This window comes from Bubalus bubalis, chromosome 8 (genome assembly GCF_019923935.1).
Source record: "Bubalus bubalis isolate 160015118507 breed Murrah chromosome 8, NDDB_SH_1, whole genome shotgun sequence".
NCBI classification, from domain to species: Eukaryota; Metazoa; Chordata; class Mammalia; order Artiodactyla; family Bovidae; genus Bubalus; species Bubalus bubalis.
The window spans coordinates 116,647,562-116,717,375 of record NC_059164.1 but is presented as its reverse complement, the minus strand read 5'-3'; the positions used below and the strand labels follow the sequence as shown (position 1 = coordinate 116,717,375).

Sequence of the window (69,814 nt, the reverse complement as noted above, 5' to 3'; positions counted from 1 at the left end):
GGAGACCACATTCAAGACCACCTAAGCGTCCTGCCCCACACTGGGTCTCCCTTTCTGGGGTCCATAGGGTGCACGCTGTGGGAGTCCTCGGTCCTCTGAAGGTTCAGAAAGTATGGTTCAGACCAGAGCACGCAGGGCTGGGGCAGGTGGGTACCCAGGGCTGCCTCCATCTGCCCCGACCAGGGAAACTGCAGAGAAGGGCATTTCTGCCTCTTTAACTTAGCTTTCTTTTTTTTAAACCAGGCAAAACAGGGACTTCCCTGGCGGTCTGGCAGTTCGGACACCATCCTTCCCCAGAAAGGGGTGCAGGTTCGATCCCTGATTGAGGGAACTAAGATCCCTCATGCCATGTGGCCAAGAAAAAAAAATCCAGACAAAACAAAATGAAAATCACACAAAAAAACCCTATGTTCTTTCTTATAAGTAAAAAGAAATACATGTATTTAGAAAATTTAGATTTTAAAAAATAAGAAAATAAAACTTTTCTCAGCTTCATCACTCAGCTAGTTGTTCATCTCACATATGTCTGTCTTTGCACACGTGTGTGTACACGCGTGTGAACTAGACATCTTTCCTTCTGCTTGTGAGTAGCCTTTGCCCTCAGCATGTGGTGAGCTCTGTTCCCTGTCGTCTCATCCCCTTTAACACCGTGACTCTGATGGCTGCCAAGTGTTACCTCGTGTTATCACGCACACCACATTCGTTCAGTCTCCTGTGTTGGGTTATTTAGATTATTTTCAGTATTTTTATCATCCGTGAAAAAGATGGAGGTGAGTTTTGGTAGCTGCGTGTGTCTGACTCTATGACCCTGTGGACTGCGGCCCGCCAGGCTCTCCTGTCCGTGGAATTCTCCAGGCAAGAATACTGGAGTGGGGTGCCATGTCCCTCTCCAGGGGATCTGACCGACCCAGAGGTCGAACCCACATCTCCTGCCTCTCCCGCATTGGCAGGTTGATGCTTTACCACTGAGCCACCTGGTAGCTGCGTCTTTAGCATATTCAAGGAAATTTCCTGTGGATGAATTTCTGGAAGCAGGATTTCCGGCATCAGCACATGTGAATCACCGGGGTCTCTGTGTGGCCCTTGCGAGGTGGGCACCGTCCCCATCAGCCTGGACCAGGGTCCTCGTGGTCCAGGGAGGCCTTAGGGAGCCTTGAGTCTCTGGTATCCACGATGCCTTTGGAGTCCAGGACGGTGCTGTTCTCCTGGGGAGATCTGGCATCTAGAAGGGCCATGAGCTGCTTGGCAAATTCCTGCATCTTCACTCCAAAGACAACGGAACTTGGACCAACCCAGGCCCGTCTGGTGAGGTTCCCAAGCTGTGGGCTGGAGCCGGTCACCCAGGGTTCAGATGAGCCCTGCCACACCCTACCCCGTCTGGCCCCGGAGTGCTCCGCTGCTCTGATAACTGCAGTCCTGGTGATGCTTCCAGACCCTTCCATGGGCACTGGTGGTTCAGAAATACTGTTACCGCCTTCACTTGACGCTGAAACAACCAGGAGGTAGGACCTCCTTGGTGGTCCAGTGGTTAAGACTGAGCGTCCACTGCAGGAGGCATGGGTTCAGTCCCTGGTCAGGGAAGTGATATCCCACGGGTCGAACAGAGCGGCCAAGAAATAAGGCAAATAAACCAGGGTCTGGAGAGACATGTGACCGGGTCAAAGGCCCAGCTGTGCCTACCGCAGGGCCAGCATGCCTCCCGGGAGTGCCCCAGTGTCAGACCTGGGAAGCAGGTCTGGGGCCCCTGGGCGGCCCCACCCGGTCATCGGCACGAGCAGCACCGTGGGGGCAGCCCCGCCAGCTTGTCCACGGGCGACATCTCTCCTCAGGACCACAGCAGGGACGTGGTGCCAGTGAGAGGCGGGTGGGTGGCGGCGCGGGTGGCGAGCGGGGCCGTGCTATCCTGTTCAGGTTGCCGACCCGGCTGGGTGCTGCTGGCTGATGCGGTGCTCACCGGTGCCAGGTCAGCCAGACCTGGGAGGAGTGGCCCAGACACCGCCCTGTAGGAACCGGCTGCTCTGAACACGGGCAGGTCACAAAGTCACCCCAGGTCAGCCCTTCACCCCTCGGAGTCATTTCCTTGAGTTCACCGCTGCAATAGGAACACTGCCGGTGAACTCAACTTTCCCCTCTTCTGCCCTAAAGAGCTGCTTCTCCTGTAGCCAACATTCAACCCCCTCAGTACCCCTCTAGGCAGAGCTTATTAACCTTTTTTTAAATGCCATGGGAGCCCTGGGAACCCTCCTTAGGCAGAGATGTTTAAATGCATAAAGCGAAATACACAAGACCTCTAGGAAACCAATTAGATTTAAAATAGTTTTAAAATACACCTGTGATGTATGTTTCTTTACTGATAGGTTAACTAACGAGGTCTCATCACTGATTTTGAAGCAGCAGACACAGAGCAGAAACTGTTATTATCTGTAACAATTCTAGCACAGCACGGAAGGACCTGTGGTTCATACTCGACTGTCACCGGTGACGCAGTTCTTGCCATAGCATCACTACGCCTCTTTCATAATGAAACGAACTGGTCCGTTTTAGTTGACAGATGAGAACAAGGATGGGTTTTTCCCACCCAAATTCACAGAACCCAGGTGAGTAACTCCTGCCCTAAAGGAAATAGAAATTAGCAATCTTGTTGAGAGGACAGATGAGGAATGGAGGGGCTAACTGTTTGGTCCAAGGCCACACAGCAGGTTAGAGCCCCACCCCCAGGCTCCTGCCAGAGGTGCTGACCTGCTGGTCTGGCTCAGCCTCTCCCCTTCTTACCCTCCAGTCCTAAAGTGACCCCAGGTTTCATCCTGAAATGCTCCCCCAAAGACCAGTCAGCTGCATTTACTCTTATTAGTAAAGGCACAAAATGGTCTCAAAAGCACTTTGTTGTTCAGTCACTCAGTCGTGTCTGACTCTCTGTGAACCCACGAACCGCAGTACATCAGGCTTCCCTGTCCTTCACCATCTCCTGGAGTTCGCTCAGACTCACGTCCATTGAGTCGGTGAGGCCAACCATCTCATCTCATACGAAAAATTTTATGGATAATACAAAACCCGAATCCAAACCCCGTAAAGAGACTTGTTCCATCCAGGGGGGATTAGAAGATTCATTTCACGTGAGAAACACGGCACAAAAGCCAACCACCCGTGCTTTCTTTCGGGAGCATTCAAATCAGTAACGAGGCTCCTCAAAGAAATCCTTCAGGCCAGCGTTCAGACTTAACGGAAGTATTTACAAATAAGTCAACGGTAAGCTCCACTTATTATACTTTGGTGGCAAAGGGAGATGTGACTGTAAGGTCTGTGGGTCTTGTGTTGCCAGAATTCTTTACAAAATGAAGCGCTCTGAGTGAAAGCGGGCCCTTCAAATGGACTAATTTCATACATCTCCAATAATAAATACCAGAAAGAATGGGGGCCTTTCTGGTGGTGCAGTGGATGAGAATCCGCCTGCCAAGGCAGACGACCTGGGGTTCCATCCCAGGTCCGGGATGATCCCCCAGGCCGCTCAACTAAGCGCATGCACCACAGCTACTGAGTCTGTGCTCCAGAGCCTGGGAGCCAGAACCACTGAGCCCATGAGCTACAACTCCGGAAACTCCCACGCACGAGAGCCCGTGCTCCACAACAAGAGAAGCCACCAGAATGACAGCCCTGTGCACTGCAACGGGAATAGTAGCTCCCACTCGCCGCAGCTCGAGAAAAGCCCGCAGCAGTCATGAACACCCAGCACAGCCCCAAATTTAAAAACGGGGGGAAAAGAAGAGTGGGATAGTACATGGTGATTTCTTCACCTAACTGATCATCTGGAGGGAAAGCGGGCAATTGGATGTTCTCTCTTTACATCTGTCAATAGTAGGACTCCCCCCAGAGTGTCCCTTCCAGTCACGTGTTCCCACCTCCCAGGGCTGCAGAGTTACTGACTGATGGATGGTCTCGCCTCCAGTGCCCGGGATGCTCTGAGCATCCCAGCGAGCTCTCAGGGAGGGAGCTGATGCCCGTCTGCCACTTCCTTGGGGGCATCCTCCCCTGTGCTGCCTGCCCCTGGCGTTTACATCTCCATTGCTTCAGCTGTCGCCATACTGCCCCTGCCCCAAACCTACCACCTCCTGCCCAACTCCTGCCCCGGGTCCTCCAGGCTTCATGGACCAGGAAGGCTCCTAGCCTGCCTCCAGCTGCACCCCATCCTCCTCTCTCAGCCCGAGTTCGGCCCCTTCTTGCTTCTCGGGTGTTTCTCTCCAGTGTTGACTCCTCCAGCTCTCTCGACATTCTTCCTGCCTCTCTGGGGTGTCTGGATCCCCGTATTCGGGTGTGACTCTGTGAATAGCAGGCTGACTATACTGTGAAATGCTCGCCATGATAAGTCTAGTAAACCCATCGCCTCCCGTTGTTGCCATGTTTTTTCCCATCGTGATGAGGATTCTTAGGCTTGTTCTCTCAGTCGCTTCCCCCTAGGCAGCGTTGTTCGCTCTGGTCATGAAGGCAAACACCACGCTCTTTTGCGATGTGCGTAAATATCGAGTCTTTATACTGTACACCCGAGACGACCATAACGTTACCTGCCAATTCCATCTCGGTCAAAACAAACACATAATAAACAAGAGGCAGGTGAGGGGTGCTGGGGAGAGAGCTTGCAACACAGGGTCGAACCCAGGAGACCTCGGCCTGCGAGTCCTCTTACGCCGTCCAGGGGCACAAAGGCCCGGCTGGACGGTGGCTCCGCCCCGCGGTTCTGTGAATTTCCGGACGCCTCCGCCCACGGTGATGCACGGGAAGTATTTGCCGTCGCCGCAGTTTGCAGTCCTCTTCCTGGCCTGTCCGGCCTGCTCGTCTCAGCCGTGTTTCTGTCCCCACGTCCCCACATCGGGCGACCAGGGCCCACCCCCAGGTCCCGGGAGCCCCCAGGCCTAGCAAGGCCTCCCCCGCCCGGCCCGCGCCTCCGGCTCAGATGCTAATCGGCGGCCCGCTCCTCTCCCTGCGCCCCCTCTCAGCCCCCTCTGCCCTTCCAGGCTTTGTTGGGTTGTCTCCTCTTTTTGCCCTTTGTTGCTGTGGGTTCCCCAGGCTGTTTGCACATTAAAAAAAAAAAAAATTTCCGTCTTCCATGTCAGCGCGTTCTCTCCTGCCTTATAGAGGCCACAGCCCCGTTTCCTGCAAGCGTGTGGATGCCTGAGGCCCACCATGGCAACGTCGGAAGGGACCGGAAAGCAATGCCTCGGATCAGCCCCTGGCCAAGACTTCCCCTCCTTGTTAGAGGAGGGGCCAGAACGAGCAGCCAAACTCCGGGATGGGGGGAGGAAGAAGGTTGTGGACACCCAGCCCTGAGTCCAGGTGCTTAGGTTGCCCTCCCCCGGCGTGCTGGGCTCTGGGGCCTGCCGGTGGGGAAACAGCTCTTTGCTCTCTGTGTACTGAGTCGATTAGGTCGTGTCCGACTCTGTGACTCTAGCCCGCCAGGCTCCTCTGTCCATGGGATTCTCCAGGCAAGAACACTGGAGTGGGTTGCCATTTCCTCCTCCAGGGGATCTTCGGGAGCCAGGGATCAAACCCGCATCTTTTATGTCTCCTGCATTGGCAGGCGGGCTCTTCACCTTCAGTGCCACCCTCTAGTGTTGCTAAAAAAAAAAAAGAAAAAATTGCAGGCTACTGGAAATACCTCCTTCATGCCACGGAGCCGTCCTGATGCCGCAGTTTCAGGCCTGGCTCCGGCCGGCTGCCCTTCCCACTAACACTCCTGACAGTCCCCCTTCTGGGGACGTCAGCCTCCTGACGCGTGAGCCCCTGTAGCCTCCGGTCCCCGCCGAGCCCCGTGGGCCAGGGCAGGGTGCATCCTGGCTCCGGGTCCTGATTAGAAATGTAAAGGAGCAGCTGCCCATCTCTCCCCGGGGTGCACCCCCCGTCCCTCCGCGGGCCAGCCCTTCCCACTGTGCACACAGAGCGAGGCAGCCAGGCGTGCCGGGGGCGGGGGCCGCCAGTGGCCCCTTCGCCCTTTGCCTTCTGGTGGCTTCTGAACCATGAAGTCCTGGTCAGCGGTGCTCAGGACCATTCCTGGAGTGGGAGTTGGGGGAGGGAGGCAGGGAAGGACCCTGGGGGAGCGGTGGGGGGGGCGGGTGTCCTGAGCTCATGTTTCCCGTTTGGAAGCATCCCTCTTTCCCAGGGACTTGACGGCTGACCCAGGCTGAGGATGCAAGGGCTGGCTGAGAACACAACGACGCTCAGCCAGAGAGCGTGGTCCTTGCCCTGCGGCGATGCCCGCCTGGAACCTCGGTCTTCCTGGCCTGTGCTGGGTGGGGGGAGGGGAGGGCTGCTGGGTGGGGCCCCTCTGCCCGCTCCAGGGAGGACACTCAGGGTCCTGGGGGGGGTGGCGGTGGAGAGATAAAGGCCCAAACGGGAGCCCGGCTGCCCCCAGCACCACTGTGCCTGCAGACCCTGCTGCCTCTTGGGCTCCTCTCAGCATTCGCCCCCCGACACCCGGGTTCAGGCCTCATCTCTTCTCTCCCGGCCCCTTGGAGGCCACCCCCCTGCAGCCCACCCTTTATCTGCTCCAGGGACCTCTCACCACTGTCCCTGACGCCACCCCCGCCATCAGGCCCTGCCACCACCTTCAGCGTCGCTTTCTGTGGCCGACCTCTTGGCCCAGCAGGCAGTTCCAACTTCCCCTAAGCACGCCTGCCTCCCCCGCCCCCCGCATCTCTGACCCCACTTCCATGCGCACAAGTTCTCACACGGCTTCCCTGCCCAGGATCCCAGCAGTGGGGTGGTCGCCGGGGGCAGGACAGAAACACAAAGAGACAGGGCACCGTGGGCTGGGGCTACACGCCCAAGTCCCAGGCAGCTTCCATCGCAGGAACACGTGCCTGTGCGTTCTGACCCCGTAGGGGCTGTCTGTCCGTCCAGCGGCCCTCCCCGTCCTGCCCAGGGCTTTGCGCATCAGGCCGGGGTCAGGGTGGGGCTGTACCCCTCCTCGGTGTCCCCCTCAGGCCAGCGGGGAGGCCCCTTTGTCCCTCTCAGGGATGCCGGGGAGGTGAAGTGAGGCCAGAATCATCAGAGCGCCCCTGGATGATGGACGCACCATCAGATGGGAGCTTTCATGCCGCTGGGCAGATTGTGACCTGCGGCTGCAGCGGCCAGAGCAGCTGGATCCCGGGGAGCAGGGAGCCAAGCTGAGGGGGTCGTGGACAGGCCAGTGATGGGCAGGCCGGGACCCCAGCCTGGCTCAGAGCTCGGGCTGGCTGCATCGTGTGGGCAGGGAAGGACCTGAGCTGGGTGGTCGCCGAACCACCCAGGGGGATGACGTGACTGCAACGGGCCTCCAACCCGTCCTTCACCAGTTCGTTCTACAGACAAAGTACACGGTACGGATCCGGATCCGGTGTTAGTAGCGCAGCGAGACCCCCAACCGTCCCTGGAATTCCTTCTCCCTTCACAGCCCCACCTCCGACCCCAGCGAGTGGCTGCCCCACCCTCCCCCCACCCTCCCAACCCCCCGTGAGAGGAAATCCTCTAAGGGACTGTGAGCTGGAAGCCTCTGGCCGCCTCCTGCAGGCTGTCCTGCCACCTCCAGCATCGTCGCGCAGTCTGGTCCTGGTGGACGGCGGGGAGGCCCCCCGGCGAGGGCAGTGCCCAGTACAGAGGGTACTGCCCAGGGCAGCAGCCAAGAGCCCTGGGGAGAGTTTCCTTAAATTAGTTACAATTAAATAAAATTAAAATTCAGGTCCTCCACTGCCCTGGCCACTTTTCAAAGGCTGGACAGGCACGTGGGCGAGTGGCTTCCATGTCAGCCGGCACGGAAAGCCCTCCTGGACTGCGCTGGGAAGCAGCCTAGGTCTCTGCACGGCCCTGGGGACAGAGCTGCCCTGGGGTCTAGGCCCTGCTGGCAGCAGAAGGGTCTCCAGAAAAGTGCTTTCAGTGTCCTGGGCAGAATACCCTGTGCTTGGGGGCCTCCTTCCTGTAACGCTCTGTTCTCACAGGGTGGATACGCTTGGGGGAGTGTATACACGTAATGGATGTATTCTTGAGCAGATACATATGTACACATATATAAATTATGCCTGAGATACATGCGGCTGCTGACGTGGTTGATAAAACGTCATCTACAAGCCCCATGGAGGGCTTCCCTGGTGGGTTGGTGGTGAAGAATCCGCTTGCCAGTGCAGAGGACATGGGTTCGATCCCTGGTCCAGGAAGATCCCACATGCCTCGGAACAACTAAGCCCGTGACCCGCATCTACTGAGCGCAGCTCTAGAACCCTGGAGCCACGACCACCGAAGCCCACACGCCCTGGAGCCCGAACTCTGCACCAAGAGAAGCCCTCACAACGAGAAGCCCGCGCACGGCAACTAGAGAAAAGCTCACACGGCAGCGAAGGCCCAGGGCAACCAGACATAAATAAATATAAAATTGGTTTTAAAAAAGCCCCATGGAGCTGAAAGTTGCTTTTCTGTCTACGTTTTCTCAGAAAGCACTACCACCGTAACAACCATTAGGCTGTGGATCTAATCTTCAGATGTTAAAAAGAGATCTTTTTGCCTGAAAAGGCCGGGAATCACTGACCCAGATGAAAGGGATGGGTCGGGCTGGAAAGGAGGAAGCGGGATGTGAGTTCCTTCGAGCCGGCGTGAAGAGCTGTGTGGGCACAACAGGCAGGCCCAGACTGCCTCTCAGGGCAGAGGGTCCGGGCACAGCAGGCACGCAGGGCGTCGGGCCTGGGCATGCAGTCGCCATCCCAGAACGGGTGAAGAGAGCACCGTCAATGGGGAAACTGAGGCACAGACCGAAGACCACCGGCTCCCACACTGGGCAGTGGCGGGGCCCTGCCTGCAGCCTCCTCAGAGCCCGCCTGGGGGGGAGAGGACAGCGCCGTCCCCCCAGAGGGAGACCTCCCGTTGCCCGGGTCTCCCCGTCCGCCCCGGCCTCCGTTCAGCCTGTCAGATTACAGGCAGCCGTGCTCCGAGTTCTCTCAGATGTGCAGACACACCCCCTGGGAATTCACAGTGGCAGCCAAGAAATTAATTTACAGAGGTCACCCAGCACCCTCTGCTGAGGGCTGAAAGCTCCTGGGTCTGCCCCGGCCTCAGTGACGGGGACCCATGGAGCAGCACGCTCCTTCCCGCAGGCCTGGGACCCCAGGAGCAGGGTCTCTGGGTCATAGCACCTGGCTTGTGATGGATAGCCTCAGAAGACCCCTCATTGACCCCCATTTAGGGCTCCACCTGACATGCCTGGAGCAGACAGCAGCCTGGGAAGGCGGCTCGGAGAGACGGGAGTGGGGCCCTGGTGAGGGTGGTGGACACCGGTCAGGTCAGGGTTCCGGGGAGTCCCTGAACTTCTCAGAGTAATTATGACCTTAGAAGACAGACAACCCAGCAGGGGTGTGGGGGTGATGGAGGGGGCAGGGAAGGGGCTTGCCAAGAGGTAGACCAGCCCATGGGGAAAGTGCCAGCCCCAGGGCAGGAGGGGACTTTGCAGGAAGCCCCACTGTGCTGCGGGAAAGGGACAGCTGGCCGCAGGGACAGCTAAGGAGCCACCGGCTTCCTGAAGCCAAGGACACCCCAGGGGTCACGGCGGAGCGGCTCCGGGTGGCTGGATCTCACAGATGGGCTGGTTTCCATCACACCTGTGTCCAGAGGCTGGTGTTGGCCCTGGTGACCAGGATCCAGACGGCAAAGGGGCTGTGCTACCCTGAAAGGAGAAGGGGGCCCAAAGGGACCCACAACAAGGCAAGTGACCCCCTGGGTCACAGCTAAAGAAGGAGCTGGTGGCTGGAGCAAGGAATACGGGAGACCCTGAAAGTCAGCGTCAGGCCAGCAGAGTTGAGTGAACGGAGCCCAGGGCACAGCTCAGCCTGTGTTGTAGCAGGACGCATCGTGCTTTGCAGTGTAAAGAGGGGGTCCTGACCTCGAGTGGGGGTCACAATGGACATGGTGTTGGGGGGGGTGGCCAGGTGGAGACCAGAAACCCTGGAGGAGTTATCTGGACACTGTGTGCTAAGTTGCTTCAATCATGTCTGATTCTTTGTGACCCCATGGACTATAGTCCGCCAGGCTCCTCTGTCCCTGGATTCTTCAGGCAAGAATACTGGAGTGGGTTGCCATGCCCTCCTCCAGGGGATCTTCCCGACCTGGGGATCGAACCCATGTCTCTTACGTCTCCTGCATCGGCAGGCGGGTTCTTTTACCACTTGAGCCAGCTGGGAAGCTCCTATCTGGACATGAGCATGTCCCAAGAGGAACAGCTGACAAGCTCTAATTCGGCACTAACCTGGCCGGTGTGAGCCAGGTCTGCGGTGGAGAGGGGGGATGGGGACAAAACAGCTTGGAAGAACTGGGACAGTGGCCTGCCTGCAGCCTCACCTCAGATGGGCCCCTCCTGCATCGGCTGCCCACACACTTCCTTCCACCCAGGACCCTAGGTTTCCATAGGTGTCTCCTGAAGGGGCTCACCCACCCCCAGCTCCAGGGAGGGCTCTGATTGAGCAGGTCAGTCACCACGTCACCTGGTCATTGGCTCAGGAAAAGCACAGAACCTGATGTGAGCCGGTGAGGCATCAGGACATGTTCATGGGGAGCCTCTGGGAAGGACCTTCCCTCTCTCTAAGTGAGGGACCCAGGGGTGGGAGTCCTCTGGGTGTGAGCCAGGAAGCTTGAGACCGCCATTTTAGCCAGAAGTCAAATCGTATCCATGCAGAAAGGAAGCATTAGGATGAAGCCAACAACTTGGAAGTCAAAGGGAGAGACAAAGAAAGCCAGCCCTGGTGACATTGGTGAGTCTTGCTCAAGCCTTACCTGAAGCCATCTTACTGCTGGACTTTGGGGCTTGTTTAAGCCAATTTCTTTTTTTTTTTTTTCTGTTTCTTGTGACTGAAAGCATCATGACACAGCTATAAATCCATTTTATATTAAACAATGCTGACAGGCTGTTCAAAAAATTAAGACCATGGCATCCTTTTTAATCACTTCATGGCAAATAGGTGGGGAAACAGTGACAGACTTTCTTTCTTGGGCTCCAAAATCACTGCAGATGGTGACTGCAGCCATGAAGTTAAAAGGCGCTTGCTGTTTGGAAGAAAAGCTATGACCAACCTAGACAGCATATTAAAAAGCAGAGACATTACTTTGCCAACAAAGGTTTGGTTTTTCCAGTAGTCATGTACAGATGTGAGAGTTGGACCATCAAGAAAACTGAGTGCTGAAGAATTGATGCTTTTGAACTGTGGTGTCGGAGAAGACTCTTGAGAGTCCCTTGGACAGCAAGGAGATCCAACCAGTCAATCCTAAATGAAATCAACCTTGAATATTCATTGGAAGGACTGATGCTAAAGCTGAAGCTCCAATACTTTGGCCACCTGATGCAAATAGCTGACTCATTAGAAAAGACCCTGATGCTGGGAAAGATTGAAGGCGGGAGAAGGGGAAGACAGAGGATGAGATGGTTGGATGACATCACCAACTTGATGGACACGAGTTTGAGCAAGCTCTGGGAGTTGGTGATGGACAGGGAAGCCTGGCATGCTGCAGTCCATAGGGTTGCAAAGTTGGATACAACTGAGTGACTGAACTGAACTGACAGGCTAGGTGAATGAGGGTCTCATATTTATAATGATATCTGAGATGCTGTTGTGATCAGTGCATTTAAAAACCTTACTTTATTCATCATCTTATTTTCCCCTTGTGGACTATCTCAGTGAACAAATAGTAAAGGTCAGTGACCATCACGCTATGGCCCTCACATCTGGATGTTTAAAAGGCCTCCTGTTGGACTTGAGAGTAGCTAGACCAACAAGGACACTCAGAATTTTCATAGGAGAGGGAAAAAAAAGTGATAGTCTTTGGAATTGTATCCTAATTTGGTTTCTTCTCTTTCCCAGAATTGGAGGCCCAGAGCTGGGAGCAGGACTGCTTATCTTACTGCAGAGTCTGGATTCTCTTCCCAGGCCCATGGCAGGGGCACCAGACTGGTCAGAGGGTCCCAGGTGTCCCCATGACCCCGTTCTGCCTAGGAAGCCTGGTTCCTGTCCTCAGGCCTGACACCCCCAGCCCCAGCCATGCCTCTGATGACAATCCGGCCCTGATTTGAGTCCTGGAAGCAGGGAGTTCCCCACATCCTGCTGACAGCGAGGCTCTAACCTCTAATGCTCTGAGCAGATGCCCAGTCAGTCCCCAAAAGCCAGCAGGAAAAGACTCTGACCTCCAATTCACTCCATCACGGCTTGATTTCAGGCCTGCAAGCAATTAGCATTTGGCATCAAACCCAGTAACAGAGGCTGCCCGCCCCCCCTCCACATGACTCACATAACACACACACAATCAGGTATACGTGTGAGTGTGCACAAGTGGGTGTGCACCCACAAGCACCTGCATCCACACGTGGGCGGGCACACACAGGTTCACACGTGCACACACAAAGTGTCACCTCCGTTGCATGGGCTGCATGCAGGTGTGCACACACATGAGGCTCCCTTGTAGGCGGCACACTCACACACACATGCGTGTGCATCTCACTCACAAGCATGCGCAGGCACCATACCAATGTGGGTGTGCACAGACTCGCACGTGCACACCTGGGTCAGGGTCAGCCCCTCCACATATGTGGGATGCAGAACGCTTCTCCGCTCACCCCTCAAGATGCCTGCGGCCACCCCCGCCCACCACTCAGCTCACATGCCAGACAGAAGGCTATCAGGCCCCCAATGAAAACGCAGGTGTTTCCTCTGCCTCTAGGGTATTTTTAAGTTTTCCAAGAGACTGTATTCTTGTATTGGAGACAGGCTTGAATTAGGAAGTGGAAAACCCAATCGTCCTTGAAGGCTGTCACGGGTGGGGCTCCCCAGGCAGAGCCGCTGAGCCGGGTGAGAGTCTTCCAGATCCGGGGTTTAAATGGCACCAGGCTGGGGAGTGGCTGGGCTGTGGGGCAGCCACCACAGTGAGCCCAGACGACCCCGGGGAGCTCTGGAGCCCGGCTGGCCCTTTGGAAGGGCCCACATTGAGGAGAGGGTGTGCAGATGCTTTAAAGCAGCTACGACCTGGGGGAACCATTGGCTCCCATCTTAGGAAGCAGCACCCGCAGAGCGCAGCTGAGGCTGAGACAGATAGCAAGGCTCACAGCAAAGTGCCACCACCCAAAACACAAGAGGCTTTCACAGAGTGGGTTCCCCTGCCGGGGGCTCACCCTTAGGACACGGGAGTCACTGCTGTGACTGTGGGAGTGGGGTCTTGACAGATGTTCTCAGACCACATCGGCTTTAGCCAGCCCACAGAGAACAGCACGGATGGATTTTGTAGTGGGTGAGGGGTGGTGAGATACCTGGTGACTCTGAATGGCAGAATGTAAACGTTCAGTTCAGTTCAGTCGCTCAGTCGTGTCCAACTCTTTGCGACCCCATGGACTGCAGCATGCCAGGCCTCCCTGTCCATCACCAACTCCCGGAGTTTGCTCAAACTCATGTCCTTCGAGTCGGTGATGCCATCCAGCAATCTCATCCTCTGTCGTCCCCTTCTCCTCCTGCCCTCAATCTTTGCCAGCATCAGGGTCTTTTCAAATGAGTCAGATCTTTGCATCAGGTGATCAAAGGATTGGAGCTTCACCTTCAGCATCAGTCCTTCCAATGATGCTAGGAAGACTGACACTGGAAGGATTGATGGTCTTACCAAGGGTCAAGAATTTAAGTAGAGCTCAGGCACGCACCTTGCATGGAATAGGAAATAAACACCAGAACAGGGAGATCAGTGAAAACCCTCCAGAAATGGTCCCCAAATCTCAGATGTGGGCAAGGAAGGGACTTGAAAGGGGCTGTTTTCACGGGCTATTTTCTGTGCAGTACACACAGCACCCCAGAACTCTGCAGGACTCAGCGGCTCACAGGAGAAAGCGTGTATCCTTCTTCTCCTCGACCTGTGACTCAGCAGCAGTTCAGCTGCCCAGGGATGGGCTCAGCTGGGCGGCTGTGTGTGGGTGGGTCCAGGTCCGCATCACACGGGTTCATCTGGAGTCCAGGCCCCCTGAGATTCCAGGAGCTGAAGTAAGCCAGCACTCTGCAAATAGTTCACATCCAAAGCTCAACATCGAAGCAGTGGGCACGCACTCAATGTACAGAGGAAGGGGAGGAAAAGTGACTATTTACTGAGAAACAGTCCTAACTATCAACAGACCTAGCCAATGCTTTCTGTTGCTACAATTTTTGTTTCTGAGTCTTGCCTTGTTTATGTTGAGATAAACTTAAGGTGCTGGCACTCCTGTCTTGACCTGCAGGGATGATGTTTCCTTTACCTCTTCTTTTTCTGAGATCTCCTAGACTTTTCTACCAGGGTGCCACTGCTGTTTACGAAGATCAGAGAACATTTCCCCCACTGAGTAGAAGCCTTGATGAGTGGGTGGCACCTTTTTGCAATTTAGAAAAAGGCACCCCTTTCTTGAGGTGGATGCAGCTCTATGCTAGGACAGAGAGCTTGGCAAACAGAATACAGGTTGAGTTTTAACCCCACCACCTCAGAGTCTGTCCTTGTGCAGTGAGCAACCTACTCAACTGTACATGGCACCCTGTGTCTGTACCACTCTTCTAGCTCTGCGCTAGCAAATAACACGAAATTACACATGTAGGTCAATGGATGCCCTCTGAAGAACAAGAAGGAAATGACCCCCATTGCTTTCCATATTCAATAAGGTGTATACACTTTATATTTTGGAGTGGGGGGCTCCTACGAGTTCACTCAAACTTTCTCTTCCTGAGATAGTAGAGATAAGAATGCAAATTTACTTGAGTTGGACAGTGTGACCCAGAGTGATCACAAAAGAGGGTTGGGAATAGCAATATTGACATTAGCCTTGAATATTTACTATACAAAGATTATAAGAATAGTGCCAATATCAATACATCTAAACGGTGTTACATGAGAACGTCCGATGACAGGGAGTGTGGCGTGGCTCAGCAGCTTTGAACCTAGTAGTAGATAAGCCTCTGTACCAGAGACGTTACATCACAATATCTTTAGCCTCATTCTTAGCTTTGCCTTCTCAGCTCTCCAAGTAGATGTCCATGTGGGCCGTCCTGCCCTTTCAGATCCTCCAGGGGATTTTCCTAACCCAGGGATTGGACCCAGGTCTCCTGCATCGCAGGCGGATCTTTACGGCTTGAGCCACCAGGGAAGCCCAAACTGTAGCTATTAAACAGTTAAAATGATGGACACTCATCCTTTAGCATCCTAGGGGCTGTCAAGGTTTGCACTGAAAGGAGCGGGAAAGGGTGAGGACCCAGAGGTGAAGGGTCACAGGCAGGGGGGCCGCCCCTGTTCTCAGCACTGGCCAGCCCCAGGCTCGGGAAGGATGGGCTGCCATCGCTGATCAGACACACAGGGTCTCCGTTCGGCCGCTGGCCTGTGCTGCTCTGACAGATTAGCTGCATGCCTCACTGTCCTGTTGGCCTAACTCTCTGGGTCCAAGGTGAGTGGGTGGGCTGTGATCCACGGTCATTCAGGAGTCCAGGTGGATGTGGGCTCGCTGCCCTGTGAGCTCACTGTCTATCCTGAGGTATCGAGAGCTGCAGAGATGGGAAAGGAAGGATGGGGGGGTCACAAGCCTTGGACCTGAAGTCCAAGTGGGTCACTTTGCCCCAGGACCATTGGCCAGAGCTGCTCCACTGTCCCTGACCTGCCCTCCAAGAGGCTGGGAGATGCGTGGGTGTGCATGGAGTGTTTGGGGAGCCGTCGCCCCACAGCCCCACCCCTGATAATCGTCCTGTGCCCTGGTGCCAGGCATCCACCGCCAAGGCTCCCTCCTTGGGAGCAGCCAGCCGTGCCTCTGCCTGCCCGGGACCCGCCTTAAAAACGCGATCACTGCTGGACCCGAAGCCTCAGCTCTGCTGTTGCCAACATGGGGGCTTTGGGAGGGTGACCTATGCCCTCCAGGCCTCACGGATGCCTTGCCAGGAACAGGACTGTGCTCCCGGGGCTGTGGGACAGGACTGCAGAGAGCTCCCAGGAATGTTCGTGCTGAGATAGACGGGTGGTCAGGCTCAGGGCTTGGCAGGTCCCGGGGCGGCCAGAGGGTGGACCCGGGTGAGCCGTGCCCAGGGAGGGCGCTCTGCCTGCCTTCATGGCTTCTCGTTGCATGGCCAGTCCTCCAAGAAAGTGCAGGACAAGGGGCCTCCATCTAAAGCTTCCCCCAAGGGTTCCCATCAAACAGGCGTCTATTCTCCGCTGGAAGCAGAATCTAGAGCACAGGGTGCTGGGCTTGTCACGTGACAGCAATGTGCCCCCTCCTTTCCTGCCCAGTGCTGGCGTTCTGCAGCCTCACCAACAGTGCCCGTGCTTCCGGTTTGAGAAGCTCAGTCCTGACCCCGTGGACCCAGCGCAGTGAACTAGACTCGCTCCCCAGGAGTCAGCAAGATGGTAGAAACATCAGCCGTAATAACAGCTCCATGTTAACCGGGGTCCTGGGCACCCAGCTAGACTCAGTGCCCGTGGATGCCCAGCGGGACCCAACACCTCAGGGTCCCCTGCAGGACCCCCTTGACATCTCCATCAGGACCCTGCATGTCATGCCCTCGCTCCAGGCAGCATCGTGAAGGCCTCCCGGGGCGGCCCAGGGGGGCCTCCTGAGAGCCCATAGGCAGCTTCTCTGCTTCCTTCCCTCCAGGTTTCAGAGGAGGAGACGGAGGCTGAGAGGGGAAAGGAACACTCTCAGTAGGATAACTGCGTGCTATGCCCTGGAGAAGGGGATGGAAACTCACTCCTGTGTTCCTGCCTGGAGAATCCCCTGGGCAGAGGAGCCCACAGTCCGTGGGGTCGCAGAGAGTCAGACATGACTGGGTGACTCAACAGCAGCGTAGTACAGTGCCCACAGGGGACTGAGAACCTCTGCACGGATGGTTCTACAAGAGGGACAGCGTCTCGCTGGGTCACACGGATTCTAAAGTCGGGGGGCTATGTCACGGATGCCACAGGCCAGCAGAGAAAGCTGAGGACCAGTGACTGGAGTACGAGGGCTCACCCAGAGCCACCTCGCGCTCGCCGCCAGGGAGAGCTCCACGACTCAGTCTCCTGGCCCTTCCATGGTGGGAAAAACGGAGTCCACTGCAGGGGCTTTACCAGGAGATGGTTTAAGAGAATCCACGTTCCTTGTGGAGTACTGGCTGGACTGGGCTGAAGAGTGTCCCCCAGAGTCACGTCCGTTCATGAACCTGTGAACATGACCTTATTTGAAAGTAGCACCTTTGCAGATGGACGTGAAGTTGAAGTCATGCTGAATTCGGGTGGGCCCTCAATCTGATGTCACTGGTGTCTTTGTAAAAGGGGGATCTGGACGCAGACTGGCACGTGGGGAGAAGGCCGCATGAGCACAGGGGCTGGGGCGATGCGCCCACAAGCCAAGGACACCAGGGGCTGATGTACTAAGGCTGGCAGAGGTGAGGGACAGACCTTCCTGGAGCCCCAGGAGGGAGCAGCCCTGCTGGCACCTGCCACCGACTCCTGACTTCCATTCTCCGGGACTGAGACAAAAACCCCCAGTTTGCGATGTTTGGTTGGGGCAGCCGCAGGAAGCCAGGCCCTGACAGGGACCTCAGTAAGCACAAGGGCTTCCCTGGTGGCTCAGACGGTAAAGAACCCACCTGCAATGCGGGAGATCCGGGTTGAATCCCTGGGTTGGGAAGACCCCCTGGAGGAGGGCCCAGCAACCCACTCCAGTATTCTTGCCTTAAGAATTCCATGGACAGAGGAGCCTGGCAGGTTACAGTCCATGTGGTCGCAAGAGTTGGACATGACTGAGCGACTAACACTTTCTTTCCAGCAACACTAGGTCCAGTCGTGATTTAAGACAGAAGGACACGATGGGCCAAAAGTCTAGGTCACCTGTCTGCTGCGATAGGAAACCCTGAGGAAGAGCTGGGCTGTCTCCTAAGGAAGCCACGGGCCGAAGGATATGCACACAGGAGCTGAGAGAGCCGGGAGGGGAGGTGCTTGGCAGGGTCTCCCGGGGAGCCCTGGCTGCTGGCTGTACATGAGGTGCTCTTCCCACCACATGCCAGCTGTGGGCTCATAGTAGCTGCAGTGCGGGCCACTCGCCTCCTAACCTGAAGGGGCCTTGAGAGAATCACCGTGGAAAGGGACATTCCTTAGTCCTGGAAACCAGGGGGCAGTCTGGGGGGTGGAGGCTACCCCTCCCCCAGTCGGCAGCCAGCCGCCTCCGCTGGGGTCCGGAGGGCCGAGGAGGGTCTTCCAAATGCAGGGCTGCAAGGCCAGCTCTGAGGCAGAGGGGATTCTAACACACACTGGAGCAGAAAGACAGAGCCTTGCAGATGGCTGCCACGGGCAATACCTGGCAGGCAGACTCCTTGGGGGAGTTTAACGTTCTGCGACCTCGTGGTGGGTTCGCCGGCGAGCGCTCAAGCTCTGTCTGTCTCACGCACGCAGTCAGAGGCACAGATACGCCTGCAATCATCTCCAAGTTTTGCCAGGAGGGTTTTATTTGAGGCGGCCCTACAGGCTGACACCCCTCCTTCTCACCCCACCGAACATCTTACACACGCACGCCTGCACAGCTCAGACGTCGAGCAGAAACTGGAACTTAGGCAGCCAGGAACCTGCAGCCTTGCTGCTAACCAGGGCAGTAGCGAATGTACAGTTGGAGCTCGGCAAATAATTAATAGTAATGAAAACTGACGTTGTAAAAATTAAAGGGAGAGGGCTGATGGAAAGGAATTGGTTTGGTTGTCAGACCCCAGGCCTAAAGGGAAACACATTGCTTTGGAGAATCTTTTAATTAATTCCAGAGTCTCCCCGTTCCTTCTCCATCAAATGAGCTGAGTTCCTTTCCTGGGCAGGAGGCTCTGGTGTGGACGCAGGGAGGGATGGGAGAGAGCCGAATGGTTATCAGGGATCATCCCACCTCCATCCGGGACCCTCCGGAATTTCCCCACCATCCCGGCAAAGAAAGCTCAAGGTGGGGGTGACCACACAGTCTCGCCCGAAGAGGGGTTCGTTTTGTAAATGTACTTTTTACTACCTATGAATAAACCAGGAGGTCTACCTCATTCATAGCTAAAATAAAAATGGATCTCTACAGTCTGACCAAGTTCAGCCACTGAGCTGCAGCATTAACTTGTATTCTAACAAGATTAAAATATATTTGTCCTGGGGATTAGCATACTTAAGTCCCCTTTCCCCTTTGGAGCGGTGGCAGGGCACTTTGATCTGCCTTGCGTGGCGAGAGCGCGGCTTGGGCCCAGCTATCCGACTGCCAAGTGTGAAATCGGCCTGATGTCATCCTCAGTCTTCATCTTTTACATCTTCCACCAGTTTAATTATATTTCCGCCACAAAGCTCCGGCGCCTCATTGCATATTCAAGTTTGACTAGGAAGCATTTAAAAAAAAAAAAAAAAAAAGGTGCAAATGAAACGCCCCTGTAGGGGGAAGGGAGGGAGCCGCACCTCATGGTGCGGAGGCAGTCACCCGGCCAGGCCCTGGGCTTGCCCCGGCACCCTCACCTGCGTGGAAATGTGCATCCACCCAGCCAGCTCTGAGCTGGGCTGGGCGCCCTCGTGGGGTTCCAGGCACAAAAGCCATTGTTACACCCACGCGTGGTGTCCGGGGCTCCTGGCTTGTGACTCTGTGGGTCTGTATTACATTCATTCTCCCCAGCTGGTTCTGTTCCCCTGGGGCTCGAAATCCACCTGGGGCGCTCCCTTTGCTGTGTAAAAGCCGCCTTCTTCTCAGCGAGCTGACATGTCACCCAGGAATCACCTACTTTGAGGCCCTGTGCAACCACCAAAAAAAAAAAAAAATTCGAGGGCACTCTCAGTGCCCCAAAGGGCTGTGTCTGGCTGACCTCTGACCACCTCGAAGGAATCAGAATTGAACTCTGCATGCAGATGCTGAGTTCTGGCCCTCCAGCCCTTGGCAAATTCCCCGGAACTGCGGGGAAGGCCAGCCTGACCGCAGGACAGGCCTCAGGCCCCAGGGGGCACCTCCTAATACCTCCACTCCAGGGCCACCAGGGCCTCCCAGGAGGCTTGTGGGGGGGCGGGCCGGGGGAGGGGAGCCTGGCCAGGCCTTGGTCTTGGGGCACCCCTGCGGGCACTCGTGTTGGGAGAGGAAGTGAACCCCCAGCAGGCTTGGCTGGCTTTTGACCTTCACCCCAGGCTGCCAGGCTCTGTTGACACCCCGCTGGACAGTGTCTCGGGGACCCTGCACTCTCCGGGGTCGCCAGTCTTTGGGTGTTTCTTCCCCAAGCCAGCTGGACAGAATAGAAATGCAGATGGGCTTCCTGAGCCTTTGAGAGCAGATTGGCCCTGGGCCACCTCTCCTCCTTGGACAGCCCCCTTTGTCCGAGGTCTCCCAGGGCACCCCCCCCCCCCGCCCTGCCCCCGAGTGGGGGTGCACGCAGGTACAAACCATAGGTAGACAGAGTTGAAACTCAGTTTCTCCATGTGCAGAAAACCAAGAGGCAACCCTGATACTTTTTTTTAAAGGTCCAAATTTAGGACCATCTTTATTTTAAATCATCAGTCTTGTTGAAATGGGAGGTTAACAACATATCACTTCTTCAACTGAATGATATAATTATAAAATTATCTCCACATAATTAGCTCAGGATTATGTTTCATTCTGGTTAGCATGTAATCAAAGCCTGTTATGCTTTTAGCTATAGGAACAGCAATTAATTTCAAAGGGGGTACTTAGACCCTTCACTATTTAGACAAAACAGCTCATTGCACCAGGAGCAGGCGGCTGGCTCTGGGAGGAAGAGTGGTGGTCGGGGTGGCTGTGATGTGAGGGTGGGGTGGGGTGCAGGGGGGACTCCCAGGCCTTCTCCCAGTCCCTGCCGTCTCACTGGGCACCCACCTCCTAGGCACTGAGTCCACCCGTGTCTCCTGGTGACTGAGGCTCACTGCTCCGTGCGGTAATTATCGATTGGAATGGAGAAGGGAGTGGTGTGTGAAGTTGCTGAGCCTCCGTAGGAACCCAAGGCACAGCATCTTGCTCATTTTGTGGGGAAAGCCTGGGGGAAAGAGCCTGATACGAATGGGACTGCCTATGCTTTTGAGTCCTGTGATCACAAAGGGCACACCTGGCTGTGTTTGGAGGGAGAAGGGGCTCCTGATTCTAGAAAGTGCTGACGGGACTCCTGCGGCTCTCTGGTAGGAGTGCTCCCATCACTGTTCCGCTTTTCACAGCCACGTGAATATGTCATCATCTCCCCCTTCCCCTCAGCCGTTATGTAGAGGCCGCCTGGCATGGCAGAAGTGCCAGAGGCGTTACCAAAGTCAGGCCCGGGGAGCTGAGTACGAGTTTCCCCTAAAGGAGGAGAGTGTGACTGCCCACCTAGCAAGCGCTGTTCTGTGCCACAGGCTTCTGTTCTTTTCCTCATAAACACCCCCTTGCAGGGAGCCTGTTAGGTAGCAGTTCTTTCTGCCTGAGACATGAATGATTGGGCTTCAGGGCACAGGACTGCCTGTTCACAAAGCTCAGCCCTTTCCCTTTCCTTACCCCAAGTTTCTTTCAGTGAGAAGTGCTGTTGTATAAGTATTTGCATGAAAAAATATGGAACTTCATATGCTGAGCCTGCACACGTCGGGAAACTCAGCCCAATGCTTTCTTAGCAGGCTTCAGTCTTGTGCCAAACAAATTTGCTGTTGCTCAGTAGCTAAGTCGTGTCTGACTCTTTGCCACTCCGTGGACTGTAGCCCGCGAGGCTCCTCTGTCCCTGGGATTCTCCAGGCAAGAATACTGGAGTGGGCTGCCATTTCCTTCTCCAGGAGATCTTCCTGACCCAGGGATCAAACCTGTGTCTATTGTGACTTCTGCACTGGCAGGCAGATTCTTTACCACTGAGCCACCAGGGAAGCCCTAACAAACAGGTGTTTGGAAATCAACATGTCAGTCGTTCCTCCTAGAGACTGAAATCTGCCCAGTTTAACCCAGATGTTTTGGCACTGGGGGCGGGGCACAATCTGAGACTTAAAACTGACAGCCTCTGAGTTACTTATCCGGGTACCTTTCTCACAGTAGCAGAGGCATGGAACCGGCCTCCACAGGAGGAAATTCTGCAAAAGGCTGCTGACCCTGCCGTGTCCCCCCACTGCCTGAATCCAAAGAAACGCAGCTTTCCGGATTCACATTTTGTTGGGGGGAAGTGTGAATCAAAATCCTCCGGAGAAAGTTGTGGCCTAAAGGGGAAACTCGGACGGACCCACCCCGGCGGCTCCATGAGGCCGGAGAGCCGGGGCCGGAGTCCTGGAGAAGTTAGAGGCAGCCGCGAGGGGCGGCAGACCCCCGAACCGGGCAGCAACTCCTCGAGGCGCGCCTGGCAGCTGGAGCCTGTGATTACCCATCCAGAGAGGAGAGAAAAGCAGGGAGGGGGGAGAAAGGGCAGTTAGCGGAGAGGGTAGGGCCGGGGGAGGCGGAGGGCAAAGCCCGGCGCAGAGCCTGACAGTCCTCTCGCAGACAAAGGACTTGGCGGGAGGAGCGAACCCCGAACGCGCCGGCTGAAAGGCTCGGGCCGCGCGCTCGGACCGCGCGGCCAAGTTTCTCAGCGCGACAGATGGGGCCGCGCGCCCGCCCGGCCCAGCCCTCCAGACTGTCCGCGCCCGCGGTGACCCCCACCCGCCCTCGGCCCCACGGAGGACCCCCGGGCGGGGGCTGGGGCGGGCCATTCCCGGCCACGCTCCCCACTCGGGCCCCCTCTGCGGACGCGGTCCACTGAGGCCCCGTGCTCTTCTTCTCTCCCCGGGTGTCTCCGGGGAGACTGGGCTGGGGGTGGGGGCTCTCTGGGACGCCTTCCAGCCCGAGGAGGCGAAAAGGCGGCCGAGGAGGCAGGTCTCCACCACTCTTTGTTCTGGGCAAAGCTCTAGGCTCGGCCCTGGAAGGAGGGGTGGGGAGGGACCGCCAATGGGGCGAGGCTGGGGCTCTGGTCCTAGCGTTCCCTGGGATGCGGGGCGCCTAGGGGGTCTGGGGACTCCCTCCCTCCGCCCAGAGGCGCTGCCGGCGCCTGGCAAGGGCTGGGGCCCTGCTCGGCAGGGCAGCAAGCTGGGCCACACCTGTTCCAGAGACTCTTGGGGCTCCCCACTGCCCCTGGGCTGGCCTAAGATGACGAGGTAGTCAGTCACCCCGATGGCTAAGCAGGAGACTAACAACAACAATAACAACAATAATAATAACGCGGTCCTCGTCAGCCTCAGCAGCCAGGCCAGGCGTGCAGCAGACCACTCGATTAAATCTCATAATGAGGAGTCACTTTAATGACTATTATTACATTTCAGGCGATTTCAAGAATGGCTTTTTATTTGCTCTGGGCGGGGAGCATAAACAGAATGAACTATCCAAGATTAATAATGAAAGTATGAATGGTCTACTCGGGCTTGTGCAACCCGGCTCCCGTCGTGCGCCCTGGAGCTCAAGGCGCAGGCACCAAGCGCGCGCGGGTCTCCCCTGCAAAGAGCGGCCCACGGGGTCGCGGGACTCAGCGCAGCGCTAGGCCTGCCTTTGGCCGCCCTTCGCCCACCACCCAGCCCACCCCTCCCGCCTGCTCTTGAAGCCAGAGGCCTCGCCCTCGGCCCTGATAGGAGAGAGAAGCGAGCAGAAATGGGGTTCCCACCCCGAGGCCCGGCGCAGGGCTGCAGTGGGTGCCTGGAGGCGGCGCGGGGTGCCGGTTGGGGATCAGTCTCCCCGGAGGCCTTGGGCGCCAGTCGCTATTAATCTCCCTGGGCATGGCAGCCCGGCCTGGCGAGCGGCAGGTTTCGGCAGAGCCGGGCCCTTCCTGGGGGCTCTTGGGGAGCTTCCCAGGGCCGGCAGAGACCGGAGAGGTCGGATATTAAACCAGCGGGAGACAGAATGACTTTTAGCTGAGACGGAGCGAGCAAACACGGCCTCGCAGCCGGCCCCGCGCGGCCGGCAGGCGTATTTGCATATATAGTGTGTGATGTTTGCCGTATGCGTCACATGCCAGGGCACTCTTGTGCCAAGCGGTCCATAAACCCCAGCAATTTGCCCTTTTCAACCAAGGGAAAACAGGAACGATGAACCTTCTCGGAGATCAGACTGGTGGCGCACACTTTTGCCCCCTAAAGAAAGCCCTTGGCAGTCCACTTCCTGCGACCTTCGCTGGGCGGGTGTTGACCCTCAGATTCTGACTCCATCCTGAGGGTGGAGGCTCACTTTTTCGACCCCACTGGGCAGCTGGAGGAGGGGCTGTCTAAACACCAAGGAATCCCGCTGGGTGTCTGGTCCTGCACCTTTGGGGGAGCATGTTCCACTGGCCTGGGGGGCTGCGACCGTCCATGCTCAGCTCTCAGGCCTCAGCCTAGTCTCTGCGCAGCTAAGGAGGCCTGGGGACACAGCCAACCGGAGGGTGGGGGCTGTGCAGCTGCAAGCCGCAAGGACTTCCTTCCTAAAGGAACCCCGCCTGCTGCGGGGGTGACAGTCTGGTGGGGTCCAGGTGGGACGTCACCGGTACTGCAGTCTGGGTCCAGATCTGAGCTGGGCAGAGCTGTGGGGGCCCAGGTGGAGCTCAGTGGTGGCTGGACTTCACAAAGGGGCATCGCCTGCCCTGCAGCCTGACGCTGGTCTCCACTGTCTGTGCTCAGTCGCTCTGTTGTGTCCAACTCTCTGCGACCCCACGGACTGTAGCCCGCCAGGCTCCTCTGTCCATGGGATTCTCCAGGCAAGAATACTGGAGTGGGTAGCCATTCCCTTCTCCACGGGATCTTCCCCACCCAGGGATGGAACCTGTGTCTCTTGTCCTGCATTGGCAGGCAGATTCTTTACCACTGTGCAACCAGGGAAGCCCAGCTCCTAGTGAAAGTGGCTGGTGTGCACCGAAGTGGCTCTCCATGAGTTATGAGAGAATTCAAAAACATGTAATAAACATAGGAGCAAAACCAGAATCTCAGCGTTTGGAAGGTCTAAGAGTTCCTTCAGTCCAATTTCTTACTTGAAGGGGGGAAAAAGCAAAAGCAAAACCTTATGCCGCTGTAGGCCTAGTGTCTGCTTGCACACCTCTGAGGATGGGGAGCTCATCACCTTACAAAACCATACATCGCCCCTTAACAGCGCTATGATTTGCCAGTGGGATGAAAGACAAAAACTAAAAATGATTGCTGCATGTGGCTATGTGACCTTTTTATTAAAAGGAAGGAGAGGCCAATCAGGTAATAGAAGTTGGGCTAGTGTGGTTTTGTCTTTAGGAACCCCCAGCTCTGCGTAGGGGCAGAGTGGTGGCTCAGGAAGACATGGTCCCGCCCCGTTAATGCTCCTGGGACCAGGCAGTGGGACCAGGCTCTGGAGCCTCTGCAGCAAGACCCCAGAACGTGTCTTTGCAGAACCCGGGAGCAGCTCAGCTCCTGCCCCGAGGCCCAGCGTCCTTCCCCTTGAGAAGCCGGTGTGGAACGGAAATGCCTAAAAGGTCAGTCGCCTTGGGAACAGACGACCCTCTCTAGTCTCTGAGCTCCTTCTACTGGGAGAAGAAAACTGTAGCCAAGAGAGTTTGGAAATAGAACAGTGGGGTTCACAGGGCCATGTCGGCTGTCCTCTGAGGCCAGGTGAGTTGCAGTTCCCGAGGTCAAAACTCCCATCCACTTCCGGTCCTTTCCCTGCATCCGCCTTGGGATGCCGTCAGTCCGTGCTCTGGGTAAAAGACAACAACCCAACGTAAAGGAGAAGAGCCTCTTTGCCGCAGGTCAAGTGAGAGCTCCTCTCCCCAGGGGCTGAGCGCCTCTGTCCGGGAGCAGCCAGGGCCGGAGACCTGTTGTGTTCTGCAGGATTTTAAATATCTATTCAAAGAAAAAGCACCGGACTTTGGAACACTTCCTTCTGGTAAAGAAATGTGTACTTAAATTCCTTTGGTTGTTCTGTACTCATACAGGAGACATCCAAAGTGTCTTCATTATTAAAAAAAAAAATTATGCCTCTGGCTACAAAGGTAGGCATGTGCACGCCTGCCGTGGAGGCAAAGATCTGAGCATCTGAGCACCACGGCAGGTCAGCTGGGCTCAGAAACACACTTAAAAAAAAAAGACCTACTCATTCCATCTTGGACAACTGATATTTTACAATAAAGTGGTTTTTTTTTTTATTTAATGTAACTTTCAAGAATTTCAACACACAAAAATGCGGGGGAAATGTTCACAATTTTGAGAACCACAGTCGTAAATAGAAACATTCATTTCTTATAAGATTATAAATATTTGCTACTGGGACTGTAAAATGCACATGTGTAATAAACTAAAAAATAAAAATAAAAAAATAAAAACCCCAAAACTTTGCTTCCTGCTAAAAAGGCATATCATTTCATTGAGTTTCCTAAGCAGCAGATGGTTATTCACAGAATTTTAAATTACAACTTTTGCTTTTATAGGTTTTTTTTTCTTAAAAAAAAAAAAAAGGTTTATGCTAGTATGTACAAAGTGAAATTATTATCGCAGTGAAATAAAGAGGTTTAAGGCAAAGAGAGAAGTTCACCCTCAGTCCTCAGGGCAGGGCCCGGGGGACCCCCCCCTAGGCTGTCCCGGCACAGACGGACATTTGGACACAATTCTTTTTCCATACAATAAACAGAAGACAGTGTGGAGCTACAGATAAAGATATAGATAATGTGTTCGTTTATATATATGTACTTGGTGGGGATATATTGAATATATTTCATTTACACTGTACCACACTTCAAAAAATAAAATGTATATTTAAAAAAAAAACAAGACAAAAAGAGATAAGAAATGATTATTTACACATTTTCTTCTTTCCTCTAGATCCTGGAGAATTCTGAGTTCCTTTAAAAGTCAAGGTAGCCACATGTTCTAGAACTGCGGACTCTTACACGTGGACTCTTACACGTCTGTTTGTGTGTATATGAGCACACACACAGATATATGTACACATGCACACATATTTACCTTGAAAGAATGCTCTCTATAGCAGAAGCGGCCACTTTAAAAACAGAAAAAAAGAAAAGAAAGTGAAGAAAAAGAAAAAGGAAAGAGGGGAACCGCCAGCTCCTTCTTCAGGACTCCGCAGCCCCCCGAGGCAAACCCAGCAGACCTTGGCTGCGTTTCTGGGCCCCCTGGGCATTGCCTGGGCAGCTGATGGAGCCGCAGGAGAGCTTCTGGGCCCAGGTCTGGAGGGACAGGACGGCCCCGAAGCCTGTGAGCCTCCAGCCACTGGCGCCCTGAGCCTCGGAGCGGTGCCAGAGGTGGGACACTCTGGCGCTGGAGGCGGGCAGCTGGACCGGGGACAACGACGCAGATGCAGACGGAAGGATGCAGGGAGGCACGGGTCAGGCCTCAGCGAGGAGGAGACAGGGAGAGAAGGCAGGAAAAGGGGAGGAGGGGAGCTGGCGCAGCCCGGCCCAGGCAGCCCCGGGGAGCAGGGCACCTGACCGAGGCCCAGCCGCCTGGGCATGTGGACCCTCCTGCCGGCCTCATCAAGCCCACACAAACAAAGTGGAAGAACTCAGGACCAAGTAGGAGCTATTTATTCGGTTCACAGTCGTGTGAAATGCAGCAATAAAAATCTTTGGACTTCAGCAAGTTGTTTTAATTTTTTCTTCTTTTGAAAAAAAAAAAAAAAAAAAAGTGTCCGATGTCCCATAATGGAACTTAGGGGATTAAAAAAGATGAAACCCTAAGTAGCCCCCTTTGCAAAAAACAAAAACAAAACCCAACATAAAGTTAGCATAATCTCATACACATAAAAAAACTCAAAAAATATTTTATAGTCAGATATTTTGGATTTTACACCTCCTGTAAATTATATATACATAGAATATTGCAGAACCATAGCTAATACACGATATCTTCACTATTAATGCTGGTATAATCTTTATACACTGGCCCTTGATTTCTGATTTTAAATTATTGCATCATTTAGCCAGGGCGGGCTGGGACGTGGCGCCCGCCCGCCCGCCCGCCCTACTCGCTGTCCGACTTGCCCTCCTTGGCTGTGGTGGAGTGGTTGTACAGGCCCTGCGCCATGAGGTGCACGGCCAGCGTGTTCTTGCTGCCCGTGGCCTTCTTGATCTTGGCGCGCTTGTTCTGGAACCAGATCTTGATCTGTGACTCGTTGAGGCTGAGCTCCTGCGCCAGGCTCTGGCGCCGCTGCTCCGTCAGGTACCTGTTGGTCTGGAACTCCGCTTTGAGGCGCTGCAGCTGCTCTGCCGTGAAGGCCGTGCGGGGCCGCTTGTCTTCTTTGTTGGGGTTCTTCTTCTTTGGTTTGCGAGATCTGGGACCTGGGGGGGGCACGGTGGACACACAGAGCGCGGGTTAGGAGGGCTCCGGCCGGCCTGCACGCTGCAGGTGGGGGGTTGCCACCCCGCACAGGAGGCTGCTCCAGCCAGTGGCGGCTGGAGGAAAGCAGGGCTGGGTTTGGGGTGGGCCAGGGCGGAGCTCTCATGGAGGGGGAGGGGAGGGGGGCCAGGAAGTCTGCAGGAGCGGTGGGCTTGGGGGTAAAGGGCAGGCTTAACGGAAAAGTCAGGACAGCAAAACCCCCAAAACTCTGTGGCCAGGCTTCTTCAAGTCTTCCCTGAGGTTCTGTCCACAAATGGGGACAGGATGGGGTGGTTGCAGGGAGAGAGATGAGGGGGACAGACTGGAGGAGGGGTTGGGGCAGAGTAGCGGGAAGAGCCCCGCGGGTGCAGGGGGGTCTCCCCACTGGCCCGGGGCCATGGGAGCGAGCCTCAGGTGGGTGCTGAGAACAGGAGGGGCCTGCCTCCCCCAGCCGGCCCTGTGGGCCCACGTCTATCCTTTCCTTTAAGGCGAAAGAGCAGGAGCTTCCCACCCTTCACCCCACCAGGTCTCCCCCCAGCCCCCTGTCCAGGAGAGGGGACACGCTGCTGCCAGCCCAGAAGCTGAGGAGGCCACGGGGGACCCTGCTGACCTTGGGCAGAAGGTTCACATTTCTCACCGACACACTCTTCCCGGGGCGGCCGCCCCACAGGACATGAGGTTGGTGCAGGACGGTGGCGCTGGGGATCCTAGGGCCCCGGCAACAGAAAGGGCCTGAGAAAGGCAACCAAGTGTTGCCTTTTTCTGGGTTTCCAAAGGTCAGATGGGGCAAGGGGGTCAGAGAGGGAAGAGGCCTTTGCAGGAGGGGGTGGTGGCTGCAGGTCTGGGGGTCTTAATCTGTGAAGTGTGTGAAGTCATGCTGGGGGCCGGCTCGCGCTTCTTCCGAGGAGCCCTGGCTGAGAGGCTGGAGAAGCCTAGAGCACCCAGGTCCCCACCCCTCGCCCTACCGGACTCTTCGGGATGAAGCCCGGGGGAGGGGGAGGTGGGGGTTGGGTAGGGGGCACTCTGACCAGGAGGGTGGATCATCACCCAGGCCTTCCCTAGCTAGGGATCTGGGGCGGTCCGCAGACCCAGGAGGCCTGGGGAACCCCCTCCTCAGCCCACCGAGCCTTGCGCTGTCTCCAGGAGCCACGATGGGAAAAGGAGGGCAGAGCCCGGTGGAGAGGGGGCACCGGACTGTTCGGCTCAAGCCCCGAGCCTTCAAGATTGGAAGCACACTCAGGCACACATCACCCGGGCGCATCGCGCCCCCCGCCCCCCACCGCGCCCACACTCGCTCACACGCCGAGGTGGCCGGCTCCTCGCCTGCTGCAGCCTGGCTTTTTCCCGGAGGGTGCGGATTCGGGGCGGCTGCCCGCGTCCCGGGGGCGCCGCGCGAGGCGGGCAGAGGGCGGCCCTGCGAGGCCTCTCCAGGCCCGGCGGAGGCCCCCACCGCGGCCTCGCGCGGCGCAGCCCGCCCGTTGTTCCCACCCCCAAACTCCCCCGTCCCGGGGCGCTTGCACACGCCAATCAGCCCACAAAAGGCCCGGGCCACTTTATGGAAAGGAAATCTCCCTAAAATCAGAGATTTTAGTTCCTTTTCCTTCTTGATTTTCGTTCAAAACGCAAACACTTAAAGAGTCTCGGAAAGACCAAACCTCCGCAAACAAAACAAAACAAAACAAAACTCTGCGTCGCTGCTTTCGTAAACGCCCGGAAACACACATCTTATCTTACGGGGCTTTTTTTTCTAAAGTCCAGGAAAACCAGCCACTGAGCCAGGCCCGACTGCCGGGCTTCCCCCGGCCTCTGGGGCCTGGCGCGGCCGCGACTCCCGCGCCGCACAAAGCCGGGCCTCGGCTCCTCGCCGGCCGTACTGTGAGCCTATATGTTAATTAAATATTAACAAAGGAGAGAGGCGAGAACAATGGAGCAAATTTCAGATCTAGCTGGAGAAATTGGGGTTTCATCAGAGATGCACACAGACCGTTTCTGCGGGCAGGCGACCAGGGGGTGACTTAGTTGCGCTGTGAACTGTGTAAACGACCCCCGCAAAACAGTTGAGGGTTCGGGGGAAAAGGGGGGTCCGGTCTGCGCGGCCGGCTCGGGGACAAACGGAGTCTGCGCTTAATGGCGGTTCGCAGCCGCAGACCCTCATTTACTGCGGCTCATGCTTCTATAGGGACGTGGACTCAGCTTTTAAAAATCCCGGGTCTATGAAAAAGACGCCCAGAAGCTCTGCACACCCTCACCAGCTCCCCGCGCACTTCCTCTGAAATCTGCTCCTTTCCTACCCAGGAAAGCTCGGTAAAGGTCCAGTCTATCTGGGAACAGCAGGCCTTCCTCCTCCAAGCTGTGTGCGCACCTCTTGGCAAATAAAACGAGGCACAGGGCGAAGGGCTCCTCTGTCTGCCTTCCTTCCCTCTGCGGATCCCTCCACCAGCCCCTGCTCAACCTCAGCTGAGTACGACCAGCCGAGCCTCGCTTTCTTCCCCGGACACCTCTGGGAAACTGGGGCGGCAGGATGAGTCTAGGTATCGGGGCGGGCTGGGCGTGGGTCCGGGTCTGGACCGAGTTGGAAGAACAAGCGAGGGTGTGCGCTTCCGGGCTTGTTTTCCAGCCATCCCCGTTCCCACCAAATAAACTCCGGCCAGGGCAGGGATACGCTAGGGGCTAGGAGAGGCCCCCAAAAGCAAGGGAGAACGGAGGTCCTGGTATTTCTCGCCGTTCTAGGAAATCTGTAGCCCCGAGTGAATCAACCCTGCCCCTCTCTCCGCCTGGCCGTGGCCCGGGTCAGCGTCGGCCGCACACAATGTCGCTGTGTGCGCGTCTTTGTGTTGGGGGCGAGGGATGCTCGTGTCTTCTTCCTCCCGGTAAGTTCCCGCCCCAGCATTGCCCCCGCAACCCCGCGGGCCTCCCCACGGCGGGCCGGGGCACGGGTCCCCAGGGCTCACCTGAAGAAGGTCGATCCGAGTAGCGCGTGCAGTATACCCAAGCCGGCCAGAGCATGGGCTGCGCGCCCAGGTTGGCGCTGGCCTGCGAACTGTCCGAGTCTGAGCTCACCGACAGGTCGCCTCCGCCCAAGCCGCGGGCCTTGAGCGCCCCGTCTAGGGGACCCCCGGGGTCTCCGCCTTTCTTGGCGCCGCTGTGCAGTGAGAGCGCCTTGGAGCCGCCTTCGCCGTCACCTGGAGAGTCGCTACCGCCACCGCCGGGCAGCGGCCCGCCCGCCCCAGGCGCCCCGGGCGCGTTCTGCCGGGGCTCCCGGCCCGACCCCAGGAGCTGCTCCGCGCCGCCCGCGCCGCCGCCTCCCTCCACGCCGCCTTCGCCGCCTGCCCCGGCGCCTCTGCCTCCTCCGGTTCCGGGACAGCACGTCCCCGCGTCCTTTCTACGGCCAAACTCGGGCCGCAGGATGTTGTCGATGAAGAAGTTGGTGATGCGGTGTGGGTGCTGGTGGTTGCCCGGCGCCTGCAGGACCGCAGGCAGCATCAGAGCCCGCCGGCGGCCAGTGTCCGGGTCGCCCGGGCTGCCGGCGCCGCCGCTGGGGCTGGATTCCGGCGGCCGCTGCCCCTCCGCCGCCGCCGCCTCGCTGGGCTTGGGGTCATTCTCCTCCATGCTGCTCGCAACAAATCCCGAGTCGGTTCTCCGGGGAGACCAGTCAGCCTTCCGTTCCTCCCCTCCGCACGCGGAGACTCCCGAGGCCGGCCGGTGTCCCTTCCCCGCCGACTCTCCCGAGGGCGAGCGCGGCGGCCGCAGCCAGGGCTGAGGTCCTACACGTCTCCAGCCGCGCTCAGAGCCGAAGCCACGTTCCGATCCACGAGTTGAGTTAGAAAATACCAAGAGTCGCCCCGCGCCCAGACGCCGGGAGATTCAAAACAGTGCGGTCCGAGTCTTCGCAGCGCACCCAGGAGCTAGACGGTCACAAAGGTCCGGCGCGGACCCGGGGCGCCTCGGTGCTCCGCGTGCCTTTCCACGGCCGGCTGCCTCCGGCTCCGGCGCCGCCGCCGCCCGGCCGCCCGGGGCTGGAGCTCCGCGCATGCAGGCAGCGCGCTCGCCTGCGCTCACGCCCGCCGGGGCCCGCTCGGGCCAACGCTGCCGCCGCCGCCGCCGCCCGGCCGCCCCCGCCCGCGCGCCCCAGCCGGCCCTCTAGGGTGCGGGGCGCGAGCGGTCAGCGCGCCCGCCGCCGCCAGCACGCACATGGAGGCCCACGGGCCCGCGATGCGCTTGGCCGGCCTCCGGGCTCCTGCGCGCGGCCACCGCCCCGCCGCGGGCCGGGGCGCCCCCGCCGAGCCCCGCCGAGCCCCGCGGCCCGAGTCGCATGGGTGAGCGGCGGGCCGGGCCGGGCCGGGCCGGACCGGGCTGGGCCGCCCGCGTTCCCTCGCCGTCCGCGCGCCCTCGCGCCTCGGCCTCCGCGCGGCCAGGAAATTTCCAGGCCACTCGGCGCAACCCGAGACACTCGGACTCTGGATTTTTGTTCTTATTTTTAACCGAGCCCCCTCGAGTGACGTCGCGGGCCGGTCTCCTGGACACGTGCCTCGGGCCAATGGTCGTAGCGCCGCGCGCCCACGTGACCAGCTCGGTGACAGCGGCCTCCCGCCGCCCCGCCCCCCCTTAAAGGGGCCGCGTCCCTGCGCTCCGGGTGCAGAGCCTGGACCCGCGAGACCGCCGCCGCGTCCTCTGCGCGCGCGCGCGCGCGCTCGCGTTTTCCCCACGGCTTCTCGGCAATCTGAGAAACGCCCGCGACAGCCCCGCCGGGTCGCCCACACGAGGACGGGGACAAGAGCTAGAAGGGTGCTTTTTTTTTTTTTTAACATTTCCATGTTGTTTACCGTGGGGGGGGGGGGGGAAATCCCACAATTCCTTGCACAAAATGCATAAATAACATTAAATGAGCTGCCGAAATACAAAGAGACCTCTGGTAGTCCGCCTTGCTGAAGTGGGGAATTGTCACTTACATTTGACTTTGGTAACCCGGGCAGCTTCCCGTCTTTAACGCAGAGCTGACGCGCAGGCCCCTTTCTGCAGACACACTGTAAGTGTGCGCGTGCGTGTGTGCGCGCGTGTGCAAGGAGCCGCGTGCATGCGGTCGGATCCCACCCCGGCCACGGATCCTCCTGAAACGTGCATGCAGACCCGGAAGAGCTCAGGAACGCGATGTGGAACTCCGTGTTGGGGAAAGAGAATAAAGGAGCACTGCGCATTATAACCGAATCTTCTTTCTGGAAGGAGAAGGGAAGGGGATGGTTCAGCCAAGCCTTCAAAACCACGTGGAACAAACTACTCCGCAGCGGCTGCCTCCTCCCAAGTCCCCCCTCTCATCTCCCACCCCCAGTTTTTACCCCACCAAAGGTCCGAGGGACTACAGGACAGTCACTTCTTTTTCTCGTCTTAAAATCTTTTAAATTAGTTTTTCTGGAGGGCCCATATGAAAGGGAAATTAGAAATCAAATGGTGGGGTGGGGCCCCAATTTGTTTCCCTTCTCCTCTCCCCTCCTTCCAAGATCCTTTCTAAGCTCCCTTTCCAGCTGCTGTCAGAAAGTCCAACTGGAATTTCTGTTTCCTCTTCTCCCACCTCCTGCTTGTGGCTCCTTCCTCTTCACTCCTCTGTCCTTGCCCCCAGCTGCAGACACCCCACCAAACACCCGTTGTGACCCGAGACACGCTTGTCCATCATTTACAAGGCACTTTCATGGAAATTTTTAAAGTTCGAGAAACATCCGAAAGGGCAACTCACAGGGTGCTGGAGCACTGGCACGACAAAAGTACATTGGAGGGGGTATGGGAAGGATGGGGAGAAAGGGAGAGCCCATGTGTCTTCAGGGTGCCCAGCAACAGAGGCCTGCTTTCGGTGACCCTGGGCCTGGGCAGCCAGCAGGAGGCTGTCAGGCTGGGAGGATGGAGCAGGTCTGGTCCAGCAGCCTTCATGGTAATGTGACCGCCAGGCCACCTCGAGGCTTGAAGGCTTGACTTGCTTAGCTTTTCCTTTGGTCCCCACGAGGGTCCCATTGTCTCTCTACCCCAAATCGGTCCACCCACTGCAGGCTCCAGGGTGAGGCCTGGGTTGAACTAGAAGCAACAGTTACAAGGTGCTTCTGGGGGAATTTAACCCACGGAGGAGAGGCATGAAGTGGGTAGAAAGAGGTACTAGGCTGGGTCACCTGGACGTTAAATGCAGGTAGTGGCTGGGTGTGGGCAGGCTCTGGAGGCAGGTGGGGAGGTTCATTGGTCCCCAATGAGACTCCGTCAGGATGGGGAAACCCTTTCCACTGGGGTGACTCACCTCTCTCTCCCTCCCCAGATTCAGTGGAGGGATCTTCACCAAATTACCTGGCTAGGCACACTCCTGCCAGTGGCCCTCCCTGTGTCTCAAAAAATGAAATCCATAGTCTGCCTGCTCCTGGGAAGATGAGGCTGGTGAGGTTATGGCAACACTCTATTTACACACGTTTAGGGTTGCAGGGGAGTTTTCCTGCAACTCTGGGGACCCTTAATCATCAGGGAATGTCCAATTATTTGGGGTCTCCTGATCACAGAATGGGTAGGGGGAGGGCCCAGGGCTGGCTGGTTCCTGCAAAGCCACCCCAGGTTAATTTCTCCACCTGTTTCCTGAAAAGCACTTAGGCTGGCTCCTGAGAAAAACTCCCTAATGTCATGGGCACTTTTGCCTCTGAGTGCCGTGGCATTAACTGAGCGGTGGTCCAGATGCAAACTGCTGGCGGCAGCATGAACTGTGCAAAAGCAGCACCATCTCCAGGCTAACCCCACTTATTGGGGGGGTGTGGAGAGGGGGGCAGCAACCTGCGGACACTGGTCTCCAGGCCGCAGGTGAGGCTGGTCTGAGGAAGCAGGACAATTCCTGAGTGATGGCCTGCTGCCCTCCTCCAGTGATTAGAGGGGAGGCCTGCAGGAGACCGAAAGAGGAGGGAAGGGAGAAGTCATTAGAGGGTATTGGGCCACACAAAGCCAGCCCAAACCTCAACATAATTCCACAAAAGAGCTCCCCTCGAGGGTGGACACCATGCAAAGGTACAGGTGGAGGATGGGAGAATCTGGGTGGAAGCTGCATAAAGTTAATTTGCTCGGGGCGGAGGGAATCCTAAATCTTACAAAAACCGCACAAACCGTTTCTGAAAGCTCTAAGACATGCTTGAAGCCGGACAGGCCCCGCAGGATGTGGGACAACACCCGCCTCCCACCTCTCGCCGGGGGGCGCCCAGGCGGGGCAGAGGGGGAAGGCACATTTCCAAGTGTCCGCTCCCCGAGGTGCGGGCCCTGGGCCCAGCCCGCAATGCCGCTCGGCTTCTCCACCCACACGGCGGCCGCCCCGCAGCGGGAAGCTTCTCCGCGTGACCAGGCGACCCGGCGCTGGACATCTGCTTCTCCCCAACCTGGTGAGGCCGCGATCGGCCCGGGATCCCCGATCCTATCTCCTCCCGCCAGACCGAGAAGACGGTCGGCAGCACCTCCGCACCGCCCCCCCCCCCCCCCCCCCCGCCTCCACCCCCGCTTCCGGAGAACCGGCCCCCTGCCCTCCCCAGGCTCGCGGCACAAAGGCGGACCTCGGAGCACATCAAGGGGAGACGCGGCTCCCGACCCGGTGTGTCCCCAGCTCCGACGCGAGCCGGACGAAATCTGCGGCCGCAGCAGATCCTGGGGACGCTGGCTGCAGATCGGAGCCTCCCGGTTTTTTCTTAAAACGACGCCAGAGGAGGCTGACTTTTCTGGCCTCTGTCCTGTCCCCTCACTCCCCACACTTCTCTGGGTGGGCGTGGGGACACTGAAAAAATAAATAATAACCAATGTAATATGAGCGGCGTTGGTTCTCAGGGTCCCTGTCGCTCGGTTGGTAGAGGTGCCCAACAATTCCGGAGAGCGAAATCTCACCCCCTTGCAGAATCAGGCCGGGGAGCCGCGCACCCGTGGCCGAGAGCCAGCTCCGCGCGGCCGATCCTGGCGCCTGGCCGGGAATTAGGGCCGATCCGGGAGAAAGGGCTCGACCTGGCGGAGAGCCCCCTTCGGCCCTCGGCTCCTGCAGCTGCAGCCGAGACCCCGGCCTGCAGACAAAGGCCTAAATGATGGGGCAGGCGGAGGAGAGGGGGTGGTCGGGCGGGGCCGGGGGAGGGGGGCGCAGAGGAAGCGCGGGTGTCTTACCTCCCAGCCACACGCAGGCCTGCAGACGCTTGGGGCGAACTTGGGGGTCTGGGTAGGGACCTCGCCGAGGAGCCCTGAAAAGGGTTAAGCGTAGCAGCCAGAGGGCCTGGAAGGGGCCTGCAGAGTCGTGAGGGATGGGACGCACCCGCTCCTGCGCTCCGGCTCCGGCGCCTCTCCCTGCCTGGGGCGGCAAGCTCCCGAGAGAGCCTGGTGGGTGGGTCGGCGCCCGCGGAGGCTTGGCTCAGGAAGGGGGTGGGCAGCCAGCCGCACTCCTTGTCTGGACCCTGACGCCAGAGCCGGAGAAGAAGCGGCTTGGGCTTGGCTAAAGGGCCCTGGGAGCTGGGGGCGAGAAGTGGGTGCCCTCCTGTCCAGGCCACAGGGAGAGGGCCTACTTCGGATGCTTAGCCTGAGTGCCAGCCTGCGAGAGCTGGGGAGACGGGCAGAAGGCTGCAGCGATGGGCAGAGGGCTGGGAAGATGGGCAGAGGGCTGGGGAGATAGGCGGAGGGCTGGGGCCTTGGGCAGAGGACTGCGGCAATGCATGGAAGGCTGGAGAGATGGGCGGAGAGCTAGGGAGACAGGCGGAGGGTGGGCAGTTCTGAGCTGGAGACTAAGGTGCAGAAATCACCCCTAACCTGACTTCTCAGGAAAAAGAAAGGCTTCTAAAGGGAAATTGTAGGATCGCCCTACTTGTGCTAGGAAACCCACACCCCAACTCATTCCTCTGCCTTGGCACATCCTCCACTGGCTTTCTCTAGGGCCAGGCAACTCTTCTCTAAAGACCGGCACTAGGATTGCTTGGGAATCACCGTGCACTCCAGGGGCCCCTTTCACCACTGTTCTCCATCCCAGTAAAAGGCAGACGCCTCTGGAAGCTGGGCCCACTTCCACTCACTTCCCTCACCAAGCCGACGTAGTCTGTGCAGGGTCATGGCTGGGAGTCATACGGACTGCTCCCTTGATCTCAGGCCTCCATGGTAAAGAAAATGTCCCCTTGGAATTGCGGCAACCCAGAAGAAAGTGACACAGTCCAAATAATCCAGAGGTGAATAAGTGGGCTTGGTTGGGATTCAGAGAGCTGGCTAAGCACACAAAAGCGAGAAGTAAAGACATATAAACGGATAATGAGTCGTGAAGATAATCAGCCACCCTCTCCAATCTTACAATTATGTACAAATAGTGGAAGAAATTATAGTATCTACCCACTGTCTTCCTTTTGATCTTTGCAAGGAAAACAAGACCTTCAGAAGGCACTCTGGGAATAGCTGCCTCCTTCACGGAGCGAGAGAGGTTTCTTTTCTTCTTGTTCTTACCCTAAAAGCCACAGAAAGTCACAGAGAGTGTAAACTCACAGATGCTGACTTCACACTATTTTTGGAAGCAGGATTTGAGTGGCTAGAGAGTTCCAGAATTTTAGACAAATTTAGGTTTAACTTAAATGACCTGGATCCGGTCCAGCCAACCTACCGACAACTAGGGACACAAATAACTCATTAGTCCAGGTCTTATATCAGCAAGAAAATATCTAAACCATCATCTCCAAATGTCAGCTATTGAATAGAGCTTCCGGGGGAACCCTCCATGTGGAGAGTTATACACATATTGAGGAGATAGGTCTTTTTAAACCTATGTTCAAGTTAGTCATGAAATTATTTTGTTTTCCTTTATCAAATAGAAATATTAAAATTTATAGCTTGATGTAAAAGACTGAAACTAAAGTGTGAATGAACTGAAAACATTCCCTATATTGGATTCAATTACTGATCAATTCCACTGAGTTGAGGAAAGCTGGTCATTTCTCCTCACGGGGCCTGGGTCTCGCAAGGCTCTGCAATTGGGGGCCTCAGTCATGAAGTGAAGGCTTTCACTTCAGCAGAAAGTGCTAGAGCATGGAAGGTGTGTCCCCTGTACATTCCAGGACAGGAGAACACTCTTGGGGGGTTGGTGGCCTTTGAGGAGCACCAGGGCGTGGCCACCACCTGGTGGGTGCTCGCTGGCTCCCTCCCGGCAGCTGCAACTGTTCCGGTCAGGACCCAGGGCCAGGGAACTGCCCTCCGCAGGACCCTCAGCCTTTGTTTCTGCTTCTGTGCCTCCTTCCAGCCCACCTTGCCCACTCAAGCCAAAGCCCACCAAAGCAATATTTCAAAGTCAAGACACAGTAAGGAAGTGCTCTTTCTCCTCCCTCCCAAGACTCTTCTCTCCTCAATCCCTCTTTAAAAATCTCCTAGTTTTCTGCAGGCAGCTCTTCGTTGCATTTTCTGTTACGGAGTTGTCAGGGTTTTGTGTGTCTCCTATCAGTTAATCCCCTAAGACACAGCAGCCTCTGTGAAGGCGGCAAAGTTCAGGAACTCAGTCCCAGCTGGAGCATAAACACAGGCTGGTCGGAGAGGCAGACGTGCAGGCGAATTTCCCATGTGTGTAGCTAATGCCCCTACATTCCTGGGGATTTTCACCTCCCAAACTACTGGGAGCCCGAGAGGCGAGCTGTCCTAATTAACTACCGGGCTCAGCTCTCTCTTCGTAGGGCCAGGGCTAACTGTGGCGGCCAGGGGCAGCCTCTGGATTTCAGATGTTGGGGCCCCGGGGGCGAGGATCTGAGGGGCCGGCGGGTAAAGCGCGGGCCGCCCGGAACAAACGACACCTTTAGGGCGACGCTTTTCTTTATTTTGCAGATGCAAGTTCAGCTGCAGCTCGTGCAAAGCAGCCGGGCAAAGCTCAGCCTTGAAGGTAGAATGTGAAAGCAAGACTCGACCGCTAGGAAGCCTCGATTCGGGGACATTCTCCGAAGTCGGAGGCCAGAATGGATTTCGGATGGAGAAGCAACCCAGAGGCGAGCAGCTGCCAGGCTCCATGAGCCTAGGCCGAAGGCCGGCCCCAGCCTTTCCGCTACGGCGGAAATCTCCTATCCTCGGGGCAAACCAACTCCTAGAAGCACGAAGTCGAGCCAAGAGAAAGCCGCACGCCCGTCACAGCCTGGGCGCGAGCAGAGCCCCCTCCCTGGGAACCCAGGCGCCGCGGTCATCCGGGCCACCTTGCTGGACCCCCGGGTGGCGGGGCAGGAGCGCCCCCAGCATCCGTTGCGGTCCTCGCTGCTCCCCAGAGCGGGCCAGGGGGAGGGGCTCCGCGCTCTCCGCCCCACCCGGTATCGCGTAGACGGGTCTCGGCCAGCACCCAGCTTCTCCGCCCAGGGGGCCGTGGTTCCCCTCGCAAGCACGCCGAACTTTTCCCTTCGGGGGCGGTAGTCTGCTGTGCGGATCGGGGGCCGGGTGTGGCCTTTGCTCGGTCGGGTGTGACACGGTCTCCGGCTTCCAGAACTGGCAGCCTCTGCTGGGGGCGCGGTTCCACTCCTCTCCAACTCGCTTCCCTGTCTCACAGCGCCTTCGGGTTGGGTGAGGGGATTCCTCGCTGGAGTTTGGAGTGCAAGAGCCCCCTGGGGGCCCTGAGGGCGGTTTCCTCAGAGGGTCTCCCTCCCCCTGTACATCTGAGTAAGCTGCGAACCCGCTTAGGTTTAGGAGTGATTCCTAGAGACCTGCCGGGTGCCCCGCTGCGCCCCAAGAGGGAGAGAGGGGGCGCTGTGGCTCCGGCGCCAGGCCTGCCCGGGGACCTGGGACGGTCTACACGCGCGCTCTCGGGCTCCGAGCGGGTCCCTGGGGATGGATGTCCCTGAGCCTGGGTCCAACCTTCTGGCCAGGAGGGGACCCCGGGCCAGTCGACAGTCTGGGCTCCACCACCCAGCATCGAGGTCCCAGGAGTCCGAGCCCGGGCCCACGAGGAAGATTTCTAGGCCACGAACTTTCCACCGAGGTGACAGCCAGTACCTCCAGACTCGCAATTTCGAGCCTTTCGAGACCCAGCGCACGCAAGGAGGCGAAGGGCGCGCGGCTGGAGCGCGGCCCCCTCCGCGGCGCCCAGCTCTCCCGCAGTTCCGGGCCCCGGGTTGGGGCACCCCGAGGGCCGGCCCGGCGCGGATTTGTGAATGAACCGCAGAGCGCTTCGCAGCTCACAGATCAGAGGGCTGCGGTCACCCCACCGACGTGGTCCAGTGAGCCGCTGCAATAGTGCCTAGCGACAAAGCCGGCACGGCCGGGACTCGGCAGTCCCGCGCTGCGCTCGGCGGGGACGCGGGAGGGGCGAGCCAGGCAGCGACTTCAAAGCCGCTCGTCCGGACTCAGTGAAAGGGTGGCGCTCCAGGGTGGCAGGGTCTGAAATTGCGTTTCCCCCAGCCCGCCCACCCCCGAGACGCTCACAGGCAGCCCTGACCCGGGTGACCCGAGCTTCCGGCCGTCTCCAGCCCTCCCCGCGCGCACCCTTCGCGTCCCCCGGGGCCCCTGGGCGTCGTCTCGTCCCCAAACGGCCTCGCAGGTTTAGCCACACCCGCTTCCCTAAGCAGCTGTGTGGTTCGAAAGGTTTCTTCACTGCCTTCTCCCATCCAAAGTCTTCGGATGCCTCCCTCCGGTTCCCGCTGTTGGGGGCTGGGGGGCACCCGCGCGCGCGCCAGTGCCCTGCGGAGGAGCCGGGTCTCTCCGCTCGCGGGTGGAGGCGCCGGGGGAGAGCCTCCCGGAGAGGAAGCGGAGGGTAAAGCCGCCCGCCCCCCGCGCCCTTTCCCAGCCGGCGGGCCCCGCTGCTCCAGGTGCGCGCGCCTTAAGGACGCGACATCTCCGCGTGCGCTGCCAGCCTCGAGGGTCCCAAATATGCGCGCTCTTTTTTTCTGGAGAGCAGTGAAGGGGGAGGGGAGGCTGGGGCATGGGGTGGGGGTACCAGGGAAGTTTGCTTAAAGGGAGGGAAAGGTCAGAGGTTAGGAGGGATTAAGCCTTGTGGTCCCGCTCACCCTCGGCGCCCAGAGAGGGACTGGCGGAAGCAGGGGATCCAGACATCTAAAAAAACGGGATCGGGAAGGAGGGCGTGGTCGCAATGAAGACCGAAAGGTCCGAAAAGGAAACGCGCAGGGGAGCCGGGATGTCGGGGTGCACAGCCGAGCAGGAAGAGAACCAGGAGACAAGAGGGGAGGGCTCACTCTCATGACTGTGCACTCCCCGCCCCCCCCCCCCCCCCCGCACCGTGACAAGGCCCTCTGGGGAGTCTCTCTGCGTAGGTGCAGAGGGCACGTTCTCTATGCACCATGTCGGCCCTCTCCGCTTCCACCCGGGGAATGCAAGCTCCTCTATCAGGCCTGCCCCCGCCTGGGCCCTCTCGGTTACCTGCCTGGCCCATCTTGGTTACCTGCTCAGGAGGACCTCCAGAAGGCCCCCCTCTGCTTCCACCCGCCTCCCCAGATTCCCCAGAACAAATTCGCCCTGGGGTGAACTGCCCCCAGCCAGCAGAGGACCTTGACGTTTGGGAACTTCCCAAAGCTACCAGAGCCAAGTGTAAAGGGATATTTCCTTCCGCACTTAAGGTAGCATCATTCCTCTCCAGCTCTGAGCAAGAGACCGGGCACCTGACTGCCCCCTGGCCGCCTCCACCCCAGGTCTAATTGGCATTTCTGACTCAACCGTCCCCTCTGGTCCTCAGCTCCCGTGCGCCCCCACAGTTACCTGCCTCCACCTCTCTCTCTCCCTCGGTGGCCGCTTCTGCCCCTCCTGGAGAGCTGGTTGGTCTTCCAACTTCCCTTGGCCCCTCAGTCTCTTCTCTCTTCACACTTCATCCACACCAGTGGTTGCCAAGAATGCTGAGAATTAGACTCGATCCTGAAACACACCTCAGGGCCCTGTGTGACCTGCCCTGGCCACCTCCGTTGCCTGAGGTGATAAGGCTGGCCTCACTTGGCAAGCTCAGGCACCCTGACTCTGCCTGCCGCCAAGCCCTTCCTACCTCGGGGAGGTCCCTGCCCCCCCCACCCACGTCCTTGGTCTCCCTTCTGTGGAAGTCCTTCCCAGACCCTTGGATACAGATGTCCTTAGCATGAAACCACGTGTCTACAGTAGCTCCTCCCCCAGGTATATTTTCCACAGCACACATGGCTACTTCCGGTCGTGAGACCTTAGGAGCTCTATGTATTTGGGATGTGCCTGTTGGTGACTGATTCACGTATAATGACAATAAAACCCACTTTATGTATACTCAAATCATATATTTTAATGACTGCTTACTATATTTCCTCAATGACTCCCCGATAGCTCAGACAGTAAGGAATCTGCCTGCAACGCAGGAGACAGGGTTTGATCCCTGGGTTGGGAAGATTCTCTGGAGGAGGGCATGGCAACCCACTCCAGTATTCTTGCGTGGAGAATCCCATAGACAGAGGAGCCTGGTGGGCTACAGTCCATGGAGTCACAAAGAGTCAGACACAACTGAGCGATATTTCCTCAAACAAAGCAAAATTAATCAGAAGAGTCGTGTTTCACATTTTTACGTACTTCTTTAATCTCTGGCTTGAAGGTTAAAGGTGGCTGGACCCTCATTTCTGCCGTGCAGTCCATTATTTTGGTTCAAGTGTATGAAGAAAATGCTTCTCAGAGACATGTAGCTGGGAATGGAGAAATGTTTTATTACCCTTGTCATATGACTGTGGATCTTCTTCCTAAATATTAGACAAAATTCAACAGGTAGACATTTCTGGAAGGTTAGTTGCAATATGGAATCTGAAACCGTATCAACCATTGCTTCATACTCTGTTACATTAAAATCCGTGGAGCTATCTTACATGTTGAATGGATCTTTTATCCACATCATTCATTGGTCATTTTTTAAATAGTGCTTCTCGGGGTTATGCCGTTCTCCCAAGGGTTGACAGATTTTCTTAAACAATATCACAAAATCACATTTGTTAATATCACCTCTGAGCTCATCAGAAAGGTCTTTAAATACCGGGAAGTTGTCTGGCTTACAGTATCAGACACATGTTTTCCTTTTCACTTGAAAACTCAAACTTTATCCCCGGCCACAACTATTTGTTTCCTTGTAGTTGTGACAGGCTCACTTCATTTACTTTTGAGAAAACATCTGAACAGCTATGGCGTGTCTGCCAGGTGTGTTTTGAGTAGGACAGAATCCCACGGCAGAGGGCTGGTTGGTCACAGCTCACCCACAGGGGCTCCCCTTAGCTCCCACCCTTGCGGGTGCAGCGCTGTGGACACAAGCCCTCGGTTCCTTCCCCCGGAACATTCAAAGGATAGGTACTCAGGGGCCGAGCTTTAACAAAGCTCATACCGTCTATGCTTCTTCAGGGACATTGTTCAGTGATACAGCCCTCTTTTAAGCCCAGCTCTGCATGCGTGGCTGCTGGGGCCGTGGCCTGCATCGGGGGCGGGGGGACTCAGCCTCGTGGGCGACCGTGCTTGTGTACCTCGCGCCAGTGTCTGGGGAGGGGGGTGACGAAGAAAAATGATAGCTCAGCACAACTGTACGTGGCTGTGTGTGGACCCTCTGCCCGGGTCTTGGGGATCTGCAGACAACACTCTGAGAACTGCTGTGTGCCCAGAGGGGTTTTGTGAATGAGTGCTTTCGACTGGGGCTTCCAGAGGTGGATATACCTGATCCTGATCCAGAGCTCCTTTGACTTCGGAAGCTGACAGGGCGTGCGCAGCGTGTGTGACCTAGCCCCGTGGGTGCTGACGACTCCCATACTCGGACACACAACTGTCTCCACGGTGAGAGCGTCGCAGGAGTCAGGGCCGTGGGAGAGCAGCCGTGAGAAACCGCACGTCCGTTCAGATCGCGTTTTGCCACCAAATAAGTTGCACAAGTGACTTTTGGTTCTGGTTTTGGAGTTGGCGACCTCTGTCACTCTCTCCACTCATCGCGGGGCAGCCGGCACACAGAGGTTGGCCTGGGGTCCCCTGGGGACGGAGGAGTGGTTCTCGGATGGAGGCGCGGCCCCCAAGCAGGGCTCAGATCACGGGCATCCAGGCCCGGGGCACTCAAGCCCCCTCTCTGCCTGGCCCTGGGCCTCTCCCGCCCGCTCAGGCTGCGTGTGTCCTGCACATGCTGCCCTGCAGCCGCTCAGGGCACTCTGAACACTCCAGACACTTTCCAGCTTGCAGACTTGTCTTCTTGCAGCCTCACCCACGAGAATCCAAGTTCCTCTAGGTCCTTGGCGGTGGACGGGGCAGTCAAGGTGACAATGGGGATGGTGAGGGGTGGGAGCCAGTTAGGGGGCTAGGGGCTATCCCCATCCTCTCCTCGGGGTCTCTTCGCCCTGTGCTCCAGCCCCCTGGGACCTCCGAGTCCTCAACCACGCTTATGGTCTCACCTTTAGAGACACCCCCTTGGTGTCTGCGTTGGGCCCACAGACCCTGGTATGGTGGCAGGAGTGTGGACCATCTCAGGGAGACGTCCCCAAGGAGACAGACAATGACAGCTTGTCCCCGGCACATGGCAGTGGGGACAGGTCACGACTGTGGAGCAATTGCTGGGTCCTTGGGACTGTTCTAGAACCTTCCGTGGAACGATCTGTGGAAATGCCCAGTAGCCCCTGGGCTTCTGTACCCATCAGCTTCTGTACCCATCTCCAAAGAGAACGCACTAAGACGCTGGTTTGCAGACTGAGGCTGCCACATCCAGGATTCAGGGGGCTGCTGCAGGCTGGACGCTCGGGTGGGAGCAGAGGCCATGATCTTCAGCAAGGTTGCTTTTCCTCCAGGAGACCTCCACCTTTGCTCTTGAGGCCTTGAGCTGGCCAGGTGAGGCCCACCTGCCTTATGGAGGGTCATCTCCTTCACTTAACGTCACGTGATTGTAGGTGGTGATCACCTCTACAACACGCCCCACCGTGCCCCCCCCCGAGGGGGCTGGTGTTTTCAGCCCAGGTCCTGGAGCCTCACAAAGTGACCCCCAAAACCCAGCATTCAGGCTCAGGGTGGTGTGATCAGATCTGCAGGAAGGGAATTGAAACGCAGGCTCCCGGACCCCAGCCTGAGCCCGACTTTCTGGGCAAGAGACCTGGAAACCTTCTTTAACAACAACAACAACAAAGTTATTTATTTACTTTTGGTCGTGTTGGGTTTCCATTGCTGTGAGGGATTTTTCTCTAGTTGTGGCGAGCAGGGACTACTCTCTAGCTGCGCTGTGCAGGCTTCTTGCAGCAGCTTCTCTCACTGGGGGGCTCCCAGGCTCTAGGGCCAGAGAAGGCAATGGCAACCCACTCCAGTACTCTTGCCTGTCAAATCCCATGGACAGAGGAGCCTGGTAGGCTGCAGTCCATGGTGTCGCTAGGAGTCGGACACGACTGAGCAACTTCACTTTCACTTTTCACTTTCCTGCATTGGAGAAGGGAATGGCAACCCACTCGAGTGTTCTTGCCTGGAGAACCCCAGGGACGGGGGAGCCTGGTGGGCTGCCGTCTCTGGGGTCACACAGAGTCGGACACGACTGAAGCAACTTAGCAGCAGCAGGCTCTAGGGCATGCAGGCTTCATAGTTGGGGCTCCCAGGCTCTAGAACACCAGCTCAGTAGTTCTGGAGCATGGGCTCAGTGGCTCCATGGCGTGTAGGATCTTCCTGGAACAGCAACTCACGGTCCCCTGCCCTGGGAGGCAGATTCTTTACCTCTGAGCCACCAGGAAGGGCTGGAAACCTTCATTTCAACTAAGGTCCCTGATGACGGAGGCCCACCGAGGTCTGGCTCCTCTGGCGAGGGTGAAGCTCCGGAAGGGTGGGCTGGGCGGTCTCTCCCTTGCAGTAGCGCATCATTAGCCACGAGCCCTCTGGTGCGTGACACGGACTGTGGCCCCGTGGTGGGCAGAGGATGAACGGGAAGGAGAACGAGCCGGCGAGTCCTCCCGGGTGACCACATGGGTGTGTGACGAAGAAAACAAGCATGCCCTGTGCGGCCCAGACGGGGCGACCCAGCCTACCCACTGGGGTGCTGGCCCCACCCACCCGAGACGAAACGGGGTGTTAGCGTTCACACTGGGGGTGCACAGCCTGCCCCTACAGTGCCCCGGCTCTGCCCTCGGGGCTCCGGGTCCCGTGGACACCTCCCTGCCCCTCTCATCCTGGGCTAAGACGGTCTCCACTTGGTCAATGCCTACCCACTCCCCCTGCCCCACGGGCCTCGCGATTTCGCAGGGGAAGAGTTAACAGCTCCACACAAAGGACTGACTCATAGACACGAGGGTCCTAGGAAGGGAGGGCAGCACGGGGCTTGTGAACCTGGGGACCTTGGAAGGGTCCCTCAGCTCTGTCCCCATCTGCCCGATGCCAGCTGCTCGTCCCTAAGTGGGCAGAGGGGCTGACCACCTAGGAGGCCGGGTCAGTGAACTGTCCGAAGTCCATCCTGGCCGCTGTAATAAAACATCGAACACAGAGCGGCTGAAGCACCGTTTATCCTTCAGTCTGGAGGCTGGGCGTGTGAGATCCAGGGCCCAGCAGATTTCGGGTCTGGTGGGAACCTGCTTTCGGGCTCACAGACGGCCACTTCTTGCCATGTCCTCACTTGGGAAAGCAGCAGGGAGTTTCTGGGGTCTCTTATGAGGGCGCTGATCCCAGCCTGAGGGCCCCACCTCCTGACACCAGCACCTTGGCGGTTAGATTCCAGGTGAATCTGGAGGTCGGCGGGACAAACATTCAGTCTGTGACTGTAACACGTTCTCAGCTCCCGGGGATTTGGGGTGGACATCTTAGGGGGCCGTGATGTCTAACGCAGCCAGTCTAAGGGGTCCAGCAGGGGTGTTCCGAGAACCACACATCCTACCACGCGTCAGAGTGACAGGTTAGTATCAGAGCCACTCTGACGTCCCTGGATATTAGACTGGATTCTCTCTGGACTGAGGGGAGGGGGGGTTCCTACAATGCAAGATCTCCTGGGAGGTTCTCCACTGAGCAGAGCCTTGGTCTCATCGCGTCCTCCTGAGTCAGAAGCAGCTCTCTGCAGTCCAGGCTGTGACTCTGGAAGCTGCATTTTCAACCAGCTGGGTGGCTCCTCCCACACTCACTAAGATTTGACTCTCTCGATCCAGACCAAATGAGGCGTGGACCTGTCAACCAGGGAGCAGCGATGCCCAGTCCTCCCCTCCCCTCTGCGTTTACCTCATGGGCATCAGTGGGCACCCTGTTTCCCTGGCCTCACGTCCCATGTGTGTCTGTCTGCCCGACTGGACCGTGGGTTTCAGGAGAGCAGGGTCTGTTCACATTGCTGGCTGCTGCAGAACCTGCAGGTACCCAGTGGAGGAGCCCAAGCCCCTGGGTGCCCTCTGCAATGTTGATCAGCCAGGGGGCATCCTCAATGCCCACGGCCCACTCACCCGAAGGATTTAGAATACAAAAACTGACCGTGGTGCGTATTCTGAACCTCCCGAAGATCGGAGGCAAAGGAGAAGTCATTTTTCTCAAGCTGTGCTTCCTAATCGTACATACTCCGCGTGTAAGCTCTTGGACCCTGTGCTTCCCGGGGACTAGGGTCTGCGGGCACTAGAAGGGCTGCCACTCTGACCGCCAGTCAGTGACCGAGCACTCTGGGCAAATCCCCACACCCCTAGTGCTCCCGAGACGAGGTTTGGGGAGAGTCCCTCTGGCACCGTGGTTCTGCCTGAGACAGCTCCCGTCCACAGGTGGCTGGGCAGAAGGGATAGTTTCTAGGCTAATTGAGCATTGCCCCCAATTCCACTCTCTCCAAGAAAAAGGCTCTTGATTATTCACGTATGAGAATGTGGCTTTAAATAGCACCTCAATTTGCTTCCTCACCCATCCAGGGGTCTCTGTGGAGAGCGGGTGCCCAGGGGAATGGGTCTGCCTCCTAGAAGATCTGGAGCCGGGGTGGGGGGGTTGCCGTCTCCCCACCAGGGAGGATACCTGCTCCCATCTCATTTCCATGGGGTAGAGCTTCTCTCGCTATGACAATTAAAAAGATGGAGAAACCATTTGCATTTTTCCTGGGTGTTAATGACCTTCCAAACCAGTGTTCAATTGTCTAGTTTAAAACAGCACGGCTTACGTTGCATGAATAATTCAACTGCCGCTGCGTTCTCCCACGCACAGGGCAAAAACCTCATTTTTGACCTAGTTCCTAAAGTCGAATCCATTCACGTAATCTTTTACACCACTTGCTTTTCTTTCTTTCTTTTTTTTTTTAAGGTATATGTTATTTTACTCACATCCCAAGTAAACTTAGTGCCAACTTTTGGGGGCTTACACTGGCGATGTGGAGACCTAATTTGTTTTATATAACCCGAAGCCTTGAATTTAATTAATTTTCAGTCTTAGGCACAGAGGCACCCTCCGCCTTGCTGAGATCTGGCTCAAGCAGGCACTGTAGGGTTGGAGACAGAGGGAGGCATGGGAAGACCCAGCATTCAGGGAGGCCTCAAGGTGGTCAAAGGTACTCGGGCGAGGGCCGGGGTCCAGGCCGGGGGTCAGGTAGACTGAGACCAGGGTGAGGCCGCAGTTCGCACCGGGGGCACTGCCTCCCTCCCCAGGAGCCTTCCACCATAGAGGGTCCTCTCACAGCACACAGCCTGCCAGAGTGCTTCCCCCCAAAGCGGAACTAGGGTCCTGCCCTCACCCTGAAGCTAGGAAAGCCACATTTCTGGGCTGGGCCTCGGGTTTCAAAGTTGCTCCCTGACTGTTGCTCATAGCGTCCTGAGACTGCTGTAACAAGGGCCACAGCTTGCTGCTGCTGTTTACGTAGCTCAGTGGTGTCCAGTTCTCTGTGACCCTGTGGCTTGTAGCACACCAGGCTCCCCCGTCCTCTACTATCTCCCAGAGCTTTCTCAAACTCAGGTCCATTGAGTCGGTGATGCCATCCAACCATCTCATCCTCTGTCGCCCCCTTCTCTTCCCACCTTCAATCTTTCCCAGCATCAAGGTCTTTTCCAGTGAGTCAGTTCCTTGCATCAGGTGGCCAAAGTATATTGGAGTTTCAGCTTCAGCATCAGTCCTTCCAGTGCGTATTCAGGGTTGATTTCCTTTAGGATGGACTGGTTTGATCATCGGACTCTGTAGCTTAGAATAACAGGAATGCACTGTCTCACAGCTCTGAGGGCTGCAGCTCTGAGATCCACAGTGATGGAACAGTCATAATGGCTGTTCCAATGATGCTCACGGAGCATTTAGTTGTGCTAGACAACAGCACCATCTTATGTAAAATGTTTAAGCCTTAGGGCCACTCTGCTGGTGTCCTGGATTTACAGACAAGGAGACGTAAATGACTCAGCTACTGTTACACAACCAGGGTCGTGCTTAGTCGCTCAGTCATGTCTGACTCTGTGCGACTCCCTGGACTGTAGCCCGCCAGGCTCCTCCGTCCATGGGATTCTCCAGGCAAGAATACTGGAGCGGGTAGCCATGCCCTCCTCCAGGGACTCTTCCCAACCCAGGGATCAAACCCAGGTCTCCTGCATTAATTGCAGATTCTTACCACCTGAGCCACCAGGGAACCAGGGAGTAGAAGTCAATGCAGGTCCTTCTTGCTCTGGAGCTCTGGGTTCCCATCCCTCTGTCTATCTCAAAACCCCCTGAAGCCTGAACGTAGCACAGATTCCCCTGCATCAAGAGAAGCGCATCTGCCTCAGTCTTCATCCTGCACTTTCCAGTCTGACTCCATCCTGTGTCCTGAAGTGACCTGAGATGCTAGGGACACATGGTGGGCGGTGGATCAGAGAAGGTCTGGCTGAGAAATGTTAGGACAAACCCCCACAGGCCAGGTGGCTTCCACACAACACAAGTTTCTCTCTCACGGTTCTGGAGGCTGGAGGCATGAGAGCGGGGTGCCACACGGCGGGGTCGGGGGAGGACCCTCTTCCGGGCCTCTCACCTGGTGGGAGGGGCGAAGGATCAGGGTCCCTTTTACAGAAACAGGTTCAGTTCCTCTGGGCTCCACCCTGGTCACCTCCCTAAGGCCCCCTGGTCTAACACCATCACCCTGGGGGTTAGGCTTCCCAGCGAGAGTACTGGTTTGGAACATAGTCAGTACTGGGGACACAGCATCTCAAACCAGAGCCAATGGGCTCAGAGACCCACAGAGAGGAGCTGTGGAGAATGCTGTGCTTTCTAGGGTTGGCGGAGTCCTGGGCAGAATGGGGACGGGGACCAGGGGCAGAGTCCCCTGGTCTGGGCACGGCCTGGCGGCCCCCTGGCCTAGAAGAGGACCGGGGAGGAAGGCCCCCCGTCAGGGACCTGAGATGAGCCTGGGCCGCTTGCTGTGCTCAATGTGAGACACGCCCTGAGAACACGCCAGAGAGGCACACGCGGGGGGCTCTGTGTGACCATGGACGTCCCTGACCTCAGCGAGGACGCCAGCAGCCGGGGGTCCCTGTGATCAGGGGTCCGCAGGGGCCCGGGGGATTCTCCCCCTCCCCTGGGAAGCCTCCAGCCTCCTGCGCCTTCGCTGAAACTGGAGGCGCCCTCCATCCGTGATGCTTTGCTTCTAAACCCCTCCGTGGCCTGTCTTCTGGTGGCTAATTCTCCCAAGCCTCTCCCAGCTTCTCGGAGCTCCCGTCTGCCCCCAGGAGCCCCAGAGCCCAGAGCTGATAAATCCATCCATCAAGCTCTCACAGCCGGGATTTTGGCCCCTTCTCAGAGGAGTAGCAGGTCCGTCACAAAGCCCTCAGCCCTGAGCCTGCTGTGCTTAAGGTAAGCCCTGGATATGTATTAAACTGGAGGCCTTATAGGGAAAAAAAATGCCTTTAAAAAAAATACAGTAGCATTTGCTGCAAAACATCCCCTGTCCTGGTTTGCTGCACTCCTAGAGACCCTGCTAAGGCGGCCGAGGCTGTCAGTCCATCTCGGCTTTTGGACTCCCTGCCAACCCCAGGCGTGAACCCTGGTCTCTCTGGAAAGCATGTGTGTTGAGTTGCTTTGCTTGTTTGGGTCTTGAGGATCTGAGCGTGTGTGTGCCCGTGGGTGTGTATGTGTGTGCATGTGTGTGAGCATATATCCATGGACATAAGAGCGAAGGGCCCTCGTGAGCCCCCTTGAGATGGTGAGGGTGAGGATCGGCTCCTGCTGGTCTATCAGCCCCAGCGGGATTGGGAGATGCGTCTCCTGGGGGACCCCTAGGGCACAGACCAACTGCCCCCTCCAATGCTCACGGAGCCGAGGCTGGCCTTTCACCGGGATGGGCCTACGGGCAGCATCCAAGCAGGGACTGTGCATCCCAGAGCCCAAGCCCGCGGAGCCCCTGGGCGGGCCCGGGCTGCTGGTAGAGGGGCGGCCATGTCAGATGGCCCCAGGGCCTTACCCGCGTCTCTCCCAGGCACAGGACATCTGGGATGGTCCCGGGGGTGACTCAGGCTCTGGAAGACAAGCCTGTCCTCCTCCACTGCAGGCCAGATGGCAGTGACCCTCGAGGACCACTGAGCCGACGCTGCCTGTTCAGAGGAGGAGACCCCCAAATCCCAACAGGTCAGAGGACTGGCCCCGTGGCTCATGGGCTCACAGGCAGAGCATGGAGAACAAAGCCTCGAGCCATTAGGTACTGGTTTGTAACACAGAGCACGTTCAACCTAAAATTCAGAGAAGTGAAAGTGAAGTCGCTCAGTTGTGTCTGACTCTTTGCGACCCCATGGACTGTAGCCCACCAGGATCCTCCATCCATGGGATTTTCCAGGCAAGAGTACTGGAGTGGGTTTCCATTTCCTTCTCCAGGGGATGTTCCTGACCCAGGGATGGAACCTAGGTCTCCCGCACTGCGGGCAGACACTCTACCGTCTGAGCCACCAGGGAAGCCCGATTCAGAGCAGCTTGCAAATCCTAGTGAAGACGAGGCGCTTACTACACATCTTCCAGGGCGGGGCGGGAGGAGGCGCCTGCAGGCCTCGAAGGGCCCTTGGGCGCCCGCTGACTCACCTCCTCTAGGGTCAGCCTCACCGCTCGCCCTTCCCCAGGGGGCTGCTGGTGGCACCAAAGCCCACGTGTGCACCTCTCACAGGCCCCAGAATCCCCCGCGGCACGGCCAGGCTCGGGCAGGCTGTGTCCGAGCTCTGCCTCTCTGTCCACCCCCTTCCCCAGGCTGGACGCTAAGAAGTGTCCGGCGCTGTAAGCTTCATCTCCACGCAGCCAGGGGCTGGGGCCGGGGCTGTAAGGACGAGGTCAGAACGATAGGGGCGAGGACTGGGGGCTGAGTGCAAAGGCGGAGGGGAATACGCCCAGGGGTGGGGGGAAAGGGTGGTTTTCGGGAGCAGCGGGGGGTTGGGGGGCAAGTCAGGACTGTGGGCCCTGGGCAGACCGAGGCACTGATTTCTAAGCAGAGCAGTGACAAGCAGGGGCTGGGCTGGGGGTTAAGGGAGGCTCCCTGTGTGGCTCAGATGGTCAAGAGCCTGCCTTCAACGCAGGAGGCCTGAGTTCGATCCCTGGGTGGGGAAGATCCCCTGGAGAAGGGGATGGCTACAGTCTAGTATTCTTGCCTGGAGAATCCCACGGACACAGGAGCCTGGCGGGCTACAGGCTTTTGTGGTCACAAAGAGTCGGACACGACTGACAATACTTAAACGCTTCCCAGAGGCAGTGGGAGCAACTCTAACCCTGACCCCCGGCAGCAGAGAGGGGCCCCACTGCTGGGCGCCCACCAGCCTCCCGAGCGGATTTTCTGACTCTGAGAAAAGTGATGATACGCGGCTTTTGGCCCAGCAGACTGACTGGCATCAGCTGAGAAGAGCCATTCTACACTTGCTGGTAGGAAGGAACTCACCTGAGCTTGTTAGGCGTGATAACGGGATAGTGATGTTGCTGAGATGTCTTTGCCCATTAGATGCATATGGATGCATCTGGGTATGATGCCTTGATGACTGAAATTTGTTCTAAATGTATTCCAACCACAAACATGGCAGGGGAGATGGACAGAATACAACCAGTGAAGACTGGAGGGTTGTTCAAGTTTTGTTGTTTTTCAGTTGTCGAGTCATGTCTGACTCTTTGTGACCCCATGGACTGCAGCACGCCAGGCTCCCTGCCCTTCACCATCTCCCAGAGTTTGCCCAAGTTCATGTCCATTGAATCGGCGATGCCATCCAACCGTCTCATCCTCCGATGGCATGGCTCATAGCTTCATTGAGTTACGCAAGCCCCTTTGACATGACAAAGCAGCACTCTATGAGGGGGTCGTTAAAGCTGGGGTGGGGGATGAGCATATTTTGATTCATTGTTCTATTCTCTGGACTTTGCCGTGTGTTTGAGATTTTCCTTAATGAGAATTTAAAAAGGATGGGGCAGAACCTCAAGCATGTCTGATGAGAATGTGGGGACCGGGTTCTCTTGGACAGTTTAGGGCAGGTGACTTGAGGTTTGGGGTAAGCTATCTGGCACCTTTAACAATAGATGTGAAAACACGTGTACCCGTGGAGGCTGCTAAGCTGCTAAGTCACGTCAGTCGGGTCCGACTCTGTGTGACCCCATAGATGGCAGCCCACCAGGCTCCCCGTCCCTGGGATACTTCAGGCAAGAACACTGGAGTGGGTTGCCATTTCCTTCTCCAATGCATGAAAGTGAAAAGCGAAAGTGAAGTCGCTCAGTCGAGTCCGACTCTTCGCGACCCCATGGACTGTAGCAGGTCACTTCTGCGTAAACAGGAGCCAGTGCCTGCCGGCTCGACCACAAGGAGCTGGGCCGGGTGCTGCGTCTTGAGGCCCATACCAGGGCGGACACGGGTGAACTTGTGGCAGGTGTGGGCTGGGGTCTGGCCAGAGACCCAGCTGCTGTGGCCCCAAGCCAGACGTCTGAGCCCCAGAACCTCAGAATGTGACTGTACTTGGAAGGAAGGCCTTTAAAGGCATAACGAAGTTACAGTGAGGTCTTTAGGATGGGCCCGCATCCACGACGACTGGTGTCTTTATGCAAGAGATGAGGGCGCAGGCAGGCACGGAGGGACGGTGGTGTGAGGGGATGGGGAGGACCACGTCCCCGGGTCGAGGACAGAAGCCTCAGGAGGACGCAGCCCTGCTCACACCGAGATCTTGGACTTCCAGCTCCCAAGCCTGGGAGACAGCCCAGTACCTTGCCAGCCCTAGCAAACTGATCCACTAACCCCAGTTTTATAAAAATAAACAACAGCAGGAGCCCCTCTACATGTGCGTGTGCTAGTGGAGAGGCCCCTCGTGTTCTGGGCGGGTGGGGGTCAGGGAAAGTCAGCTCGCTTTTGCATTTTTTGCATTTCCTCACACCAACCTAACCTTTGCTATTGAAAAAAATAACAGTTGTGTTGTCAGAGAATTAAAAAAAGAGAGAGAGAGAGCCATAGAGAAAAAAGGTTCTGAAACATGAATCAGGAGACTGGATTCAATTGAGATTGTGAATTTCCAGAAATTCTGCATAAAACTGCATTTTAAAAAAGCCAGTTTAGTTGGGTATGGGAAGTAGAAATTTGGAGAAAAAGGTCAGATGTCCCATTTCTTTTGTTGATGCTTCCTTCAGACCGAGTAAATTTGTGTTCATCGCGCTAGGATGGTGACACTGTGTTATTTATAAGGTGGCCATAAAATTACCATATTTTGCATTTCAGTAAAGAAGGACACTTCCCGGCAGATCCTCAGAGAATCTCAAAGTCGCAGGCTTGAAAGGAAGGCCGTTCTCGCCCCAAACCCTGGGACAGTTCTCATCCCCTTGGCCTTGACGCCCCGTGGACGTCTGGCTTCCTCTCCCACTGGAGTGACCCCAACCGTCCGTCCAGCCTGTCCAGAGGCGGCCCCCAGCCAGGGCGGGGCTGGCCCCTCCCTCACGTGGAGGAGCGGCAGTGCCCAGGGCAGACACGCTGGCCGTCTGGACGCCTGCCCCTCCTTCTTTGCTCACACACTCTAATAGCACCCGGACTCTTCATTACAAAGAGCATAACTTTGGAGATCATTTTAGGGCAGTTAAAGGCCCAGACGCAGGGCTTAGCTGGTGGGCTCAGTGGTAGAAAATCTGCCTGCCAGTGCAAGAGACATGAGTTCGATCCCTGAGTCAGGAAGATCCCACATGACGCGGAACAAGTGGACCTGTGCACTACGGCTACTGAGCCTGTGCTCCAGAGCCCACGAGCCGCAACTACCGAAACCCACGTGCCCTGGAGCCCGTGGTCCATGAGAGAGGCCACCGCAGTGAGAAATCCACGCTTCACAACTGCAGAGTAGCCCCCGCTTGCGATAAAGAAACAAAGCCCGCTCCCAGCAATGAAGACCCAGCACAGCCGAAAATAAATACATAAGTGAGTTGTTAAAAGGTCTTTACACAATGTAGAACCACCACGCAGTAAACACTGAAGTTAATTAAAATTTGAATTAGTGAAATCCGAAATGTTTCCATGTCTTCAGAAATACAAAGATTTTAGGTGGAAGTGGGTAAAGGAGGGGCAGAGAGGCTACATTTTTATTTATTTTTAAGTGTTCATTCCTAGGTTTGGACTCAGCCTCACCTGTGATTGGTTGTACCCTTCAGAACTAAGCAGGTAGTTAAGTTGGTCCCGGGTTTTTCACATCCCGCCCAGGCACTGATGAACCCGTGGCTGGGGTGGACAGGCAATGCTAGGAGAAGGCCGGTCGTCATCACCCATCGTCATCAGAGGAGGTGAGCTCCACTGGACTTGTGTCTTGCTTGCTGCTGCGTTCACTGTGCCCAGGACAGAGGAGGCCCCAAGGGACACCCGCCATGCGGATAAGTGAATGGAGGATGCATGCCAAGTGTGCCCACAGGACTCAGCTCTCACCGAGGGTGGATGCCTGTCGCTCACTGGTTCCGCCTGTGAGGGCAGGCTGCACCCTGGCACCCAGCTTGGCACTGGCACAGGCGGGCGCCCCCGGAGCATCTGTGGAATGAATGAACCTCGTAAGTCGAAGCCATGATCCCCGAGCTCAGCCAGCTCCTAACCCCGGGGGACGTCCCCTGCGTCCTGAGAAAGACAGAGGTTCGAGGTGCCCAGATCACGCCTGCTTGGAGGATGCAGAGTGCCCAGAGGGACAAGTAACTTGGTCAAGCCCCATCCAGACCCATCTAGGTCCCAGGTCCTTGCCAGGGCAGAGCCTCGCCCGCTACAGACAGAGGGAGATGTGACCTTGGGGGAAGGTCACAGCGAGGCAGCGCTGCTGGCTTTGAAGACAGAGGCAGGGTCATGGCGCTGCAGGGCGTGGGGCCCTGTGGTTGGTGTTCAGTCGCTCGGTCGTGTCCGACTCTCTGACCTCATGGACTGCAGCACGCCAGGCTTCCTTGTCCTTCACTCTGTCCCGGAACTTGCTCGAACTCATGTCTGTTGAGTCGGTGATGCCATCCAACCATCTCATTATCTGTCGACCCCTTCTCCTCCCGCCTTCAATCTTTCCCAGCATCAGGGTCATTTCCAGTGACTTGGCTTCTTCCCATCAAGTGGCCAGAGTAGTGGAGCTTTAACATCAGTGTTGGAAGAGGCAGGACTTGGCTTCTCCCCGGAGCCTTCAGGAGGAACAAGATGGGCCCCACTGACCACCAGCCCAGTGAGACCCATGTTGAACGTGACCTGCAGAACTGTAAGATGAGAAATAAGTTGCTTCAGGCCACGAAGTCTGTGATAAGTCATTTGTTAGAGCAGGAACGAATGCAACGCGGAACGGCCCATAAAGCCCAGAATCGCCTCCTTCCTTCCTGCTGGTGGCCGAGGCCTGGAGGAGGAGGGGCTACGTCACTGCTGAGGGCAGTCGCGAGAGGATGCAGATCAGGTGAGAAATTTCACCTCTTCCCAGGCGATGCAGCTTAGCAAGTGACGAGCCCCCCTCCGGAACGCGGGCACCAGTGGGTGGGCTGCCCAGGTCAGTGGCTCCAACCTCGGTTCCAGGTACAGGTTCGAGGGGAGATGCTGGCTGAGCAATCTCATCTGCACGTGCCCTGCTGGGACTCCTTGGGCAGGTGATGGGGCAGGGGAGGGTTGGTGCTTGGGGCCTTCCAGCAGTTCTCCCTGGGCACCCAGAATGAGAAGCAGCATCCCGAGTTCACATGGCTGTAAGGAGGCCCCATTGTGGCCGAGGGCAGCTGCTGGGCCCCAGAGTGCCACTGGGCGTGTAGGGTGGAGCTCGGACATCAAAGCCTCTCGTCTCCAAGGGCACCCGTGTGCAGTCAAGGCTGAACGGATGCAGGTGAGGGACGTCTGAAAGTGCGGCAAATCAAACGGGCCTCATCCAGGCTGAGATTTAGAGAGATTCGGGGTCCCGGAGACCAGCTGAGCAGAGCAAATCTCAGTGGCCAGTTTCTCAGAAAGACCAGCTCCTCAGTCCATCAGGCTTATGAGATTCACCTAGGGGACAGGAAATCCTTGTTAGAGGAGGCTGGTCTGCAAGGCAAGGACTCAGCCACAGGCAGACAGGCTCACGAGTGCTCCCATGCGCCCTGAAGCCATCTAGAACTGCCAGGCTGCTGGGACCCACGCTCAAGAGCTGTGTGCAAACAGCAGAGCTGGCCTGGGTTTCTTTCTTAATCTTTTCAAATCCAGTACCTGCATCTTTAGGACTCTGATTTCCCCAAGGCTCCTGGGACCCTGGGTCAGGTGTGAGCATACCCACCTGGGGCAGAGTCCAGGGCGAGGCTTGTGGGGGAGGAGAGACGGGATGCAACAGGCTGCACAAACCCACGTGCACAACCGCAGGGACTCTGCATTTGTTGCTGTTCGGTCGTCGTGTTTGACTCTGCGACCCCGTGGACTGCAGTGCACCAGGCTTCCCTGTCCTTCCCTATCTCCCCGAGTTTGCTCAAACTCATGCCCATTTAGCGGGTGAGGCCATCCAACCATCTCATCCTCTGTCGCGCCCTTCTCCTCCTGCCCTGAGTCTTTCCCAGCATCAGGGGCTTTTCCGACGAGTCAGTGCTTCGCATCAAGGACTTTGCACACGAACGCGTTCAGACACCGTGGCCAAGAGGAGGTGTTCTCTAGCAGGACACGGGCCCCGCGGCCTTCCCGGTCATGCTGACCCAGTGCACCCAGGCCATTTGGGGCTTGGCTATCCTCAGTCGCAGCCAGGAGCAGCCCACCCCGGGCTCCGAGGGTGAGGAGGTGGGAAAGTCCTTCTCCTGTGCCATTTCCTCCTCTGGTGCTCCAGGGCCTGGAGTTTGGCGGCTGGAGGCTCACTCCTTTGGGACGGGCTTTCCTCTGCTCCCAGGAGCTGCAGCTGGTCCACAGCACCTCTGCTGAGGGCTGAGGGCTTTGGGACCTTGAGGAGAGCTGGGTCCAGGCTGGGGGAAGGCAAGGGGTCTGAGAGGAGACTGGGAAGCCCAAAGTCAACAGTCCAGCTCCAGACCCACCACCCCCACCCTCATGGAGCAGACCCTGAGTCATTCCCCTCAGGCTAGTGAGATCTCTGCTCAAAAGCAAAACACAGGCATTGTGGTAACACGTTCCTGTACAGGTATTTACAGGTTAGTCGCTCAGTCGTGTCTACTCCATGTGACCCCAAGGACTGTAACCCTCCAGGCTCCTCTGTCCATAGAATTCTCCAGGCAAGAATACTGGAGTGGATTGTCATTTCCTTCTCCAGGGGATCTTCCCAACTCAGGGATCAAGCCCAGGCCTCCTGCATTGTGGGCAGATTCTTTACCCTCTGAGCCACCAGGGAAGCACAGTTAGAAATGTTTTTAAAAATGAAGAATTATTTCTGTAACAAAGAACATCAGGTTAAAATGAGAGATTCTGGATCCAGACGGCTTGGATTTTAATCCATCTCCACTGGCTTTCAGCTCTGTGACCTCAAGAGTCTTCACCTTCCTGTGCCTCGCTTTCAAACGGGGATGGTAATAGTACATGACTCTAGGGGTTATTGGGAGGAGTCAATAAAATGAGTTCAGTTCAGTCCAGTCAGGTCAGTTGCTCAGTCCTGTCCGACTCTTTTCGACCCCATGAATCGCAGCACGCCAGGCCTCCCTGTCCATCACCAACTCCCGAAGTTCACTCAGACTCATGTCCATCGAGTCAGTGATGCCATCCAGCCATCTCATCCTCTGGCGTCCTCTTCTCCTCCTGCCCCCAATCCCTCCCAGCATCAGAGTCTTTTCCAATGAGTCAACTCTTTGCATGACGTGGCCAAAGTATTGGAGTTTCAGCTTTAGCATCATTCCTTCCAAAGAAATCCCAGGGCTGATCTCCTTCAGAATGGACTGGTTGGATCTCCTTGCAGTCCAAGGGACTCTCAAGAGTCTTCTCCAACACCACAGTTCAAAAGCATCAATTCTTCGGCGCTCGGCTTTCTTCACAGTCCAACTCTCACATCCATATATGACCACAGGACAAACCATAGCCTTGACTAGACGGACCTTTGTTGGCAAAGTAATGTCTCTGCTTTTGAATATGCTATCTAGGTTGGTCATAACTTTCCTTCCAAGGAGTAAGCGTCTTTTAATTTCATGGCTGCAGTCACCATCTATAGTGATTTTGGAGCCCCAAAAAATAAAGTCTGACACTGTTTCCCCATCTATTTCCCATGAAGTGATGGGACCAGATGCCATGATCTTAGTTTTCTGAATCTTGAGTTTTAAGCCAACATTTTCCACTCTCCTCTTTCACCTTCATCAAGAGGCTCTTTAGTTCCTCTTCACTTTCTGCCATAAGGGTGGTGTCATCTGCATATCTGAGGTTATTGATATTTCTCCTGGCAATCTTGATCCCAGCTTGTGCTTCTTTCAGTCCAGCGTTTCTCATGATGTACTCTGCATATAAGTTAAATAAGCAGGGTGACAATATACAGCCTTGACGTACTCCTTTTCCTATTTGGAACCAGTCTGTTGTTCCATGTCCAGTTCTAACTGTTGCTTCCTGACCTGCATACAAATTTCTCAAGAGGCAGGTCAGGTGGTCTGGTATTCCCATCTCTTTCAGAATTTTCCACAGTTTATTGTGATCCACACAGTCAAAGATTTTGGCATAGTCAATAAAGCAGAAATAGATGTTTTTCTGGAACTCTCTTGCTTTTTTGATGATCCAGCGGATGTTGGCAATTTGATCTCTTGTTCCTCTGCCTTTTCTAAAACAGCTTGAACAACTGGAAGTTCACAGTTCACGTATTGCTGAAGCCTGGCTTGGAGAATTTGGGCATTACTTTATTAGCATGTGAGATGAGTGCAATTGTGCGGTAGTTTGAGCATTCTTTGGCATTGCCTGCCTTTGGGATTGGAAAGAAAACTAACCTTTTCCAGTCCTGTGGCCACTGCTGAGTTTTCCAAATTTGCTGGCATATTGAGTGCAGCACTTTCACGGCACCATCTTTCAGGATTTGAAAGAGCTCAACTGGAATTCCATCACCTCCTCTAGCTTTGTTCGTAGTGATGCTTTCTAAGGCCCACTTGACTTCACATTCCAGGATGTCTGGCTCTAGGTCAGTGATCACACCATCGTGATTATCTGGGTCATGAAGATCTTTTTTGTACAGTTCTTCTGTGTATTCTTGCCACCTCTTCTTAATATCTTTTTCTTCTGTTAGGTCCATATCATTTCTGTCCTTTATCGAGCCCATTTTTGCATGAAATGTTCCCTTGGTATCTCTAATTTTCTTGAAGAGATCTCTAGTCTTTCCCATTCTGTTGTTTTCCTCTATTTCTTTGCATTGATCGCTGAAGAAGGCTTTCTTATCTCTTCTTGCTATTCTTTGGAACACTGCATTCAGATGTTTATATCTTTACTTTTCTCCTTTGCTTTTCACTTCTCTTCTTTTCACAGCTATTTGTAAGGCCTCCCCAGACAGTCATTTTGCTTTTTTGCATTTCTTTTCCATGGAGATGGTCTTGATCCCTGTCTCCTGTACAATGTCACGAACCTCCATCCATAGTTCATCAGGCACTCTATCTATCAGATCTAGGCCCTTAAATCTATTTCTCACTTCCACTGTATAATCATAAGGGATTTGATTTAGATCATACCTGAATGGTCTAGTGGTTTTCCCTACTTTCTTCAATTTAAGTCTGAATTTGGCAATAAGGAGTTCATGGACTGAGCCACAGTCAGCTCCTGGTCTTGTTTTTGTTGACTGTATAGAGCTTCTCTATCTTTGGCTGCAAAGAATATAATCAATCTGCTTTCGGTGTTGACTATCCGGTGATGTCCATGTGTAGAGTCTTCTCTTGTGTTGTTGGAAGAGTGTGTTTGCTATGACCAGTGCATTTTCTTGACAAAACTCTATTAGTCTTTGCCCTGCTTCATTCCATATTCCAAGGTCAAATTTGCCTGTTACTCCTTACTTTTGCATTCCAGTCCCCTATAATGAAAAGGACATCTTTTTTGGGTGTTAGTTCTAAAAGGTCTTGTAGGTCTTCATAGAACCGTTCAACTTTAGCTTCTTCAGTGTTACTGGTTGGGGCATAGACTTGGATTACTGTGATATTAAATGGTTTGCCTTGGAAACAAACAGAGGTCATTCTGTTGTTTTTGAGATTGCATCCAAGTACTGCATTTCGAACTCTTTTGTTGACCATGATGGCTACTCCATTTCTTCTGAGGGATTCCTGCCTGCAGTAGTAGGTATAATGGTCATCTGAGTTAAATTCACCCATTCCAGTCCATTTAAGTTCGCTGATTCCTAGAATGTCTTTGTAAATCACCCAGCATAGCGCCTGGCACATGGTAAATACTACATACATATTTGTTGAACAAGATAAAGTGATTGCCAGTATCTGGACATACTCAACCTGATGCATCACACCCTGATCTTTGTTTCCGGTTCTGCAAGTGAGAGGGGGTGGGAACGCCAGCCTGAGCCCAGTACCTGCGGAGGACAAAGCTGGGGAGTGGAGGGGACAGAGGTAGACCAGAGGGTGTGCGTGCTGGCAGACAGTATGAACACCCGCGAATCACACAGCAGAGCCCTGGCAGGACGCGGGCTGTCACGGTGCTAGGGCACACACACACCTGGCCCAGCCTCCCCACCCTCAGTCCTGGGTTTACCCTGACGGGCGGCCCCTGGCCCCGCTCCCAGGATGGGCGGGAGCACAGCCACGCTCCGGGTCTGGCCCCTCCCTGGGGGAGTTCTGGGCCTGTCTTCTCAGCTGCCTTCTCCCTGGTGCTGGGGGAACCCCGGAGGAGCGGGATGCACTGACAGGTGATGGCGCTGCAGTGTCTCAGCTGACGCTGGGCGCCCCGGGGAGGGACGTGCCGGGTGAGCCCCCAGGCATCAGGCCTGTCGTCCCACAGGGCCCAGCACCCCCTAGCCCTCCCTGCTCCTCTCCCTCTTCCCGTCTGCTCCACTCTCTCCCCTCTCCCCTCCCCTCCGTCCTCCCCTCCCCTCCCTCCTCCTCTCCCTCCTCCCTGTTCTCCCCCCCTCTGCTCACTCTCCTCCCCTCCATCCTCCCCTCCCTCTTCCCATCTGCTTCGCTCTCCTCCCCTCTCCCCTCCCCTCCCTCCTCCTCTCCCTCCTCCCTGTTCTCCCCTCCCCCCGCTCACTCTCCTCCCCTCCGTCCTCCCCTCCCTCTTCCTGTCTGCTCCACTCTCCTCCCCTCCCCCTCCCCTTCCTCCTCCCCTCTGCTCACCCTCCTCCCCTCTGCTCACTCTCCTCCCCTCTATCCTCCCCCCTCCTCCCCTCCCTCCTCCCCTCTGCTCATTCTCCTCCCCTCCCTCCTCCCCTCCCTCCTCCCCTCTGCTCACTCTCCTCCCTTCCGTCCTCCCCTCCCTCCTCCTCTCCCTCCTCCCTGCTCTCCCCTCCCTCCTCCCCTCCTTCCTCCCCTCCCTCCTCCCTCCTCTCTCCCTCCCTCCTCCCCTCTGCTCACTCTCCTCCCTTCCGTCCTCCCCTCCCTCCTCCTCTCCCTCCTGGCCACCCCGCCTCCCCGTCCTCCTCCTCCATGGGCCCCGCGCTGCGGTCTCCGGGAACTGTATGAAGTTATGTGCTTGAGGAGCTGACAGCAGCCTCCGGGCTCACCTATTGATCCGCCAGGATGCTGACCTCTTCAAACCGGAGCGGGCTTCCGGCTTGCTGTTCGCTTAGCTGGTCGCGGCAGCTCTCCTGCAGGGGTGTGGCCAGGGCGTCAGGGCCGGGTGTGCGTGCGTGAGGGGCCAGGATGGGCTGTCCGGGCAGGGAGGTTGGGGGCCTCCGAAGGTGGAGACAGCCCCCCGCCCCTCCTCAGAGCTGCTCTTCCCCAGGCCCCTGCCTAGCTGGGGGCCAGAGACTTGGCCTCAGAACGGGGGCGCCTATGGGCACGAGCGATGCTCGGGGCTCCTTAGGGACCTGCGTGGCTGGAGAGGGCCAGGCCCGTCACTCTGGGCAGGCATCAGGGTGTGTCCGCGATCAGGGCTGTCTCCTGCGTCCCTGCTAGTCCAGAGGAGGACGAGGACAGCCTCCCGCAGTCTGCTCGTCTTCTGAGTGAGGAGGGAAGACCCGCGGGGACAGACGTCAAGGTCTAGGTGTGGGCAGGGCCGGTTCCTCCTGAGGCCTGTCTCCTCCCCGTGTCCTTACGTGACTGTCCCTCTGTGTGTCTGTCCTGACCTCCTTTTCTTATAAGGACACCAGTCACATTGGATCCAGGCTGACTTTAATGACCTCAGGTTACCTTAATCACCTCTTTAAAGGTTCACGCCACACACAAGCACAGCTTGAGGCGCTGGGACCACGGGTTTAACATAGGAACAGGGGGACACAGTTCAACCCCTAAGACATCTGTCTTAAGTGCTTTGTCCCACCTGTAAAGGGCTTCTCAGGTGACTCAGAGGTAAAGAATTCACCTGCCCATGCAGGAGATGCGGGTTTGATCCTTGGCTTAGGAAGATCCCCTGGAGGAAGAAATGGCAGCCCACTCCAGTATTTCTTGCCTGGAGAATCCCACGGACAGAGGGGCCTGGTGGGCTGCAGTCCATGGGGCTGCAAAGAGTTGGACACGACTGAGCAACTAAACAACCCACCTGTAAAGACGACTGGGTCACGTCCACGGCACAGGTCAGGAGGAGACACAGAGGTGACCGATGCGTGATCTTTCTCTTTCAGGGACTTGCAATCTATTAGACAATAATGTCCGCCAGAACACGGACAGGAAGCCCCAGGAGAGGTAACAGCAGTGCCGTCTTGGGCTATGCCTGGGGGAGGGAGCAGCAAGCTGGGCTTGTGGCTGTGGGAACAAAAGGGCTTCTCGGAAGCAGGGGCACTGTTCTGGACCCTGAAGGGAGCAGGTGGGGGCACGACAGGGGTGGGGGAGGATGTTGTGGCTAAAGGGCATCGCTCGTGTGAGGGCGCAAGGTTTGAATACCTTCAGGTTGAGGGCAGGGAGCTGAGGGCAATGAGAGCTGGGTGGGGGTGCGGATTTTAGAGGACTCTGGGTGCCAGAGCAGAACTGTATTTTTAGGCCGTGGGGGCCCACACAGAAAAACTCAGGATTTAGCCACTTGCCATGTTGGGGCCTCAATTGCAGATCTGGGTCACTTAGAGAACATGCGTGCTAAGTCGCTTCAGTTGTGTCCAACTCTTTTTGACCCCATGGACTGTAGCCCGTCAGGCTCCTCTGTCCGTGGGATTCTCCAGACAAGAATACTGGAGTGAGCTGCCACGCCCTCCTCCAGGGGATCTTCCCCATCCAGGGATGAAACCCGCATCTCTTACGTCTCCTGCATTGGCAGGCGGGTTCTTTACCACTAGCGCCACGTGGGAAGCCTTAGACAATGTGAAAGTGAAAGTGTTAGTTTGCGACCCTATGGACTGTAGCCTGCCAGGCTCCTCAGTTCGTGGAATTCTCCAGGCAACAATACTGGAGTTGGGTTGCCATTCCTTCTCTGGGGGAAATCTTCCCGATCCAGGGATTGAACCCGAGTCTTCTGCCCTGCAGGCAGATTCTTTGCCAGCTGAACCACCAGGGAGGCCCCAGTGATCAATTGTCCTTCAAGGACTCTCGCCAAGCCTGGGCTGCAGGCTGGTGTCCCTGCCTGTGGATGGGCCCCCGCTGAGGCCCCAGTGGCTGGCAGGGGGTAGAAACGGCACAGGAGCTGGCTTGGATGGACGTAGCCATCGCTGTCAGCTTTAAAAATGTTCTGTATTTGAGGAAGAAAAGAAGGATGGATCAAGCCGAGGTGTCTGGACCTGATTCCGCCTGCAAAGGGGAAGAGCCAAACTCTTCTGAGCAGGAGGCTGTATCACGAGATTGCAAGGGAACCACGCTGCAGGCCTGCAGGCTGGACAGGATATGGGGGGTGGGGGGCTGGGGAGGCTGGGGCAGGAAGCAAACAGAGGAAGAAACACACTGGCCGCAGATTTTATTTCTCTTAAATTCAGTTGCATCCCATTTCTCCAAAGAATTTCCCTCTCTGGTTTTAATACTGTGCTTAAATGCCAAGTTAAATAATCCTCCCGCCCCGCAAAGCTGTCATTTTCGTCCAGGAGGGGCTGGGGTCCTAGGGAAGGCTGCAGAACTCCCCTCCACGCCCCCCACCCCATCTTGGGGTACCTTAATCTGGCTACCAGAGTGGGGCTGGCTTTTGTCATCCCCGCCTCCTCTCCCTCCGGGGAAAGCGAGGCCGGGTTTAGACTTCTGAAGTCAGGCAAAGAATTTCTGAGTGCGGGAGGCTACTCCAGGCTGGATTAAAAGCCCACTTTCATGCCAGCTGGGTTTCTGACAGAAATGCCACAAGCTGGCACCTGGCAGCGTAACCGAGCTGGCAGCGTCGGGGAACTTTGATTTCTTGCAGCGCGCTCAGCAGCGCCTTCAGCATTTCAGCAGCCCTCCCCTGTGACTTGCATTTCTGAGCAGGGCTGCTGTGGAAGCCGGCTCCGAGGATGAGGAGCGGACCGGGGCGATGTGCATTTCCAGGGAGGTTTGAAGTGTGCATCGCTGCTCCTTCTAAAGGTCTCAGCTCAAGTCTGGTCGAATCAGGCTGGTTTTCTGTAAATCGGTGAGTCGTGGTTATGTTGATTCTTACGGACAAAGCAGAGTGGAGGGAGGCGGGAGCCAGGGGTTGGCGCGGGGCCTGGGTTCAAACCCTGACTCTGAGGGATGCAAATTATGTGACTGTGAACAGACACAGCACTCTGCAGTGAGACTCACCAGGAAAATGGGAGGCGCTCAGCCTCCCTGGCGTCTGTGAGCCAGACGTAAAGGCCATGCATCCGCTGATGAGATGACTCTAAATGGGAAATGGGAAGTCCCTAGGGTGGGGGCTTGACTGGTGGCTCAGACGGTAAAGCATCTGCCTACAATGCTGGAGACCCGGGTTCAATCCCTGGGTCAGGAAGATCCCCTTGAGAAGGAAATGGCAACCCACTCCAGTATTCTTGCCTGGAGAATCCCACGGACAGAGGGGCCTGGTGGGCTGCAGTCCATGGAGTCGCAAAGAGTCGGACACAATTGAGCGACTTCCCTTTCTTTTCTTTCTTTCATGGTGGGGGGCACACGGAACCCCACCCTCCCACTCCCCTCATCCTGCGTTGCCCCCAGCCCGAAGCTTGCTTGCTTTCCAAATGATGACTCTCCCACGCTGACACCGGGGCCAAGTCCACGGACCGTGCTCCAGCACCCAGTTTTGTCCTTTCGGTATCAGAAGCTCGCCAGCGAGCGTCTGCTGGCCAGCCAACTAGAGAGAGGCCGCGGCCGGGAGGCTGGGGAGGGGGCACCGGGCCGCGGGAGGGGCAGGCGCCGTCGCCTCCGGAGCGCGCCCTCACCGAGGCGGCACCTCAGCCAGGACCCCCCGTCCCCGTCCCCCCACCTGGAGGACGTGTGCCACCAGGTGTGGACGAGAAGCCAGCACGTGGCACTTGGAGCCACAGGGCAGACGGGGCCTGGACGGGCTGGGCACAGCTGCTGCTCCCGAGGGCCCCCTTCCCTGGGTGGGGGCGGCTGGGGGTGGGAGCGGGTGGGCCCCGCCGGGGTGCCCAGCCCTGGACAAGCCTATGTCCTCAGGGAGCCCCACTTGTCCTGCGTTTCCCTGCCCCGTGAGTGCATGGTGCCCTGTGCTTTTGACCTTCTAGGATCTTTGCAAACATTAACCCTCTCCCCGTCACAGCAGCTGTGAGGGCAGCACTATCGTCAGCCCCACACACGAGGCAACAGCCGGGAGCCCTGAGCACGAGGCTGATCTTCACAAAGCTTCCATGTGGACTCAGGCTCCTTGTGGGGTGAAAAGCTATGACCAACCTAGACAGCACGTTAAAAAGCAGACACATTACTTTGCTAACAAAAGTCCATCTAGTCAAGGCTATGGTTTTTCCAGTGGTCATGTATGGATGTGAGAGTTGGACTATAAAGCTGAGCGCAGAAGAATTGATGCTTTTGAACTGTGGTGTTGGAGAAGATTCTTGAGAGTCCCTTGGACTGCAAGGAGATCCAACCAGTCCACCCTGAAGAAAATCAGTCCTGAATATTCATTGGAAGGACTGATGCTGAAGCTGAAACTCCAATACTTTGGCCACCTGATGCGAAGAGCTGACTCACTGGAAAAGACCCTGATGCTGGGAAAGACTGAGGGCAGGAGGAGAAGGGGACGCCAGAGGATGAGATGGCTGGATGGCATCACCAACTCAGTGGACATGAGTTTGAGCAGGTTCTGGGAGAAGGTGAAGGACAGGGAGGCCTGGTGAGCTGCAGTCCATGGGGTTGCAAAGAGTTGGACACAACTGAGCCACTGAACTGACTGCAGCGCCCCCTTCAGGCGGCCGGGCCGCTGGGTGTGGCCAGTGTCAGACCCGGGGGAACGTGTCCGGGGTGGGGGTGGACCGGGAATCTCTGAGGGAGAGGAAGGTGCTCGCCAGCCTTCGGGCGTGTGGGTGCCCCTCTGGGACTTCCACCTTAGGGTGTGTCTCAGCCCTTGGTCTCTCCCATCTGAGCCTTCTCTGGTGGCCGCCTGGGCTTTCCCGGGTCACAGGGAAAGTGTCGGATGTCAGCAGGCAGTTGAAATCCGGTGGACAGAGAATAGACTGGAGAGAGCTGTGGGAGGAAGGCGGTCACAGCATGGAGAAAGCATCCTGTTTATTTCTCCTTCGAGAACCCTAGAGCCTTCGGACCCACCTGCAGGGGGGCAGAGGGCCCAGGGTTGCTGGGCCTGCAGAGTGGGGGGCAGGGAGGGAGGGACAGCTGGCACCTGGCAGGCTTCTCCAGGCCGGCGGTGCTTGGCTTCCTCGGCTCGTAGACGCACCGATCCAGTCTCTGCCTTCATCATCACGCGGCCTTCTCCCTGTGCATCAGGGCCCAGGTTTCCCTCTTTTGAAAAGCACACCCGTCATTTTGGATTAAGAGTCCACCACCGCCAGGATGACCTGCTCTTAATCTCTCCCACAATGACTGTTTCTAAACAAGGTCACATTCTTGGGTGCTGGTGGTTAGGGCTGCAGTGTATCTTTCGGAGACACAACTCGACTCGTAAGACTCAGTTTCCTCAAATCTAAGCTGAGAAAAATATCATCGGCCTCACAGGGTTTGAAGAGGATGGAACGGTCAGTGGGCGCGCAGTCCTCTGGCACAGGGCCCGTGCTCATGCTAAACGAACGCTGCCTATCGGTGCGTGCTAAGTCACTTCAGTCGTGTCCGACTCTTGGCGACCCCATGGACTGTAGCCCACCAGGCTCCTCTGTCCACGGGATTCTCCAGGCAAAAACACTGGAACAGGCTGCCATTTCCTCCTCCAGGAATCTTCGCAACCCAGGGATCGAACCTGGGTGTCCTGCACTGGCAGGTGGATTCTTTATTGCCGAGCCCCTGGGGAAGCCCAGATGTGCCTGTATTTATACATGTGTAACTGAGTCACTTTGCTGCCCACCTGAAACACAACACCGTAAATCAACTGCGCTCCAGGATGAACTAAAACATTTTTAATAAAAATAAATAAGTTAAAAAAGACAGAAGACTGAACAAGGAGTGACAGAGAGATGCAGAGAAGAGAGCATCACCTGTGGGGTACCTCCCCACCGCCTGCGCCCGCCTGGTTCCTAGCCCCGCAGCAGAGGGCGCCGCGGCATCTGTGTCTAGCCCCTCCCGGTCTTGGGAGTCCACCAGAGGCTGCGGGTGTGGGTGGAAAGAACCGCCCAGGCAATTCTGATGCAGCTCCCTTCTCCCTCCTCAGGTGAGACCCCTGCTTGGGCCACAGCTCTGAGACACAGGGCCCGGGGCTGTGGGGACAGAAAAGACAGTATCCAGAGCTCCGTCCTGCTCAGGGGACCAGCCCCTGGCAGGTGGGGCAGGTGGTCACGAAGAGTCAAGTGAGAAGAGCCGAGAAGGGGTGGCTGGTCCAGCTCCGGAGCCGTGGCCGAGAGCCCCCATCCTCTCACCACCCGCCCCCTTTAAAACACCTCCCCGGCGGTTTCCATTGCTGCAGCTGGGGCTCCCATGACAGACTGCATCCACTGAGTAGAAACGACTTCTCCCAGCTCCCTTGAGAGCCTCTGAGCAGCCCCGGGATGACCCGCGTCCCTCTCGCGAGTGGACGTCACTGTTGCCCACAGCCAGGATGCCGGCTGCTTGTGGGCCAGGCGGGCCTGCGGGAGCCCTGGGCGGGGAGCGCTGGCGGAGGGGCTCTTCGTGTGCAGGGTGGAGCCGGACCCACGGCCAGTCCTGATGGAGGCCCCGCCCTGTCTCCAGGGACAGAGGAACGGGTCCCAGAGGGAGTGGGTTGAGACACATCCCCTACGCCATTTGCTTTCAAATCCTTGGAAGCAAACCTGGAGGATTCCACACAGCACTGGGCTGG

General features: G+C 56.8%; 1 protein-coding gene across 1 annotated transcript; it reads right to left on the bottom strand.

Annotated features, from left to right (window-relative positions):
- Positions 1–26,024: 26,024 nt before the first annotated feature.
- Positions 26,025–32,497, bottom strand: EN2 (engrailed homeobox 2). The gene is made up of 2 exons (XM_006077319.4): positions 31,191–32,497; positions 26,025–28,202 (listed from the first exon to the last, which is right to left on the bottom strand). The coding sequence occupies exons 1-2, from the start codon at positions 31,846–31,848 to the stop codon at positions 27,886–27,888; spliced, it is 975 nt and encodes a 324-aa protein (XP_006077381.1). The 5' UTR covers positions 31,849–32,497; the 3' UTR covers positions 26,025–27,885.
- Between the last annotated feature and the right edge of the window lie 37,317 nt (positions 32,498–69,814).

What these genes read in the sequence shown, in the direction of transcription:
- EN2 (XM_006077319.4), bottom strand. Translation starts at nt 31,848, where the DNA reads ATGGAGGAGAATGACCCCAAGCCCAGCGAGGCGGCGGCGGCGGAGGGG. An exon ending in CTCGGATCGACCTTCTTCAG is followed by an intron (nt 28,203 to 31,190) that starts GTGAGCCCTGGG and finishes TGCCCCCCCCAG; the next exon opens with GTCCCAGATCTCGCAAACCA.